The sequence below is a fragment of the Phyllostomus hastatus genome, unplaced genomic scaffold (genome assembly GCF_019186645.2).
Source record: "Phyllostomus hastatus isolate PE091 unplaced genomic scaffold, TTU_PhHast_1.1 phas_scaffold_216, whole genome shotgun sequence".
NCBI classification, from domain to species: Eukaryota; Metazoa; Chordata; class Mammalia; order Chiroptera; family Phyllostomidae; genus Phyllostomus; species Phyllostomus hastatus.
Window position 1 is genome coordinate 11113097 of NW_025334018.1, and position 70766 is coordinate 11183862.

Consider the following 70766-nt stretch of genomic DNA (forward strand, 5'->3'; position numbering starts at 1 on the left):
AAAAAAGGGTCTATTTTTATGGCTGCCACTCGGACCAATTCTAGGGAAGGCATAAAACTCGGGGCAGCTGCCTCGAAGTCCTGGACGGCGCCATCCAGCGCCCTCTGTTCCCCGGTGGGGACGGGGAAGGTGCTGTACAACTGTGAGCCCAACAGGCTCCAAGAGCTTTGAATTGGCCCTCAGTCCTGGTGTCTGGAAATCCATCATTCTACAGTGACGCAGAGACTCGAGCTGAATGAATAATCAGTTTGGTTTAGAAAATTCAATTCAACTAGTATTTATTGAGTGCACTGTGAACACACAGTGTTCTGGGCCAGGTGCTGGAAAAGGCAGGAAACAAGGATGGGAGAAAAGGCAACAATATATGAAATGGTTCTAGTCCCCAGGAGCTTTCAGTATTGACAGGGAGGCAAAAGAGAGCAAATAATGAGAAAGGCGAGATAGCGACCATGTCTAATGTTTAAAACCATGTACTGATTATAGCCTCAGCATGGGGCATGGGTTGGGTCGGGCCTGGGGGGCAAGGAGGCAGCCAAGACGCAATTCTCTGGACAGGGAGAGATGCTGAGTCCACATCAAGGATGAGGAACGGGACAGAATGATGACATTGCAGAAATGGCGGGGGGACTATTGACTGCCATTAATATCAAATTCTTACTTTAATGGAGATTTCTGCCGATCCTCCAAAAAACATACTTTTTTGTGACATTTTAAAGTCCTTTTCAGTTCTAAATCTATTTGTTCTTGGCCAACTTCAATTCTGACTATCAGAACTCTCTAAGAAAAATCAAACATAGAACTTCTAGTTCGGATGGTTATATAAATGATGGAATTATCAAAGAGAATACATTTATATGTTCCTAAATTTTGTACTTAAGCTGAATACAGTTAGGTGTGCAGAATAGGAACATGAGGGAGAACAAGAATAATAAGGGAGCTGATTTTAGTGATTAAAATGATCTTCTCAACATTAGTCCTATCTTTAAAACGTGTTTGTGGTAAACATTACCTGTGTCCTCCATGGCGTCCTCTCCCCTGGCAGACACAGGGAATATTCTGCTTTCGTTTCTTTGAAGTTAAGCAGAGCAATGTGGCTCACTTTAATCAATGCTGTCAGCCAGTGTGAGGTGGATCACTTACGGGAGGCGGCTTTCAAGAACAGGTGCATGACTCCCCATGATCCTCTTCTCCTGCCACACTCGCCAAGGAGGTCACAAGCTCAGATGGAGTAGCAAAGTGTGGTGGAGCCTGGATCAGCCTGGATCTCTGAGGCATCTCACGATGGACGATCGCCTTGAAGAGTTGCCTGGGACCTCAGTGGATGTTGTGTGAATGAGAAATAAACCTTTGCTGCGTTCCACCATGAGGTTTGGGGATGCTCGTTATCCCAGCATCGTGTATCCTGCCCCGATTGGTAGGTAGAGTGTTGGGTTTTTCCATTAATTTTCAGTTAAAAAAGATTTGAATCTGGCTTATTAGCTCACTGGTTATAGAAAAGTTCTAATAAGGCCAAAGGCACAGATTTCATCTTCATGCAAGTCACTTAACCTCTTGGAGGGAAAGACTGCTTTAGGACTCCAACTTGTTGTGCCTCCTCCCATTCTCTTGATTGCCTCCTTATTCCCAAAGGTGCTGCTTGCCTCCCCAGCTGTCCAGCACCAACCTGCTGGCACCCACCAAGACCTCTGAGCTGTCTGGAGATTACGTCTGACCCACATAGTTCTTACGTCTCATAGACCAAGATTTGTTGGCATCGTCAGCTTTCTGTGTCTGGCACTTGAATGAAATGACACATCATGAAGCCTGGGCTCTGGCTTCCTCAGCAGCCAGGATGTCACCCAAGGTGCAGGGGAGTGACTTCTGCCTGGAGTAAGCTTTGACCAGTGGGAAGCAGGAGATGACAAAGCCAAGCAGAGGAAATTTTCTCTTCCCTACAACACACGGAAGCATGGATTTTTTCCTGCAGCGTTTCCTGAGGGAACTCCACCTGAGCAATCTCATTTCTTTGCAGCTCCTTGTGAAGACTGGGCCACCTGGGTAATGCATCGCATCCCAGGCCTTCAAGTTTTCCTTGCCTCATTTCCCTTTTCCTTACCCTTAACATCGTCAGGGCACTCACTGCACCTTCGGAAAAGGTGGCAGCGCTTTGATCCTTGTTGGGGCTCTAGGGCAAACCAGGGCTGACGCGGAGTTCCAGACCTCACTCCAAAGCCCAGACAGGAAGCTCACAAAGTGAAGCCGTGGGACCTCCCCAAGGCAAACGGTGGAAGGTCAAAGGGGCTCTTTATGCTCCGATTCATGTTGCATCTCTGTCTTCCCATCTCGTATATTTTTTGTTGCTTCCAAAAATGAACACATTTGAGAAGTCTCTCCAGTAAGGAGCTTGCTGGGTTTTTTGTTTTTGTTTTTTTTTTTTCGTTTTGGGGGGATGGGGAATTCTGAAAATATCTTTATTTTACCCTTGCCCTTGAAAAGTAATTTTGCTGGGTACATTTCTAATTTGACAGTTATTTTCTCTTAGCAATTTGAAATTCTTGTTTTACTGCCTCTGGTTTACTTCTTGCTGATGATAAATTTTTCAACGGCTTAGTTAGTCACCTATTTTTATCCTCTAATTGTTTGTAAATTCCATTTGTCTTTGGTGTTCTGCAGTTTCACCGTAGTGCCTCTGGGATCTAAGGGTTCACCAATATTGGAAGATTTGGAGCTCTTCGGATGGAGCCTGCCCTGTGACAGGAGGGGGATGCTTGAAAGCTGCATTCCTGCTTTCTCTCTGTCTCCTCCCTTTCTCTTCCCCTTGCTGGGAAGATGACTTGTGCACTGACTGAGGTCGGGCTGAGTATTTGAGCTTGCTCAGCTAAGCTTCTGGTACTTTTTCCTCTTTGGGAGCTGACTACAGGGAGTAAATCCTCCTTCTGTCCCCTCTGCTGCAGTTTTCAGGGCAGAAAATGTGGGAAGTCAGGGAAAGGGGACAGGGCTCTAATTATCCAGCACTGCCTAGGATGGGGTGGGTTTGCTTAATTCCGTGTTAAGAAGATTATTATCAATGCATACTTTTTCATCGGTTCTATCAGTAATAAATCTGGTATTTTTATCTCCACCAGCCTGAATCTAACATATATTCCTCAGCTGGTCCCAAACACAGTGGAGAATGGAGTGTCATATATTGGCCTTCCCCCGAAACCCCAACGTCCCTGAGTCCTTCTGTTCTATTATTCCAGAATTCTAACTAATTATATGTAAGACCTCATTCGATTTCCCATGTCTTTCAACCTCCCTTTTCTATTTCCCATCTTTCTACCTTACTCTCTTTTCATGGTGGGTCATTTCTGTCAGTTCACTAATTCTCTCTTCAGCTGCGTATGATCTGTTGCGTGACCCATTCTTTTTCGAGGACACCTTTTTCCTTACGTTTCCAATTCCTTTTTCTCTCTTTCTTTTAGCATTTTCTAAAGGCCAATTATTTTTCATATATGAAATACACACTAATTTTGAGGGGTTTTTTAAATTTATTTTTAGAGAGGGAAGGGAGGGAGAGAGAGAGAGAGAGAGAAAAACATCAATGTGCGGCTGGTGGGGACCGTAGCCTGCAACCCAGGCATGTGCCCTGGCTGGGAAACGAACCTGTGATGCTTTGGTTCGCAGCCCGCGCTCAATCCACTGAGCTATGCCAGCCAGGGCTCTTTTAGCATTTTTAACTGTACTGCGGTTCGAGTGTCTGAAACCCTAGGTGACCTAACATGACTGTTATGTTTAGTGCCCCTTGCTGTGGGTGGCTCGTTTCCCCCTGTTGTCTGTACTGCACCCTGCCGTCTTGTGTGCGACTGGGCTGCCTTCGGGGGCAGAGACCTGGACTGAGGCTGTGTGAGGCAGAGGCGATCAGAGTTCACTCCCAGCTGCCACCCGTATACGCTGTACAGACCTGGAGGCATGTCACTGGACTCCTCAGCTCTGTCTTCCTCGGCTTCACAAGTAATGTGGGATGGAGCCCAGAACTCAGAGTTTTAGGAGAAACATTGTTCTCTAGCCAGCTTCTGCACAGGCCGAAACATTCCCTGGGTGATTTCGAGCAGCTTTTCTGTAGACGCCTTTTCACTGAGGCTCTTTGACTAGGTCAACACTGTACGGGGGTCTCTGTTCCCACTCGCACCTTGGGTTGGGCCCCAGGCTTCACCTTCCGTTCTTACACAGCCGTTAAACTCAGAACTCAGGGTTACAGAAATCAGCCACTCTCCGAAGGGTGGCTGAAGCTTCCGAGTCAGCTCATCACCAGGTCTTCCAGTTTCACCTTCATGGTGGTAAATATTTCACTGCTTTCTGTTTTTTGGTCAAGGTCAGCAATGCCTTTCAGGAGAGATACGATATATTTTTACCTAGAATTTCTAGGTGTCTTGCTGGGATGTTTTCTCGGACTCCTCTGTTCACAAGGTTGATGAAAACAGAAGTCACCGGAAGGCCAAGCAAGTTGAATAAGTGAAATTGACTGAAACGGTACATGACATACCTGTGTGTAGTGGACTTCTGCCATGCTTTCTGACCACCCTGTTTTATCCGAACAGCTTCCAGTGTTTGGAGAACTCCCCGTATTTTGGACTTGCACTTCCTAAGGTGGAAGCCAGAATGTATTAATTCCCCCCATCACCCCACGCGGGTGTAGAAAGCAGGCATACTGTCTAGACTCTGCCATCCGATGCCCCAGGATAAGAAGTCGATTTAGAAAAGAGCCATGTAAAGAGCAGGCGCACACGGGGGTATCTTTTGGCCAGAAGGACAACAGAATGTCTGCTTTGGGGGAGCAGCCGCAGAGCTTCTGCGTGTCATGCCTGGCACCAGCAGTGGGCACTGCAGGGCTGCCCTGAGTGGTCTTTCCCATGCAGCCCCGGGAGGAGTCGTGTGCTTGGCCGTGTCGCTTCCAAGCCCAACCCTCTGGCTCTCTCAGACAGTGCATGATACCCGATAGCCTGTAATAAATTCCCTTTCTGCTTTAACCAGCTAAGCGGGTGACGGTGTTTTCAATTAAGGACCCCCACTGATAGCCTGTGTACAGAGCTTTAATTATGAAGACTAATTCTGCAAGCTGCGTGCAGAAATCAATATCATTATGCATGGTCCCACCTCATTGAATTCAGTGTGCTAATAAAGAGGTTTATAATCTCAGATTTTCAGAATAAATTTGATATTATATTTAGAAGGGAAAAATAATTTAGAATTTTAAAATGTACCTTTCTTATCAACAATTCTGTTTCAATGGGCTTTTTAAAAGTGTGCAGAATTCTGTGTGGCTTAAACTTAAGGGTGTATATGGGGTGTGTGCGTGCGTGTGTGTGTGTGTGTGTGTATGTGTGTGTGTGTGTTTCAAGTTTGGTTTGACCTGTGGTTTAGTTAAAAATAAGAAATGAATATTTGGTTCCAGTTGGGATTTTATGTAAGTTCCTGCCAAGGTTATTATGACAAAAATGCAAAGAGGTCAGCTTCATAGAGATAAATAATCACAATGATTTTCCACATGGTATCCCACGACACCCCTGGTAAATAAAGACTACACATCTCATTTCCATTCTCATTTCACCTCTCCTCTCCCTGCTTGGAATGTCCTCCCCTCCTGCCTCGGCAGACTGAGATTACAGTTGTCCTTTAAAGCTTCCTCTTGGCGCTGCTGTCTCCATCAGACCTTCCTTTGATCACGGCAGGAGGGATTAATTAGCATCTCCCATCTCTAAACTCACAAAGCATGTGTGAGCTCTGCCTCAAGCCTGTGTATGTGCCTGTGACCCGACCACCGCTGTCTTCTTGTGGAAGGAGGTGGAGCCCAACAACAGTGGCCTTTCAGTTGTCGTCCAGGTGGTTCCAGCAGTGGTCATCTTTATGTCCCCATCTTCTGTCACCCAAGAACGTGCTGGGGAAGGAAGGTGGGAATGGAAGGATGGCCTCACCCAGTCAGACACCCAAATGGAACCACCTAGCGTGTAAAACCAGCTCCTTATGTCTGTCGCAGACTTCGTAACCCAATGCATCCATCGTTTCAATGGTTAGTCTACTTTGTCTCTTCATTTTGTCCTACATTTGTTCCTTCATTTGTTCATTTGTTCATGGGCACAGGACTCCGTGTCTAACTTCAGAGTCCAGGACAGAGTGGCAGCTGTGGGCGTCGGGGTCCATTCCCCGAGTCCTCACACCGCTGACCCCCTTCCCGGGCAGGTATTTCCATCCTTTCCGTCCACAGCACCCCCCACGAGCCCTGCCTCTTGGGTCGAAATTCTGGATGCCTCGTATATCTATTCTACCCCCTCCTGCTTTTGAATGGCGGACAGGGGGACCTTTGGATGCCGAAATAAAAGAAGGAAGGGGAAGAAGCCCTCATGGGAGGCTGACCCTCAGGTAGAATATTTAAAAGGAATATAAGCTCTCTCAGAAGGCAAATGTTACCTGCCCTCCTATGCGAACGTCTCCTGTGTCTTTGCGTATGAAATGACTGTCTCTTTCCAAGACCTGGGTTTCACAGCAACAAAAGCAATTTTATGATTGCAACCTTGGGAGGTTCACTGTCTGGGAAAGGGAGGAGATGGCAGGAAAAGGGGTGGGGGGATTCCATCCTGCCATATATCACCTCTCTGCTAGAAAACAAGCATTTTGAGAGAATGGGCTGTCTCATACACATTTCTCAGCCCTTGACAGGAGAGCAACAAATATTTGCTTGATGGATGGACTATGGAGCTATCTAGCAGAGAGAATTTCATGTTATGATGTTTGATGGTACACCTTATGTCTTAGACTGGCCTCTTATTTTTTTTTAGGACAGGTACATTCTGGCACGACTTAAATTATTGAGAATGTTATGCCCACTGAGACACTTTCTTCTACCTCACAACACATGGAATGCCTACAGCCTTGGTCTGCTGCAGCCCAGCAGGGCCAGCCCTGGTCAGTGTGTGATATCAGGGGGAGTGGCACTGGCTTTCCAGCTCCCTCCCCTGGTTCCCGGCCCCCAGAGCTCTCCCCTCCCCTTCCACCCCAGGCATCCGTTTCCTGCTCTGGACTTGCTTGCAAAGTAGGGAAGGGTCTGATATTACATATATTCCAACTAAGATTGCTTCAGGTAAGGTAAGTAGATGATTCAATAGATTGTAGGTGTTGTCCTTGAGGTGTCAGGTGAGAGAGTGACGGCCCAGGTGAAAGGAGGGTTGAGGGCCACAGGGCTTTATCTAGAGGTGAGCCTGGCATCTCAGTGGACACGGGAGATGGAACCTGCTCACAGGGCCTACCCGCAGCTCCCTGGCAGGGGTGGGGGCAGGGGCAGGGCAGGGGGCTCTGCCTGGGACACTGCGGGGAGTGATGCAGGGGACAACTGTGGCTCCAGGGCGAGTTTGCCTCTGGGACCCAGAGTGGGGCTTCGAGTTTAACAATTCTTGGGGCTATCAGAGCCAAATACCATTGCCCTTGTCACTGCCACCCTTGTGTATCCCTGAGGCTGACGAGACACAGCACATACATGTGCGTACCCTCCCCCAGATGGTGACTTTTTCAGGCCAACTATAACATTTTTCGCCCTTCTTATCTCAGCGCTCTACACAGGGCCTGGTATAATAGACGCACGCCGTAAAAAATTAATGGAAGGCATCGATGGATGAACGGACAATTAAATGAATAGCACAGCTTACATTTTCCTGGTCCTCTGAACTGAAAAACAAACAACAAAAGAAGTTGAAGAGGAAGGAGCCACAGCAGCTTTTGAAGGAGCCTGAGCAATTTCCTGGGCTTTCCAAGAGATTTTACGCACTCATTAACGCCAACAGGAATTCAGAGTTGCCTCACTTCCCCGCAGTGAGAGGCCTGGTCTTGTTTGCATGGTCACAGGGCCGTCTCTCCACCACGTGGGTCTGCCCACAGGGGAGCCGTATCCAGGGCAGGGGGCTGGGAGCGAGTCCCAGGGAGGGATGGACGCACACCCTCTCCAATCTCCTTCCTTCATTGTTCGCCTACAACTTGGGGGCAGGAAGAAAGCGAGCCAGTCTCTTTCATGTGTGGCAGGTTCGAGGCAGTCTTCGTGACTCACGGGGGTAACTACGGTCCCCAGCAAGTGTTGGTGAGGCGGGTGAGGTGGGGGCGTACAGAGTGAAACGCAGGGGGCTCCCCTCTGGAACATGCTTTAGAATCGTGCCGTAGTAAAGAGCACGCACGGCCGCCATAATAGTGAGCGTGCTGGTTACTCTGCACCTGGCCCGCACCCGGATCTCTTTCTCCACCCGCCCCCCGCCTTTCTGTGAGTCAGGAGGTGGTCCCTGTGGGCTGCATCACCTGGGCGCCCACAGGCCGCAACAAGAAGAAAGGAAGGGAGGGTTGGGGTTTCTTTCCTGCTCCTTCCCTGCTCGGCGCTGTGTCTCTGACTGCACTGCTGTCCCGCCCAGTGACCCCTTCTCTGCAGCCCCAGCTCTCACTGGGCCCCTCGTCCCCTCTGGCCCAGGGGTAACCGCTCCCGGCAGCTCCTAGCCTCCGGGAGCCCCAGCACCCTGTGGACTCTCGGGACCTCGCCACACCTCGTCCGTGGTCCCCGCACTGGAGTCTCCTCTACTGAGCCGTCTCCGGGGAGTTCTGCTTCCTTCCTGTGCAGAGGACAGCACATAGAAGGCTTATTTTCCACTAAAAACAAGCTCTTACAGTGTAGTTGTTTTTTATTATTCAGAAGAGATGTTTCCATGAGCTCAGTTCACGTGGCCTCCAAGGCCGACAGCATGCGGCACACACAGCGGCTGCTCTGGAGCTCCACGCTGGGCGTGCCCACACCCCGGGGCAGTGGGCAGACAGCTGATCCTCCGGCCACAGCCTCCCCGGAGCCCTAAATGGATGTTACCCTGTAGAACCAGCCACAAACACTATATGGCTGGAGGTACGAGGAAGGGTGCTCAGACAGTCCTCGCCAGGCTCCTGACACACTGCGGAAATTCCTAGAGGCCACCAGCTTTCTCCATAAAGTGCACGTGGCCCCGTGAGGGGGCATGCACTTGGCATGTCGGAACGTGTGTGACGGCCTTCTCAGTGAGGGTGTGGGTGGTGGTGTCTGACCCAGTCCTGCTAGGAAGCAGGAGCAGGTCTGGCTCTGACAGACTGCTGGCGCCCACGCTGAGGGGCAAGGGCAGAGGGACAGACGGCTCTCCCAGAGGAGAGGCCCCCCACCGAGGATGGACGCCCCCTCAGGATGGACCCCCTATCAAGGATGGACCCTCCCACTGAGGATGGACCCCCTATCGAAGATGTCCCCCCACTGAGGATGGACCCCCCACCAAGGATGGACACCCCCCGCTGAGGATGGACCCCTCCACTGAGGATGGACCCCCACCAAGGATGAACCGCCCCCACCGAGGATTGCCGCCCCCCAGGAAGGCTCCCCCAAACAAGGTTCCTTTGGCCCCTTCCCCACAGCCTTTCCCCTGAGCTCTGGCTTGAGGAAGGACTCTCTCCCCCAGAAGAGGGGACTTTCCAGCTCAGCAGAGGGCAGATTGCTCTTTCATCTTCCAGGCAGCTCTCGGCAGCTGCCAGAAGGGGCCTCCCGGCCTGACGTCAGCAGCGCGCCAGGCCCGCTGCCCTGCTTGCCCCAGACTCAGTCCTCCCGCCCTGGGCTCTGAGGCCCGTGCGCTCCCTCCCTCCAAGCAGGCAGGCCCCGGGCAGAGCTCCAAGGGGGGAATGTTGCCCCACCCCACACCCCACACCACTGCCCTCCCTGAAACTGCACCTCGGGGAGCACTGGGGGCTCCTGGACTCTCAGAAATCACACCTGTGGGGAAAAGAAAGGAAGAAATCACACCTGGGGGCTCCTTGGGCCTGGCCCTGAGGCATGATGTCCGTGAAGCACAGAAAAGGGCTCTCCTTTACTTTCCCAGGGCTTCACAGAGGAGCCCTGCCCCTGACAGGTGGGAGCTATTGATGACAGGACTGTCCCCTAAGTGCCAGGACGTCCTGCTGCGACCTGTCCCGCATGCATCCTTAGGGAAGCATGTTTCCGAGGTGCAGCCAGCAGTCACCGAGGGAATCCCCGTAGGAAACGGAATTGCAGCGGGAGAACTGGGGTCTAAGCCCCGCTTTTCACGGCCTCCCTGGTATCTTTGCCCCGAGTCCTGCGATCGCTCCCTGACCGAGTGTGCAGTGTCTATGCAGGGGGCCTCTGCTGGCCTCACTTGGGGTTTCTCCTTTGGACCTCCAGTTGTCTGCAAAAGTGTCTCACTGTTCTGGAATAGTCAGTGGACTTACCCACCCAATTTTTCTTCTCATTTGTTTTTTTTTTAATTATAGATCCATGGGAAGTTGGAAAAACAGTACCTAGAGTTCAGTAAACCTAGCTTTCTCCAATGGTCACATCTTAAATAACTGTATTACAATATCAGAACTAGGAAACAGATATTGGTACAATACTGCTAACTAGATCACAGATTGTGTGTGGTTTTCAGATCAACTGTGTGTGTGCAGCTCTGTGCACTTTGGTCCCACGTGTAGATTTACATAACCACCACGACGAAGACACTGAGCTGTTCTGTCCCCATCAGGAGCTCCCTCGTCTCCCCCACGGTAATCACTTTTCCCTGGCAAACACTGATCTGGCCGTACCACAGTCTCCCCACCCACGGTCTTGCTTTCTGAGGTCTCAGTTACCCAGGGTCAACTGCGGTCCGAAAATATTAAATGGGAAATTCCAGAAATAAACAATTCATAAGTTTCAAGCCAAGTGCCATTTTTTGATGGCATCTTGTGTCGTCCCACTCCATCCTGCTCAGGACACGAATCATCCCTTTGTCCAGTGTGTCCACGGCAGTGCTACCTGCCCGTCAGTCACTTACTGTCATTGGCTGTCTCGGCATTTCAGTGCTGGTGTTCACGTGACCCTCCTGAAAGTTCATAATGTCACATTCACGTAGCTTCTATTACAGTACATTTTTATAATTTTTCTATTTTACATTAGCCATTGTTGTTCATCTCTTATTGTGCCTCATTTATAAATGAAGCTTTACCAAAGGTACGTATGATAGGAAAAGCACAGTGTATATAGGGCTCAGTCTACTCTGTGTACTCAGGCATCCCCTGGGGGTCTTGGAACGTCCCTGTGAATAATGGGGGGCTGGGCTACTGGACTGTTTTTAAGATGTCTCCTGTCCCCGAGTATTCATTTAATTTGTTGTTTCTAATTGCTGCATAAAGTACTACATTAAGTGCTGTATTTTACTAATCCATTCTCCTGGCCACCACCTAGATTGCCTAAACGTCTTTGTAAGAACAGATGTAATGGTCCAGTGCAGATATGTCCCTGAGATGTATACACCTGGGGTGGGGGTTGTCACGTCAAATACTGCATGGCCCCGGCTGGTGGGGCTCAGTGGATTGAGTGCCGGCCTGCGAACCAAAGGGTCACCGGTTCAATTCCCAGTCAGGACACATGCCTGGGTTGCGGGCCAGGTCCCCAGTAGTGGGTGCATGAGAGGCAACCACACATTGGTGTTTCTCTCCCTCTTTCTCCCTCCCTTCCCCTCTGTCTAAAAATAAATAAATAAAATCTTTTAAAAAATACTGTATGAATTCTTGATTTGATTCAGCCCTGCCAGATGGCTCAGAACACATCCCTTTGACCAGAGCCTCCAGACTTGGCCACGTCTAGTAGCAGAGGTGGCTGGGACACGTAGTTTGGCCACCATGTGTCCAGGTAGACCTTTATCATTGGAAGGGGACCAATTAGCAGTCATGGCCGGAACTTCTAATCCTACCATGCTAAGACTTTGAGTCATGTACATTTTTTCATGCACTAATACTATCATAATTTTGCTCCTTCTGGCTATTGTAAATTTATAGATGTTTTCTTGTATTTCTTGGATAAGCCCTACTTGATCATGATGTATTTTTAAAAACATAATGTTGATTGTTAATATTTCATGTAGGATTTTTTCATTTACATTCGTAAGTGAAATTGACTCATACTTTTCTTAGTTTTATATTACTCCATTCAGTTTTTGAATCAGGATTAGCCTCATAAATTTAGCTGGACAGTTTTCAGTCTTTCTACTATTTTCTGAAATTACTTGTATAAGATAGAAATTAGCTACTTCATGGACCTTTCATAGAAATCACCTATAAAAATGGCCTGGAGTTGTTTTTTTTGAGGGAGCTTTCTGATAATCATATCAATTTCTTTAACACCTGGTAATTTACTTCAGCTTTGTATTTCTTCTCGTGCCAGTTGTGGCTTTTTTACTTTTCAAGAAATAGATCAAACTTCCTAGTCTTAGAAATGTATTAGTATATACTCAGTTGTTCATAATACTCTCATTCACTTTTAAATCTCTGATGTATCTGTAGTTGTCTCTTCTTTTGCATTCTGTATTATTTTCTTATGGGCACCTTCTAGCTCTCTTTTTTATCGGAGGTAGTCCTGTCACAGGCTTATGTGTTAATCTTTCTAAAACACAAGTTTATGGTTTTATTCACCTCTAGTTTTGTTATTTACTGGTTTATTGATTTCTGCTTTACCTTTATTATTCTTTTTTATTTCTGTTTCTTTTCTTATTTATTCCCCATCTTTCCGAGTATTATCCTTTGTTTGCTTTCGCTCTACCTTAGATCTTGGTAACCGTTTTAAAACTGCGCACTGGCCTCTCACCCTGCTGTAGATGCGGTCTTCGCATTTTGACACGTAGCACTTTCATTATTGTTTGGTTTTTATGTATTTAATAACTCCTTTGTGATCTGATTGTTAACCCAAGCGGTACTTAGTAAATAAGTTTTCTATTTTTTAGGAATAATGTACTTCTAGAAAAATAATGTCTTCTGGTACTGACATAAGTTCTTTCACTAATTTTAATTCATTATGATTGAAAAATGTGATTGGAAGAGCACTCATCCATTATACTTTCCTGTAACTTCCTTTGTGGCCCAGGATGTGGCTAATTTAAAAAATTGTTTTGTGTACTCAAAAAATGTATTCTCTGTTGGGTATAGATGAATTGAACTTATTGATTGAAATATTCAGATCTTCTATATTACTACTTATTTTTTCTGCTTAGCCTATTTATTTCTGAAGGCTCCATTTCTCCTCTATGATTTTTTAATGATAAAATTTCCAGCGGAAAATATTCATTTATTTTTTATTAAGTTGTATAAATGGTTTTATTTTTCTTATTAAGTTGTATAAATTGTTTCATTTCTTTGAGACAATATTGTTAGGTACACATGTATTTATTCTACTATTCTTTCTTACCAGTATATGATTTCTTTCTTGGTCCTTGAATTTTCTTTTTTGTCAGATATCAAATATTGCTGCCTCAGCTTTCTTTGGATCATATTTGCTTGATATCCTTTTATTTGATTCAAAAATTATTTTTTTCCTCACCCAGGATGTGTTTATTGATTTTAGAGAGTGTTGGGGGGAGAAAGTGAGAGAGAGAGAGAGAGAGAGAGAGAGAGAGAGAGAGAGAGAGAAACACCGATCAGTGGCCTCACACACGCCCTGACCAGGGATGAACCCTGCAGCCTGGGTATGTGCCCTGACCAGGAATTGAACCAGCAACATTTTGGTGTACGGATGATGCTCCAACCAACTGAGTCACCAAATCAGAGTGATATTTTTTATGTTCAACTTCTCTTTTTCTTTTTTATCAATGTATCCTCTGTAAATAATATACGGTTGGATCTTTTAAAATGTGCATTTTGAAATGTTCTGCCTTTTTTCTTCTTTTTAACCCAACCCCCACACCCTGAAATGTTCTGCCTTTTGATTGGTGATCTAACCCATTTACTTTTATTATAATCACTTTATATTGGACATATTTCTGAGGTATTTTCTCATATCTTCTTTCTTTTTAAATATTTTATTGCTTATGCTATTACAGTTGTCCCAATTATCCCCCTTTGCTTCCCTCCACCCAGCAACCCAACTTCCTCAGGCACTCCCCACACCATTGTCCATGTCCATGGCTCATGCATATATGTTTTTGGCTACACTTTTTTTCTTTTTTCTTTTTATTTTTAGAAAGAAGGGAAAGAAGGAAGAAAGAGAGGGAGAGAAACGTTGATCCGCGAGAGATGCACTGATTGGTTGCGCCCTGTATGCCCCCAAATGGGGATCTGGCCCACCACCCAGGAATGTGCTCTGGCTGGGAATTGAACCAGCGACCTTTGGGTTTGCAGGGCAGCACTCAATCCACTGAGCCACACTGGCCAGGACAACAATTTTTTCTATACTGTACTTTATATCCCCATGGCTATTCTGGAACTACCAATTTTTACTTCTTAATCCCTTCAACTTTTTACCTGTTCCCTCAAAAGCCCCTCTGCTCTGGCAACCATCAAAACATTCTGTGTATCTATGCTTCTGTCTCTGTTCTGCTTGTTTGCTTACTTTGTTTTTTAGATTCACTTTTTGATAGATATGTATTTATTGCCATTTCATTGCTCATAGTTTTGATCTTTTTCTTAATTAAGTCCCTCTAACATTTCATATGATAATGTTTTGGGGATGATGAACTCCTTTAGTTGTTTCGTGTCTGGAAGGCTTCTCATCTGCCCTGTGGTTCTAAATGATAACTTTGCTGGGTAGAGCAATCTTGTCTGTAGATCCCTGCTTTTCATGACTTTGAATATTTCTTGTCAATCCCTTCTACCTGTAAAGTTTCTTTTGAGAGACCAGCTGACAGTCTTATGGGAACTCCCTATAGGTAGCTAACTTCTTTTCTCATGCTTTTTTTAAGATTCCCTCTTTATCTTTAACCTTTGGCATTTTAATTCTGATGTGTCTTGGAGTGGGCCTCTTGGGGTTCATCTTGTTTGGGACTTTCTATGTTTCCTGGACTCGTATGTCTATTTTCTTTACCAAATGACGGAAGTTTTCTTTCATTATTTTTCAAATAGACTTCCAATTTCTTGCTCTTTCTCTGCTCCTTCTAGCATCCCTATGGTGCGAATGTTGGTATGCTTGAAGTCATCCTGGAAGCTCCTTGAACTATCCTTATGTTTTTTAGATTCTTTTTTCTTTTTTGCTATTCTGATTGGTTGTTTTCACTTTCTTCTGTTCCAAATCATTGATTGGATTCTTGGCTTCATCCATTTACTGTTGTTTTCCTGTAAATTGTTCTTTATCTCAGTTAATGTATCCTTCATTTCTGACTGGATCTTTTTATGTTGCTGAGGTCCTCACTGAGTTCATTGAGCGTCCTTATAAACAGTGGTTTGAACTCCGCATCTAGTAGAGTGCTTGTCTCCATTTTGCTTAGTTCTTTTTCTGGAGTTTCGTTCTATTCTTACATTTGGGCCATGTTTCTCTGTCTCCTCATTTTGGCAGCCTCCCTGTGTTTGTTTCTATGCATTCAGTAGAGCTGCTGCAGCTCCCTGTCTTGGGAGCATGGCCTAATGTGGTAGGTGTCTTGTGGGGTCCGGTGGCACAGACAGCCCTATCACCCAAGCTGGGTACTTGCCGTGCACCTTCCTTGTGGGCTGAGCATACCCTTGCCTTGTAGTTGAAACTTTATTGCAATTGGCAGTTCAATGGGAGGGATTTACCCAGGCCAGTCAACTGCAGGGACTGGCTGTGGCCACTGACCACCAACTTCTGCCCTCCATGGAGGTTCAACTATGCTGAGGCCCACTCCACAGAGCAAGAGTTACTTCAGCAGGACTCTGGTGCTTGCTGAGCCTGCCCCTTGACTATGTCACTTTTGGAGGTGGTTGGGTAGTGGTGCCCTGATGTGGTTTGTATCTGTCCACTGGGTGCACATCCTCTGGGGTTTCCCGGGTGGAGTGGCAAAGGTCAGCCACTGCCTGTGTTCAGTCTTCAGCCACTTGGCATAAGCTATAAAGCAATCTGCAGAATGGCTGCTACTTTGCTGTGCTTGGAGGTGCCCAAGCATGGCCAGGCTGTGAACCAAGGTCAGCTGCTGCTGTTCAGGCCTGGGGCCACTTAACAAGAGGTACTGGGGCTCGCTGAGGCCAGCTGAGGCTTGTTTGAGAGGATTTAGTAAGATCTGAAGCATGAGCCAAGACAAGCCATTCATATGGAAAAGGCACTGTTAACAGCTTGGGTGTACCTATAAATTAGGTGGGGTAGAGCTTCAGCGAATCACCAGGGCAGGGCTAACAGTGTGAGCCAAGTGGGTAGAGTCTCAGATATGGCACCCACAGCTCCATGGCTCTGAGCGGGGAGGGCTCGTCAAAGGAACAGTGGCCTCTTCCAGCTCCTCTGTCTGGGAGAAAGCTGTCCCCTAGCTCTCACCCTGATGCCAGACACTTCAGTTTCTCCCTGTATGCTACTGGGGCCTTTTAAGCTGCTGCTTTAGTGCTGGAGCTCAGAAGGAGGAATCTGATTAGGTCTATGCTTGGGCCCTTTAAGAGCAACTACTTGGGACTTCAAAAGTTTCTTCCACCAACTCAATCCCCACTGGTTTTTACAGCCAGAGGTTATGGGAACTTATCTTTCTGACACTGGAACCCTGGGCTGGGGGTCCTGGTGTGGGGCTGGGACCCCTTGCTCCTGAGCTCTCCCTCCCGATTTTTATCCATCACATGTGGATGTGGGACCGGCCTGTTCCACATCTCCTCCCCTCCTACAAGTCTCGATGTAGTTTCTTCTTTAATTTTGCAGTTGTAGGACTTCCACTCAGCTCAATTTCTGCTAGTCCTGAATAATGGTTATTCTATAGTTTCATTGTAAATTTTAGTGTAAGGAGGTGAGCCGTGTTTACCTAGGCTGCTGTCTTGGAGAATCTCTATATTTTCTATAATTGGTACCTCTTTTTCCTTCTGTCTTAACCTTCTTACTCCTGAGTAGATGTGATTTTCTTCTGCTTGTTTAAAAGAACATACTTTATTTTTGTTCTCATTGTGTTCACTCTTAAGACATATATTTGTTTATATATTCACCTGAGTTATTAAAGTTGTCAATAGCTATTTCTTCTCTCCACCAAGAAAAATAGTCTAGCATGTTCTCTTACCTCTTCAGATTCTGCTTCCTTCCTCCCACCCCAAAACAAACAACAACAATGGCAACAACAACAACAACACACACAACATTGATATAGTCTAGATCACATTTAATTCTCAATTCTTATGAATGTAGTTTTTCCTTCTTTTTTTTATTTTGCCTTTGCATTTTTTTACATGATAATTAATTTTGCTAGGTTACTTGATCACCTTAACTTCAAATTTCTCTATAGACTCTGTTATATTTATTTTCCTCTTTTTGAATATTTCTTCCAGGGTTTTTCAAAATGAGTCTGTATGGCACAGTTTCTGAAGTTTTTATGTCAAAAAAAATATATGTGCTATATTCAGAACATTTTGTATTATATCCTCACATTTTGATGTCAGTTTGGCTGGATCTAAAATTCTATGTACAACACTTTAAACATACTATTTTTTAAAATCTTCTTGCATTCAGCAACTGAGAAGTCTGATGTAAATCTGATGCTTGTTATTTCTTGTTATTTTTGTATGTGAGCTGCTTTCTCTCTCTGGAAACATTTTGGAATTTTTTCTTAGTTTTCAATGATTCTAATCAGAGTGATGTGTCTGATTTGGAGATTTTTATCTCTGCAGTTGGGCTCCATATCAGAGGTTCCATTTTCTTTTCTATTTTTTCTCTCTCGTGGGATCCCTATTAACTAAATGTTGGTATTTTTATCCCTCATATCTCTGAACATTTCTTTATTTTTAAAAATATCTATATTCTCCCTTGCCTTCTAGAATCTTTAGGAAGATCTTACAGCTCCTAGTTCATTCTTTCATTGTATGTATTCTGCTCCCAGCTATTATGTCTTTTGTTTCAATTATTGTATCTTTCATATTTGCTGTTTTGCTTGGTTGTTCTTGCATTAGATTACTAACATTCTTCCTGATCAAAATTCTGACGAGCCAGTGAACCAGCTGGTGCTGCTGGTCCCTTCCTCCAAAATTAACTCTTGGCAAACTCAAGAAGAGAAAAAAAGCAGAGTATGAAAAACTAACCTAAAATTGAGACCCCCTGAAACGATGAAAAGGCTCTTGTGAGCTGGAGCATGAGCAGGGGGACACGAGGGGATGGAGGTCCACAAACTGGGGCAAAGAGGGCTCGGTCAGGGGAGACCTTGTGGACCCCAGCCTTGCCCCACCCCGTCCCTGTCTGGGGCTGTCATCAGCCTCATCACCACAGCAGCTGTGGGGAACAGTTCATCGGCTTGGGGATGGCAGAGAAAAGGGGGGTCGGTAATCTGAAGGCAGCGCAAAAAGAAAAAAGAAACAGCCCAATTCTCCTTATTCGTAGTAGTTGTGTTCTACAGAGTCACCAAGAACACTGAATTAGCAAACACTGAACTGTTGCTCCCAGGGGAAATGCATGATTAGGTTCCTGTGAGGCTCTGATCACAATATTTTCATCAACTGATCAATACGTAACTTTGCTTTATGTGTGTTGCCATTGAAACCTATATTGCTAATGGGTTAGCATTGAATTCATGGCCAACAGCACTATAGCTCTTGCCTCAGTGAAGCGTATCTCACACATGTATTTTCTGCATATCACACAGCAAAGCCTGCCTCCCCTTAGAAACACTGGGTGGCATTTTTAACACTGTTATGGACTAAATTGTGTCCACCAAAAATTCATATGTTGAAGCTCTAATCACCAACGTGAATGTGTTGGAGACAGGGCCTTTGTAGAGTCAATTAAGGTTAAATGAAGTCCTAAGGGTGGGGCCTTGATGCAACAGGATTGGTGCCCTTATACGAAGAGGAAGATACGGAAAGTACAGGTGCCCAGAGCAAAGGCCATGTGAGGACGCATTGAGAAGGCAGGCACCCGCAGGGTAGGAAGACAGCTCTCATCAGAAATCAACCCGGCTGGTGTCTTGATCTTGGACTTCCAGAATCTGTGAGAAAATAACTTCTGTTGTTTAAGCTGCCCAGTCTGTGGTATCTTGTTGTGGCAGCTTGAACTCACTAATAACACCAACACTGAGCTTGGGGACCATTTTAAATGATAAAATCGCCAACGCAAAGCACAACAGAGGAATCAAACAGATGACATGGAGTCAGGTTTCACCACCCATGTTCGGCTTCTCTGAAAAACCAGAGCCCTGTGCCAACCATGGTTCTCCCAATTCACACTTCTGTGGCGCCTTGCTCTCGACACTGCTCCGACTCAGGATGTGGTGTGTCCTGGGGTTGACTTCTGGAGTCCCGTGTCACTTCCTGAGCCACAGCTAAAGCTCCACGCAGTCGTGTCTCTGTTTTAATAGAGCCCAGCTGCCTCAGCTTGAGGTCGTCTTGGGTTCCAGTTCACATATTCTGTCATCTCTCTATGCTTTTAAAAAGTCAGTCTTATCTTTTCTTTCTTTTCCTTGGCAGATTTAATTTTTATTTTTATCAAGGTTTAATACTGCACACAGTAGGCAGGGGTGTCCAAACCTTGGCCCGCAGGCCACACGCAGCCCAGGATGGCTATGAATGTGGCCCAACACAAAATCGTAAATTTACTTAAAACCTTTTTTTTTGGATGTAGGTCCTTGCCTTTCATGACTTCAAATACTTCTTTCCAGCCCCTTCTTGCCTGTAAGGTTTCTTTTGAGAAATCAGCTGATAGTCTTAAGGGAACTCCTTTGTGGGTAACTGTCTCCTTTTCTCTTGCTGCTTTTAAGATTCTCTCCTTATCTTTAATCTTGGGTTATGTAATTATGATGTGCCTTGGTGTATGCTTCCTTGGCAGATATAATGTTTCCCAGATAAGGTAAAGTTAAAGGAGTTCAGCATCACCAAGCCCTTAATATAAAATATTAAAGGGACTTATCTAACAAAAAGAAGATGATCAAAAATATGAATAGTAAAATGACAACAGACTCACAACTATCAACAATTGAACCTAAAACAAAAACAAAAACAAACTAAGCAAATAACTAGAACAGGAACAGAATACAGAAGTGGAGATCACATGGGGTTATCAGTGGGGAGGGGGAAGAATGGAGAAACAGGTACAGGGAATAAGAAGCATAAATGGTAGGTACAAAATAGACAGGGGGAGGTTAAGAATAGTTTGGGAAATGGAGAAGCCAAAGAATGTATACGTATGACCCATGGACATGAACTAAAGTGGGGAAAGACTGATGGAGGGGTGGGCACAGGGTGGAGGGGAATAAAGGGGTACAAAATAATGGCACAACTGTAATAGCATAATCAGTAAAATATATTTTTAAAAAAGAAAGTAGAATATAAAAAAACAACCTTTATTTTTGCTCATCAATTTTTGTTAGTGTTTGTGTATTTAATATGTGACTCAAGACAATTCTTCTTCCTGTGTGGCCCAGAGACACCAAAAGGTTGGACAACCCTGGACAGAATTAAGTAGTTCCACAAGGCTTATTACCAAAAATAATGATAATAACATTAATAGTTGCCTCCTGATTTCCCCTCCCAAACAGTTCCCATTCTCCAGAAAGAACCACCCTCATATTTTTAAACTGATTGTTTTGTTTTTTGCATCTCTGTCTCTAAATTATATGATTATATAATACAGTGACTTCTTAATTTTTTCCATTTTGAGCATTATGACTCCTCACTCATAATTCTCCCAATAACTAATCTTATGATTTTGGATAGATGAACACACTGTGTTATACTATTAATGATCATTTAGCTGCTAATGACATGGCTTACAATGATTTGCTTTCCCGGGCAAGTTATTATTTTTCCTACAATTAATTATTGTCTTTTGTTTGTTGAGTAATGGTCTCTGTACTTATCCCTAATTTATTTCCAAACTCTCAGATATATAAATCTTTTCTTAATATGCTTAAACACACCAGATGTATCAATGTCATCTTCTGGAATAATTCTCTCCTGGCCCCTTGTCCAGGGACCAGGGCCCATTTCAGTCAGGGCTGATTCACATCTAAGCTTGCTACGCAGTGTTCTGATGTTCTCTCTCGGTTTACACCTTCATTTTGGCCAAGCACAGTCTTCTAGTAACTTCCTGAAAAGGGCACTAAATTAGAGATAAATTTTTTAAAATGCCTTTTTCCTACCCTCACACCTAATTGATACTTTGCCTTAGAATCTGAGGCTGGAAATTCCTCAGAATTCGAAAGCATTGCTCAGTTGGGTTCTCGCCTCCTGTACAGTTAGTTGTGAGTCCAGTGTCATTCTAATCCTTTCTAGTTCTTGATCCTTAATGTACTCTCTCTCTCGTTCTCTCATCCTTTTCCCTCTAACTTCTTTTCTTTTTGGTTTGGTCCCAGTGCTCTGAAGTTTTACAATGATGCACCTTTTTGGGGATACAATTTCTTTCATGGTGCTAGGTCCTTGGTGAGCCTTTTTAATATGGAAACATGTGTTCTACTTGGGAAAAGTTCTGCAATTATTTTATGGACAGTAATCTCCCCGTGCTTCCACTGTTCTCTTTCTGGAATGCCCATCATTTAGATTTTGGATTCACTGGACCTGTTCTATAATTTTAAAATCTCTTTACTACCATTTTTCTTCTTCTCTTCCTCCTCTTTCTTCTGAACACCCTAAGAAATTTTCCCAATATCATCTTTCAGACCCTTTGCTGAGTTTCCATTTCTGCTCTTGTATTTGTATTTTCCAAAATCACTTTGTTCTTTAACATTTAAACATGACTTTGTTGTTGAGGAGGTTACAGTTGTCCTGACATTTTCCCCTTTGCCCCTCTCCACCGGATGACCACACCCCCTCGGGCAACCCCCACACTCTTGTCCATGCCCATGGGTCATGCATAAATATTCTTTAGCTACTATATTCCCTAAGCTGTACTTTACATCCCTATGACTTTTTTTTAATTTTTAGTATGTTTTTCACATTTTTCATTGTTGTTCAAGTACAGTTGTCTCCATTTCCCCTCCACCAGTCCCCCCACCCCAGCCATCCCCACTTCGCACCCTTGATCCCACCCCTCTTTGGTTTTGCCCATGTGTCCTTTATACCCTATGACTGTTCTGCAACAACAAATGTGTGCTTCTTAATGCCTTCACCTCTTTCACGCATCCCCTCAACTGACTTCCTCTCTGGCAACCATCAAAATGTTCTCTGGCCCTGGCTGGTGTAGCTCAGTGGATTGAGCACAGGCCTGTGAACCAAAGGGTCGCTGGTTTGGTTCCCAGTCAGGGCACATGCCTGGGCTGCAGGCCAGGTCCCCAGTAGGGGATGCATGAGAGGCAACCACACATTGATGTTTCTCTCCCTCTCTTTCTCCCTCCCTTCCCTTCTCTCTAAAAAAATAAATAAATTAAATCTTAAAAAAAATGTTCTCTGTATCTATGATTCTGTTTCTGTCCTGTTCATTTGTTTTGTATTTTAGATTCAATTGTTGATAGATATGTATTTATTGTCATTTTCTTGTTCATATTATTTTATTTTTTATGTATTGATTTTATTTTTATTCATTTTGTTGATTATGCTATTACAGTTGTCCCAATTTTTCTTCCTTCACCCAGCATCCCCCACTCCCTCAGGCAATCCCCCCACCATTGTTCATGTCCATGGGTCATGTGTATAAGTTCTTTGGCTTCTCCATTTCTTATACTGTACTTTACATCCCCATGGCTATTCTGTAACTACCTATTTGTACTTCTTAATCCCCTCACCTCTTCACCCATTCCCCTACACCCTCTCCCATCTGGCAACCATCAAAACACTCCCCATATCCATGATTCTGTCTCTGTTCTTCTTGTTTGTTTAGTTTGTTTTTGAGATTAAGTTGTTCATAGATATGTATTTTTTGCCCATTTATTGTTCATAGTTTTGATCTTCTTTTTCTAAAATAAGTCCCTTTAACATTTCATATATAATGGTTTTGTGATGATGAACTCCTTTAGTTTTTTTCTTGTCTGAGAAGCTCTTTATCTGCCCTTCAATTCTAAATGACAGCTTTGCTGGGTAGAGCAATCTTGGCTGTAGGTCCCTGTTTTCCATGACTGAATATTTCTTGCCAATCCCTTCTAGCCTGCAAAGTTTCTTTTGAGAAACCAGCTGATAGTCTTAATGGGAACTCCCATGTAGGTAACTAACTTCTTTTCTCTTGCTGCTTTTAAGATTCTCTCTTTATCTTTAAGCTTTGGCATTTTAATTCTGATGTGTCTTGGGGTGGGCCTCTTGGGGTTCATCTTGTTTGGGACTTTCTGCACTTCCTGGACTTGTATGTCTATTTCCTTCACCAAATGAGGAAAGTTTTTTTTTTCATTATTATTTTTTAAATAGGTTTCCAATATCTTGATCTCTTTCTTCTCCTTCTAGTACCACTATGATGAGAATGTTGGTACACCTGAAGTTGTCCCAGAGGCTCCTTACACTATCCTCATTTTTTAAATTCTTTTTTTCTACTCGTTGTTGTGATTGGGTATTTTTTGCTTCCTTACATTCCAAATCGTTGATTTGATTGTCAGCTTCATCCACTTTACTGTTGTTTCCCTGTAAATTGTTCTTTATTTCATTAATGTATCCTTCATTTCTGACTGGTTCTTTTTTTATGCTTTTCATGTCCTTTTTTATGCTGTTGGAGTTCTCTGTGAGTTCATCTGCTCCTTCCCTAAGCTCACTGAGCATCCTCATAACCAATGTTTTGAATCTGCATCTGATAGATTGTTTATCTCCATTTCACTTAGCTCTTTTTCTGGAGTTTTGATCTGTTCTTTCATTTGGGGCATGTTTCTTTGTGTCCTCATTTTGACATCGTCCCTGTTTGTTTCTATGTGTTACATAGAACTGCTACATCTCCCACACTTGGTAGTATGGCCCAATATTGTAGGTGTCCTATAGGGTCCAGTGACACAGTCTACCCTCTCATTCTAGCAAGGTGCTTGAGGCATGTCTACCAGATGGGCTGTATTTACTCTCCTCTTAGAGCTGTGCCTTTGATTGCTGCTGGCAGGTCCATGGAAGGGATTTACCATATTTTACCATATAATGCACACCTTTTTCCCGAACTTTGGAGGGAAAAATAAGGGTGTGCATTATACATGGGTATAATGATTACATGCCTTGGGTATAATAATCCCATGTACAATGCGCACAAAAACGTGGGTGTGCATTATGCAAGGCTAAATATGGTACCCAGGCCAGTCAGCTACAAGGACTAGCTGTTACCACTGACCACCAACCTCCAACCACTATAGAAGATAGGTGGTTGGACAGTGGTACTCCAATGTGGTCTGTAGCTGTCCACTGAGTGTGCAGGCTCTGGGGCTATTCTTCGCATGACAAGGTCAGCCACCACCAATGTTCTATTTAGGGACACCCAGCTTAAGCTACAAAATGATCTGCAAATGGCTGCTACTTGTGCTGGGTTTGGAGGTGTCCAAGACAGGCCAAGCTGGGAACCAATGCCAGATGCTGCTAGTGCTGGGCCTGGGGCCACTTGGCAAGAAGTGGGTACATGGCTCACTGAGGCCACATGCTGCTTATTTGAGAGAATTTAGGAATATCTGAGGCATGAGCCAAGATAAGCCATAAGTATGGAAGAGCCACTAGAAACAGCTTGGGTGGACCCAAAAGTTGGGTGAGGTGGAGCTTCAGAGAATCACCAGGGCAGGGTAAACTGTGTGATCCAGGCTGATGGAATCTCTGATATGGCACCTGCCTGATGGCTCCGTGGAGGGAGGGTTCATCAAAGGAACAATGGCCTCTTCCTGCTCCTCTGTCTGGGAGAAAGCTGCCCCCAGCTCTCACCCTGATGCCAGACACTTCAGTTCCTTCCCACATGCCTCTGGTTTCTTTCAAGCTGCTGCCCTGATGCTGGAGCTCAGAAGGAGTGAGTCCAAGTAAGCGCATGTGTGGGCCCTTGAGAAGGAATTGCCTGGGACTCTAGTCTCTGTCCCACAACTTCAACCCCCACTAGTTTTTACATCCAGAAGTTATAGAGACTTATCTTCCTGGCACTGGAACCCTGGGCTGAGGGGCTGGGACCTTTTACTCCCAAGATATCCGCCCCAATTTTTATCTACCACACTTGGGTGTGGGACCAGCCTGTTCCAAATCTGCCCCTCCCAGCAGTCTCGATGTGATTTCTTCTTTAATCCCGTAGTCGTAGGTCTTCCATTCAGCTAGGTTTCTGGCAGTTCTGAACGAGGGTGGTTCTGTAGTTTAGCTGTAATACTGATGTGGTTGTGTGAGGAGCTGAGCCGTGTTTACCTACGCCTCTATCTTGACCAGAACCAAAAACACTGTTTGTTGTTAAAGATGCTTTTTTCGTAGTGCTCTGCTCTTTTCCCGTGGGTGCCGTATTTTCTCACCCCTTGAGCACTTTAGGGCTAGTGCACCTTTAAGTTTTCCTCCCTTGCCTCTGATGTTCATGTTTATTTGTTTGAGCCCCTTTCTTTCACATTAGAGGCCTTCCTCATTTCCATGGAGATCCCTGACTGTTCATTTTTAAGAGGGAAACAGTCTTGACTGAAATCTGTGTGTGGGTAGGAGGGGATTATTGACTGTGGTCTTCACTGCAGGCCTACTACTAGCTTGGTGGTTTTGTTGGGAACCCCTGAACTTCAGTGTGATTAGGATTTTTTTCCTTGAGCTGATAAGATATTTTTCAAGCTGATAAGTCTTTCCTAATATCCTATCTAAAAAATATCATGCATATTCTGTTTTTTGTAAGCTGGGTGGAGTAGGAGCTCAGTCCCAACATTCAGTAGAAAAAAAAATGTATTTAATTTCTCTATTTTAAAGCATAGCCTTCTTCTGTCTACCGTGTGCAGCATCCCCCCACCCAGAAACCCTCTGTTTTGCCAGGTGCAAAGAGGGAACCTGCAGGCCTCCCTAAGCAGTGACGGATCTGAATGGGGTAGGGGACAGAACCTGGGATCTAATTGTTTCTTATGCAGATTTTTTTTTAATCCTCACCTGAGGACATTTTTTCATTGCTTTTGAGAGAGAGAAGAAGGGAGACTGAAAGGAAGAGAGAAAAACATTGATATGAAAGAGAACCACCACTCAGTTGCCTATTGTAAGTGCCCCAACTGGGGATCAAACCCACAACGCTTGGTTATGACAGTTGGACTACAAGACAATGCTCCAACCGACAGAGCCACGCCAGCCAGGAATCTTCTGTGGATCTTCAAGCAGCCTCTCTGTTTTAGCCCCATCATCATTCCCACTTCTGGAAGTACCTTTGCCTTTAGAGGATTTAATATGGTAAATCAATTTGCACCACGGCTTTCCTTAATGGCTCCTTCAGATGGATTCCACTTTTTAAGTTGTCTTAGTTACCACCTTCCACTCTGCTTTCTCAAGTTCTCACATTGTGCTGTTTGTTTGTTTTTTTTGTTTTCTTTGTCCCTGTGGTTTGTGTTTTTTAGTTTTGTTAAATTTAAAGTTCAGAGGGGGGAGGTTTCAGGAGGGAATAAATGCTGTTGCATGAGCTGAGCCGCCACCCTCCACTAGAAATCCCCTTCTGTGGCACCGGTTCATCTGGGGCCTCCTGGGCCGGCTGACTGTTTGATCGAATCCAAGAAAGCTGACTGCCCACCCCAAACGTTTGCTGCAAGCATCTCTCCTACGCCAGCCTTGGCCGGCGGGTAGGCCTCACGTGGATTGACAGGGTATTAGAAAGACCAGAAGTGTCCCTGTCCCGCCTTCCTCGGCTCTGTAATGCTGTGGATAAATCACCGGGCTGTCTCGTGGAGTGGTGGCCAGATGTGTTATCAGAGTGGTCCAGCTTGTGGGGCCACGGTGGGGGCAGCAGGCTGGTGGCTCAGTCTAGGCTTTGTGGGGTGGTTTCACAGGTCTGCTGTTTAGATTTGGTGAATCTGGTATAGGGCATCATCCATTTGTGCTTTGTGGCCAGCGTCAGAAAACTAAGGTAAATCAAACTCCTAGCACACTAGTCACCTTGCAGAGCGCTTATTTATGGGTTTATTGTTGGGTGTGTCTCTTCCCAGTTATTGGGCCTTCCTATCTCCTGTGCGGGGTATTCTTCTCGGGCACCAAGCCAGAGGGAAGGCTCGTAGCCACCACGTCTTCTGCACACCAGGGCATACTGTTCACGTTTTCTTACATCATTTCCAGTCAATCTGCACTCTAACCCCGGGAGGTGTCATCCCCATTTTACACAGGAGGAAACCAATTGTTCAAAGAGGCTGAGTAAGTGTCTCAAGCTTGCAGAGCCAGTGAGAGAGACTCAGAACTTCCTGGCTGGCATATTCACAGACCTCCTTCTGCCCTGAACTAGATGACCACAGCACATGACAGAGACGAGATGGACGGCCTCACAAGGGTCAGGTCGCAGGAGAATTCAGGAGTCAGGAAAGTCCGCTCAGAGAACTTCGACCTGAGTTCTGAAGGAAGCGCGTGGACAAGGGAAGAGTGTGGGCAGTGGCCCTGCGGGGAGCACGTGGGGACCGTGAGGAACCACACGGCTGCAGCCCTGGGAGCATGGGCGAACCCAACGAGCCCCACAGGCATGGCATAGAGAAGACTGAGAGGGAATGGCCAGACCACAGCCCAGGTTCTGGCTGCTGGGGTCAGCCTGCTCTCTGGGGAGGGCGGGACGGCTATGGAAAACCCCAGCATTTTCTGTCCTTATAATGCACTCTAGGATGTCCCCGTCCCTCCGATTACCTGGATACTTTTTTCCAGCATGGCTGACTTCCTCGTGTTGGTAATTTCCCACAGGAGATTTGTTACCTGGGCTATCACTGTTTTTCTTACGATGCTATGCTATCTATAAAGTCTTCGAGTTTGACCAGTCACTAATGATTCATAATTTGAGGACCAGTAGACCCATGGTTCCCCAACTTGAATGCCTGTCGGAATCACCTAGAGAGGTGATTAAAAATACAGCAGCTTACCCTGGCTGATGTGGCTCAGCAGGTTGAGTGCCAGCCTGTGAACCAAGGGGTCACTGGTTCGATTCCCAGTCAGGGCAAATGCCTGTGTCGTGGGCTAGGTCCCTGGTTGGGGGCATGCAGAAGGCACCTGATCAATGTTTCTCTCACACATCAATGTTTCCATCCACCTCTTTCTTCCATCCTTCCCCTCTTTCTAAAAAATAAATAAATAAAATCATTCAAAATGATACAGAGGCTTGAGGCCCACCCTAACCACTAAATCATACAAGCTCCATCAGCTATTACCCAGCTGGTCTCAGAAAGCCCATGCTCTGGGCAGGGTCGGTGGGAGAGGACACAAGGTTCGACAGGCGGGTAAAGGCAGCAAAAGCCCTGAGCGAGGCCCATGCTTTCCACCTCCTGGTGAAGATTTCAGCAGCGCAGGGAGTGTGTGAGCTCACCTCCCTTTCTGCCATAAAGGCTGTACTCACCCACTGAGTCAATTACCCAGTGCTGTTTCTATAAAGAGCTGTGGTCATTGTCCCCACGAAGCTTATTAATGATGCATTCCATCAATCCAAGATATGCATCTTTTCACACTTTAACACCTCGGAAATGGGGGTGTGCATAAAAGCTGATTGTATCCTAGCTTTGTTATCATGCAGCTGAGAGTTTTTCTTTTCATGGTACATAAAATAACGGTGCTACTTAAAAATCAATGGTATCTTCAAACTGATGGCGCAGAGTGGTTGAGAAAGGGGCGATATATTTGTGTAGTTGGGCAGCTGACACGGGCTTTGTTCATGCTGTTCCCTCTGCAAGGTAACTCACACCTCAGCTTCACCAGACCTACAAATTCTACTTAATTCAAGTGCCACTTCCTCTGGGAAGGCTTCTGTGTCAGCCCACCACCCAATCTGTGGTCCAAATCTTCCCTCTGGCCACCTGTACTGCCACTGACCCATACTTATCACAGGGCTGCATTTATCCTGTAATTGGTCCACCCCTCCCCCAACCAGATTGTGAGGTCCTGATAACAAAGATACAGTCCTACACCTCGGAGTTTCTAGTACCTAGCACAGAGCCTGGGAAGCAGCAGAAGTTCAATAAATGTTTGTCGAATGAATGAATGATAAAAGACTGCATAGTTACAGGCAATACATGAACTGTATCGTAAGTAATGCCATAGGATCTCAGCAAAAAGGCAGAGCACTGGCTGGAAAGGCCAAGGGTGGCTCACGAAGGGAATGGGGCAAAGGTCGTTCTGGCAGGACAGCGGATGGAGTGGCTCAGGGCTGACAGGAGGAATGGGAAGGGGGCAGTGCTCGGTCCCTCACCCCTCCTCCGAGGTGGGTCCTGGGGCTACTCACTTGGCTGGATTTCTGTGTGAATTTCAGGGGGCTGTGGGGTTTCATTCATCTTCATCCTTACTAATTAACTCTGGGTGCTAAGGAATAAGTAGCTCAACCCCCACTGAGCTCTCACAGGAAGTCCTGAACTACACACACTTTGTGGTTCAGACCTCAGAACTTCCTGCCGGAGCCCAATAAGATTCAGCAAGTGTGAGAGGCCAGGAGAAGGCGGCGGACGGGGCCCGCAGCCGCGGCACCGGCGTTTCAAAGCAGGTGCCTTCTCACCACCTATTTTTTAGAACCTTAACCGAAAATCGTTTTGTTCTTCCCACTTCCCCCAAAGCATAGCTAGCATGCTTCTAGCCGGGGCTGGGGTCTGACCTTTTAATAATGGTCATCGAAGGCACTTGGGATTTAATTCAACCAAGTTGTCTCTTAGCCTGAGCTTTTTTAAAAATTATTTTTTATTGTGTTTTTCCCATTATCATGCATCCCCTTATCCCTCCCCCCCACCCCATCACCACACGGTTGTCCATGTCCATGAGTCCTTTCTCCTTTTTGCTCCATCCCTCCACTCCCCACCCAGCCCCGCCCCCAGAGCTGTCGGCCTAGCCTGCCCTTTGGCACGTCCTCTGACAGGCTCTCGGCACCTCCAGTGTTCATGGACCCCTCTGTTTCCCAGGAGGGCACTGTAGATCATTGAGACGGTGTGTGAACAGTTAAGGAAGTGAGACAAAGGACTGCGTTTCCTGGTGCCTCTTGTGGAAGATTGTGCACAGAGGTTTCAATTCATTATCCAGACCTACGAGTAGGTGGTCAGGCCAGCTTTGCCTCGGAGGCCTGGGGACCGAGTTCCGGGTGTTCTGGTGGCATCGGGGCCCAGGCGGGTCCGGGCCAGCTGGGTCCTGCTGCCACACCAGCCAGCCTCTTTTTAACACCGCAGCTGGATGTTGGGCCCCTTTCTACAGCGAGTAGACACTGGGATCCAGTCAAAGCTTTTATTTCACACCTACTCCCAACATGGCGAGCAAGTGCCCACCAGGGACATAAGAACCCCGAGTCTCTCGAACAGGCAGGCGGCTCGCAGCGAGACGCGGCGCGGCGAAGGCCGCACGTGGCACAGGGAGGCGAGGAGCGCTCCAGGGTTCGTGCGCAGTCACCCATCACCCGACGGCCCCACTTTCATCGTCTCTGCCCTCCTGGTGCAGCGGGGCTGCGGGAGGAGGCCGGAGACTCCAGACGCTAGACCACGTGGCCGAGACAGGAGTGCAGGTGTGGTGGTGAATTCCCACGGGCTGGGGAGGCGATGGGCAGGACTCAGTGGTGAACATGCAGGCGCCCACGCCGGAGTGCGGGAATTCCACAGGGCCTCCCCGGGAAGGGACAGTTCTTATCTCTTTTCATCAGAGGAAGGGAACGGCGCTGCCAGGAGACAGTTATGAGTTTTCTGAGGCCCCACGGGGCGGTTTCGGTTGGACTCGAGGCCTGGGGAGAGGAGGGCCTTTCTGCTGGCGAGCCTGTGTGCCCGGGGGAGGAAGAGGCCTCTTCTGCTGCTGGTTCTGGGCAGGGTGCTGGACACGCTGGCCAGTGGGTGGGGGACGGTGACCATGCGCCTTGGTACGGTGACCAGGCGGTGGAGGAGGTTGGTGAGCAGCTGGATTTTGAGGCGCTGAAGTGGGAATTGGATGGGGCTTCTGGCTCCTTCCCTCAGAGGTCATTCTGTGTGTTGTGACTTCCAGTTCCCCATCTGCAACAACAAAACCTCTAGAGAGTTCATCTGGGCAAGATATGACCGATGCAACTATTTACCGAGTGTACTTCCTACGTACAAGGCAGAGGGCTAGCTGCTTTCAGGGATCCGATGAGGAAGCAGAAGCTGCTCCTACCAGCAGTGTGGCGTGCCCACCAGCAAGGTGGAATGAGGGCCTGGGGCTTTAAGAACTCCAGGAGCTGGAAGCAAGTAGGCAGGCGGGAGCCCTTGAGCCCGGGTCTCCCGGGAGCAGAGAGGGCACTGAGACCCCACAGCCCCGCCGCTGTGCCATCCTAGTGGCTCCGAGTCGGCAGAGAGGACACCCGCCGTGCTCTGCCTTCAGGTGGCTTTCTTTGCCAGGTCTGCCTTTCACCCAGCCAGACTCCTTCGCAACCCAATTCTGGCGAGGGCTGGAGAATACACGCGGGGTTTTGCAGTCCTTAGAAACTGAGTCGTTTCTCAGAAATTCACAAGTAAGTCCCATCCTCTTATCAGGAGGGAAAGAATCCCTCCTCTGGGCACCCTCTGCGGTTTCATGCTTTGTGCGCCTGTCATCCTCGAAGACAGGCCCACGACCCGTAGTAACAGCGTTTTTCCTATGCTGTTTTAAAACCGCACGGAAAATGTGTGAGGCGCCCAGCCGGTAGAGGTCTGGAAGACCCCGCTGGCCGCTCCAGCCCCCTTCAGGCCACCTGTTGGGTGCTCTAGCCCCGGTGCCCGCGGCCACCCTCGCAGCACACTCCCAAGAAAGGCAGGAGGGGGACGTTCTCCCTGGGGTCACGTCGTTACAGGGCTTGGCAAGCACAAGCCCTCTAGACTGAGCGTCACCCCGTGACTTCGGGTGATGACGCCCCCCCCCGCACCCCGCCACTCCCCCGCTGAAGGCTTCTTCCCGGTGTTGGAGATCCGGCCTCAGGCAGCTTCCAGCATGAGGACTTACGGCAGCAGCGTGGTTTGGATGTATGAGAGGCCAGCGCACTCTAAGCACACAATGAAAAGGGTGTGGAAAGGGAAAGATACACCCTCCGTGCCCACCCTCGGTGGCCCAGGTCATGCTCAGGAGGCCCCAGGCAGAGGGCTGTCCTCCGACCCCACTCACAGCTGTGGGACCACAGGGGTCCATTTTCATCCTTTACGTGGCAGGCGTGGCCTGGGCATTCGTTCACTAGTCTGTTCACTCTTCTGTTCGTTTGTCCTTTGAAAATTTATTCCCCCCCCCCCCCGCCCACCAGCATTAGGTACCATTGCTAAGTAGCAGTCATGGCCCAGACACAACACTCCTCAGGGAACCTAAAGCCAAGTAAGTAGGACCGCAGATCACAACGTCAGTCCCCAGTGAGAGTGCAGGGTCCCCAGACAGATGCAGACCAGGAGCCCCCTGAGTCCAAGAGGAGCAGGGGTGGGATGTGGCCAAGTGACCGAGACCTCTGGCTGTCTGGGACAGAGTGGGCGGGCGATGGCTCTGTGCGACCACCTGGTCAGAACGGGGCTGTGGACCCCAGCGCGCCCACACCCAAAGAGCAGTCCCCGCCCGACGTCTGCTCCCAGGAATTCCTCCAGCCTCGGTGTCCTCCTCCCGCATTTCATCTCCCAGTTACTCAACCCAGGGCCAGGGCCAGGGGAAATCAGGAAGGCACCTGGGCCCTCACACTCAAAGCTGTGCAAGAGCAGGGTCGAGGGAGAGGGTCTCTTTAAAGTTTGCACCGTGACCTCCTTGCTGGCCTCAGCCTAGCCCTGACTCGGCCTACTGGCCGTAGAACTTGGGGCAAGTCATTGAACCTCACTGAGCTTAAATCTCCTCATCGGTATGAATGGTACCAATTTCATAAGATCACTTGGAAGGTTGGGTAAGACACCACATACGAAGCAGTGTTGCAGAGATCAGTGCAACCGTGTCGTCACCGTGAGGCAGTCATCGTGTTGGCCATTTCAGCCCGGGGGAAGCACAGACTGCCTTGTCACGGGGTGGCGTGTGAGGTCCACTTTGGGAGAATAAGTGATCTCTGATCACTAGGTGACAGAGAAGGGGCCTTTGCAGGGGACAAGGGGGCAGAGAACAGCCGAGCAAGGCACTGAAGCGAGGACGTCACGGGTGCCGATGGGACTCAGCAAGCGACCTGCCGCTGGGGTGAAGAGTGTGGGAGGGGTGGGGTGGTGTGGCTTAGGGCTGAGGGAGACCCGAGGAGAGAGGCCTGCAGGAAGTCCAGTCTGAAGGTAGCCAGCCCAAGACCACCACTGCCTGGGGTTTCAGACCAGGTCTTTCCTTGGGGGGTGCCCGTTCTAGGAAAAGACCCAGAGTGAGGGGACCTGCCCTGCAGTGAAGGTGAGATCACACAGAACCTGAGGGGCCTGCCCGCCTAGCTGCATGTCCTGCCAATGGCTGATGCCCCCTGCTGGGCCCACCTGCAGCCAGGGGTCCTAACTGCCCCGTCCCAGCACCTGTGGAGACACCTGGTGTGCCATTGGGGTTGTCCCCCTTATCCACAGTCTCGCTTTCTGTGGTTTCAGTTGCCTGTTGTCAACTGCAGTGCAAAACTATTAAGTGGAAAATTCTAGAAATAAGCAATTTATACATTTTAAATTGTACTCAGTTCTGAATAGCATGATGAAACCTGCTCTGTCCTGTCCAGATGTGAATCATCCCTTTGTCCGATGTGTTCACGCTGCATACGCTCCCCACCTATTAGTCCCCGAGTAGCCACCTAGTTATCAGACCAGCTGTGGGGGAGGCATCACAGGGCCTGTGTTCAAGTCACGCTTACTTTACGTAATAATGGCCCTGAAGCCATTCACATAACTCTTGTGACAGTATATTGTTATAATTTTTCTATTTTGTTGTCAGTTATTACTCATCTCTTATGGTGCCTAAAGTTATAAATTAAACTTTATGGTCAGGATGTATTTGTAGGAAAAACATAGTATGTGTAGGGTTCAGTGCCAGCCGTGGCTTCAGGCCTCTGTCCACTGGGGCCGTTGGGACGTATTCCCCACAGATCAGGGGGCATGCTGTCTCTGAACTCACGGCCTCTTGGGCCCGGACGCTCCTTGCGCCAGCTTCCCACCTATGGGCATGATCTCTTTATTCTTGGCGGGTGTCCGACAGGGCTGATTCGAGGAAGAAACGCTCAGAGCCCTAACTTATCCCCTCTGAACAGCCAATTGCAAAAGGAGGTATGAACGCCTGGCTTCACAACGAGGGGCGTGGCCACCCCCACGGGAGAGGGCAAGGGGCTGGTTCACAGAAACGGAGTTTCGAACCTCCTCTCCCTACCGCACAGAGATGTGTGGCTCATTCAGAATGCGTCCACACAGCCTTGCACGTAGCCGACCTCAGATCGTGGGTTCCAGTGGGGCCAGCCTGGATTCGGCTTCTGACAGCTCCCCCCCTTGTCACCACTGAGAATTTGTTTTTCAGAACTCAAGCTAACCACAAAATGGAACAAACGGTAACCGCTGGTTACAACCCTGACATTCTGAAACTACCCGTCTCCATCACTTTCCTGCCCCACTCGAGTGCCATCCCCCCGAGTTGTTTCCACGGGGATTTTGCCCAGTCCCTGGGGGACAGAGGCAGGAGCTTACCATTTCTCCTTCTGTGCATTCTTCTCCTGCTGCTGGCGTAGAGGATGAGCAGTGCCACAAAGAGCAGGAAGAGAACGCCTCCGCCACAAATGCCAATGATGAGGTAGATGTCCAGGCCCTTCTCTGTAAGACAAATGGAGGTGGGAAGGAGGGGAGGGTCCTGGGCAGAGGGGTTGTCACTGCTCTGGCCCAGGGCTCCTGCCTCCCGAGTGAAGCAGATAACGGAGCTTAATGAATGGGACTTTTCAACCTCATGAAAACAGGCCAAGCTCACGGAGGGTGGCGGATTGTCCATCCCCGAAAGGGCACAGAGTCCAGGACCAGCCCCCTCCAGAGGCTCCTTGAGGGGCTGCCCCCCTGGACTAGAAGCCAGATCCTTCCTGTGCCAGGGCACGGCACTGTCCGTGGCCCCCAGTAAAGGAGGCTGTCACAGCAGTTCAGCTCTGAGAAGGAGTTGAGGGACCCCGCAGTATCACCTCCAGTTTTACAGATGAGGCACAGAGAGGGAGGACGGGCTGCCCGAGGCCACACAGCATCGCCTCGAGTGGTCCCCCTAGGCAGCCCCTCGCCGCAGCGTTTCTGCACTGTTTCCCAGCTTCCGGCCTGGCTGCCCTCCTACAGCACTGTTCCCCCGCCCCCCACTCTCTGGAAAAGGCCGAGTCCAAAGACCAAGGGTAAATGTGGCTAGTCCAGCCCAGCCCTGACTGCACAGCAACACCCTCTGCCCCCAGACTTCCCGGCCTGCCCGCGAGAGGAGCTCTGACACACACTGAGTCAGCAGCGGCAGTGGACGTGATCTTCAGCTCCCAGACCTCCTTCAGTCGCTGTAAGGTAGTGAGGGTAACAATGACTCAGTGTTTAACGAAAGGAGTTTGAGTTCTAGGCCCCTCTAGGCAAGAGCTACCGTATTTTGCCATGTATAACGTGCTCCCACGTTTTCGGCCCAAACTTTCAGGAGAAAAAAATCTTTCATTTTAACTCTTTAATTTGATTTTTAATTTATTTATATTTAGATACTTGTATTTTGCATTATAAAGGAATGTTAGCATTTATTTTGAAACATACAGATACGTTCTAGAGTCACACTTTCAACATGCAAGCATAAATAAAAAAATTAAAAACATGTATATAGATATGGGATCAGTATCCATGTGTAATGTGCATCTTTTTTTCTCCCCTCAAAAATCTGGGCAAAAAAGTGTGCATTATACACCGCAAAATCTGGTACGTGACCTTTAGCAAGATGCCCCGCCTCTCTGAGACCTTCCTTTCCCTGTAAAATGGAGACAATGAAACGTACACCCCGGGTGGCTGCTGGAAGTCAGTCAGATAGTGGATGTGAAAGTACTTTGTAAACTGTAAAACAGCGCACCAGGGCGAAGAGGCCCTGCCCTGGGGAGGGCTCTGTGCACTGGGCTTCTGGGAGCTGCGTCCCGGGGTGGGGTGGGGGGGGTGCTATGGGCCGTCTGCCCTTTGTGAGTCGATGACAGCTAGAAAGGCAGCAGATGGGGTCAGGGGCCAGGGGATGTGGACATCAGGGGGACAAGCTGGAGCTCAGCCCAGTGCCGCCAAGAAACCCTTCTCTAGCTAAACGTTCCTGGGAAGATACTCTCACACTCAGAGCCCAGGATGGGCCCCGGGAGCCAGCCAGGGCCCGGAAGCCCACCCAGCAGCCTGCAGTGATGTGCTGCATCCTTGCTTCCCTCCTTCGGTTTTCTATGACCTGTTCTTTGCCTGCCCGTTGGACAGCCCATCTAGTCTGTGGGTGAAGGGACTTCCTTTACAAAACCAGACATAATCCTAAACTGCGTGAAACGGGCCCGAGAAAGTATCTGGGGTTCTTCGGGGTCTGCTGGCTGAGAGGCAAGGCCGGGGCTGCTGGAGTCTCCGTCAGGCTGAGCAGAGAGCTCCCCGGGCTCTGACCGGGCAGGCCTGGACATGCCTGAGACAGTCTGGGGAGCACCGGGCTCAGCTGGGCAGCCACCAGCTCGTCTTCTCTGAGTCCTCACCCGGGGCAGCCACACCCTTGCCTTGGGCACACTTACAGAGCACAGAGGAAGCTGAAGGTTTGTCCAGCACAGCCCCCTGGGGTGCCTGGGGTGCTCTCTGTGGAGGACATTCCAGAGGCATTCAGAACTACGCGCCCAGTGTCTAAAGCCAACCACCCTCCTTCCTGCCCTCCTTGGAGAGCGTGCCCTTCGTCCTGGGTTCTGGCTTTCTGAGCCGGATGATTAGTCTCGTCATCACCCCTCTCTGCCTTGGCCTTTCAGGAGGAAACAGCCAGACCCCTTTCAGGGCCTTCAAGAGCAGCCCCCTCCTCCCCGGTGCCCCACCGCGTGCTCCTCAAGGATTCCTCCCGTCTCTCTGTGGCCCTTCCCAGGTCGGCTCCTGCTCTGCCTGCCACAGAGTAAGGGGCATGAGGGCTCCACTCTTTGAACCTCAGCGTCCCCCAAGGCCTTGCCTCCATCCCCGATGCACACATGTTTTTATACTGGCGGGATCTAGTTTGTTGTTGTTGTTTTTTTTAAAAATGGAGTAGGGCAGTCAGATAAAATGCAGGATGCCCGGTGGAAGTTTAATTAAATGATAAATAATGTTTAGTTTAAGCATGCCCCATACAACATTTGGAACATATTCGTGCTGTCCTTTTATTTGCTAAATCCGGCAACTAATCAGGGGCCTCCTGAGAGGGGGAAAAGGGCCGGGAAGTCAGGGGGGCGCTTCTCCGTTCACGGAGCCGCAGTGATGGGGGATGCCGGCCCGAGCGTGTGGCGGGCAGACTCTCGGATGGCCCAAAGATCCCCTCCCGCCGGTACTCCTGGCTTCGCGTCATCCCCTCGGATTGAAGACGGGCCGGACTTACTGGTGGCTTCTACTCGCTAGAATGCAGCGAAAGTGCCGGGATACCTCTCACTCCTGAGGTTGTTATAAAATGTTCACAGCTTTTGTTTTGAGCCCTTTCTCCTGTTCTTACTGAGACTGCTCAAAGGGACACTGGCTGCCATACTGTGAAGCAGCCCAGTGGCCCACGTGAGTGAGCTTGGACATGGACCCCCCCCCAGAGCCTGGGCGTGACTGACTGATGTATTGCCCGTGTCCACAGAGTAGCTTCACTCAGGACGCTGAGCCAGGACCACCGAGTCACTGTCAGATTCGTGACTCGCAGAATCTGTGAGGTAGTGATTACTTGTTGTTTCAAGCCGCAAAATGTGGGATCATTTTTATGCAGCAACAAATAACTAGTTCAAAAAATATATATATATAAAAGCCTTAGCCCTGGCTGGCGTAGCTCAGTGGATTGAGTGTGGGCTGTGAACCAAAGTGTCCCAGGTTCGATTCCCAGTCAGGGCACGTGCCTGGGTTGCAGGCCATGACTCCCAGCAACCACACACTGATGTTTCTCTCTCTCTCTTTCTCCCTTCCTTCCCTCTCTAAAAAATAAATAAATAAAATATTTTTTTTAAAAAAAGCTTTACTTCTGACCTCACACTAGCCCAGGCCTGCTTCCTAGGGTCACTGATTGGCCATAGCCACTGTCGAAGCTCAGGACGTCTGACCGAATATCTATGTTTCGTGCTCAGTTTCCTTAGGGGGCCTTAACCAGTCAGCACGGGGAAGATAATCACAGGGTCTCAAACGAGTGGACTCCTGGGAACCTGAGGGCTCATTTTTTTGTGGACCAGGAGCCCAGAAGGTAAGGAACTCCGTGGAGGTCCTCCCGCTGCCCTGGGACAGACCCACACTAGAAGTCCAGGCCTCTGGCCCTCAGAGCTGGGCACGGAGCAGACCGCCTTTCAGAACTTACTGCTGGGGTGACGTCAGGCTGCGGCGCCAGGAAAGAGCTCAGACTCTTAGAATTTTGGGGCCTCCTGGTGCTGGCGCCAGCGCCAGGCTGTCTGCTCCGAGGCGGGGGAGCATTTCCTCACGGTATCCGTGGTCCTGCCTGGCCTCACGCTCCTCTTCTCCCAGCCCCCTAACCCCATGTTTTCTCTGCAGTCCCTGATAGGAAGTGCTGGCCACCTCCCTTCCACAAAGGAATCTTTTTTGCTCTCTTCTCCATCATGACCCTGGGAGTCACCATTGTAGTTACTGACTAGTTGAAGGACCTTGGACAAGTAAGTCTGTCTCTCGGGAAGTGGAGGTTTGCATACAGATAGCCTCTGTAGCTCCTTCTATTCTTCAACTTGGCAATCCTTTCTCCCAAAGGAGCTTTATAATGGCCTGAGGCTACACCATGCTCGGTGGGGGATGCCCCAGGTGGGTAGCCATAGAATGCCACCTCTTCTCTCCTCTAAGTCTTCTTTTACAGGTTTCCAAGGGGAAGGGGCGTGCTTTCAGTTCTCACCTTGAGTCAAGGCTGCCTCCCGGCCCAGGCACCTGGGCCCTGGGGTAGGTCTCCACCATGGGCCTGGCAGGCTGTGTTTGTGACGTGAACTTGGCATGTCTGAGTAGTGCCTGCCACGTACCTGGACACGTGAGGTCCACCTCGCTGGTTTCCTCACTGACCGTGTTGTTTGCTGTGCACTTGAATGATGTTTTTTGTTTGGTGATCCACTTGTATTCGATGACCTTCTGGCCGCCTTTGATATATGTCTGACCTCGATACAGTTTTAATTTAGGGTCAGTTCCGTTTGTTACCTTACAGGTCAGGGTTGTGGTGGTACAGTTCCAGGAGATCTCAGGTTTTGAGACCATCTCTGAAAAGAAAATAAGGATCCAATTCATACGAGGCAACTTTCTGGTTGTGATATGATTAATAGACATACCTATTTATAGACAGGGAAACAGAGTCCGTTTGAGACCAGGGACAATTTCAAAGACCCCTAGCAATTTTTGGAAATCATTTTTATCTTATTTATACAGCAACAAATTTATTTATGATACATTTGATAGATACACTGTATCAGTAAAAATATCTACCAGATGTTTAAGTGCTGTTTTATACCTTCAAATGTTTCCATATACATGATATCATGTAATCCTAGCGAGCAGAAAGGCTGATGTTTTTCTTCCCACTGACATATGAAATGCCCAAGGCTCCGAGAAGTTAAATCGGCCGGGGTCTTACCCAAAGTTTCTCGGCCACTCACGTGCCTCGCTGTACTTCGCCTTTAGGGGACGGGTGGAAAGACAAGCCCTGCCTGTCGTAACGGGACGGCAGGTGACGAAGCCCTGGGCAGAGTGTCAGGCACCGACCTTGGTGGTGGTCGGTGCATTCAAACCTGAATTCCTCGCCTCTGCTTTTCTGACACGAGAACAGGCAAGTGGCCCAGCCTTGGTGCCACACGGGCCAGGCACAAACCCTGTGCCACACCACTTCTAGCCGTGTGACCTCCTCCTCCTCCTCCTCCTCTCCTGCTCTTTTTCTCGTACTTGACTCTCTTTCCCCGGACTCGCCACCCTTTCCGCCCAGTTTCTCTCCATTCATTACGCGGACGGACGGCTCATTTCCCCACGACTCCCTGCCTCCCAAGCAACAATACCTTGTGCACCAGATTCCCCACCAGATACCATTTCTGTCTCAAGATATAAGCGCGCAGAAATTGAGTGTCCCCCTGCATCGTTGGATTTGCTGGGGCCAGGGAAGAGGGGGGTGAAGAGACACCGCCGGGCAGTAAGACAGGGGCAGTGCGTAATTTGGGGGTTCAGTCAAGGCAGGCGTTTCCTTGTCTTTTCACAACGGACGTATTCTTTTTTTCTATTTATAAAAGTAACATCCGGTCTTTGTAAAAATTTATTTTAAAGGTTTCAAGACTAAAAATCACTTTCAGTTCCACTGCCCAGAGTCAATAATTACTAATGCTTTGAGGTACATCTTCTGCAGATGTTTCCTATGTGTTATATACGCGTATAAAAATAATGTTTTAAAAAGTGAGGCTGAATCATATGATTTTGTAATCTACCTTTTTTTCCTTTACTGATCTCTTATGAAATTCTTCGCCTTAAAAATATGAATTAACATCACCACTCTTTTGAAACGATGTATTCTTCAATGAACGAATAGCTTTCCAACTGCTGGGGACTTTTACACCCTTTCCAGTGTTTCCCTCGTATCAACCACACGACGGTGAGGAGCTTCTCGAAGTCACACCTTTGTGCGTGTCCTCTCTATCAGAGAGCTTCCTAGCAGAGGGCTGGCCAGGCCCAGCGGGGCCCATCTCACAGACAAGAACTCCCCTGTTCTCGGTTACAAGGAGGGACCACTCCCCCCAAACCCCTGCTTTGAAGGGGCTCTCACTGCCTCTTCAGCCAGCGGCAGCAGCCCCGCATTAAGGGGCTCGGGGGGCCAGGACGGTAGGCGGAAGCAGCACGGTGAAGGGACAGTGAGATGGGGGAGGGCCCTAAGCCAGCAGGCACTGGGCCCTGGGCACCGTAAGGCTCCTCTGCTCAGTTGCCCCCAGCGAAGCCGTATCTCATGGAATAGCTCCTGAGATTCACATGATGAAAATCGGACTCAGAGCAGACAGAGAATGTACTCAAGGCCATGCGGCAAGTAAGGCAACCAGACTACAAGCTGAGTGGAGATGCCACGAGAGATATACACACTCCCCCACAGGGGGGTGACTCTTGTGTCATGGAAAGATCTCTGTCTGTTGGCCCAGGAGCGCAGGGTTTATTTTTAGGTACTCAAGATGTTCTAAAATTGTGGTGATGGTAGCACAACTCAGTGTACTAAACCCCACTGAATTACACACTTTAAATGGGTGAATTTTTTGGCACGTGAACTGTGTCTCTGTAAAGCTCTTTGGAAAGAAGAGATGTCACCACCCTTGCTAGAAGAAGCCCGGGGTTCAGATCCTGACCCTGCAGCAGTCCAGCTGCGAGACTTTGGACAAGTCGCTTCTGTCTCCTTGGAGAGGAGAGGGGGATAATGACAGCTACCTCTCAGGACTGTTGGGGACCGTAACTAAGATCTTGTGAGCAAAGCGCTCGGCACCCAGCAGGTGGGCGCTGGACCCGCCCCGACACTAAAGTTCTGAAGGAGTCGGAGGGTGCCGCTCCTTGTCCAGGCGGACGCTCAGCCCCTGCGGGCAGGAGTCTGAAGATTGGGCTCCCACAGCCCACAAGGTCACAAGCAGAGGCCCCTTCTGCCTCCACTCTCCGGCCCACCCCCTTTCTGGGATGTGCTCCCCATTCAAGACTGAAGACCGGGGAGTGGAAAGTTGCCGTCTGCAGGGAGCTGACAGTGTCTGGGGTTGTTGGAGAGGGGCAGCAGCCAGGTCCGCACTCTGGGAATGAACAGGGCTGGAGGAACCCCCTAGGTAGAAGGCGGGAGGCTCTGCTCCTCACGGCGTTTCCTGTGTGAAGCACAAAAATGTTTCTTTGCTCACCGCGCTGCTGGCCCGTGCTCCTGCCGGGGCTCTGGCCAAGTGCAGCTTCCCCTTCTCACTTTTCATCACCCCCGTTCGAGCAGCTCCTGAACTTTCGGCTGCAATGTCATTTCAATTCCACTTTCTCTTCCCTCTGTACCGCACCCATGCCATCCTGCCCGTGCTTTCTCCACATATGACTTCAGACGCTCACTCTTCCTCATTTTCCTGGCACGCTTTAGTCCAGGCCAGTGGGTACCAGCCTTCGCTGCTGATCAGAATCACCCGGCGACCTTTAGACCCTGCTGATGCCCAGGTCCCACACTGAAATATTCCAGCTTAGGTGGTCTGGGATGGGACCTGGGCACTGGTAACTTTCAATAGCACCTCAGTTGATGCTGACACGTGACCAGGGGTAAGAACCACAAGCCAGCCCCTGTCCCCTTCACTGGGATGCAGCAGCAGCTCCCCGACCCGGCTCCTTGCCACCACCTGCAGCAGGCACCCCTGCCTCCCGGCCCCACGCTCAGACACACGTTGCCACACCCTGTCATTGTCTACAGAAGTCAGCAAAAATCGTCTTCCACCGGGGACCGCTCTGCTGCGGAGCAGGCCAGAAACAAGGGCTCTTCACCCCTAAATTCATTATTTCCAGACATTTCCTGCCATGCAACTACTTCTTCAGGGCCTCTCAGCTTGACATTGTCTCTGTCGTTGGAAGACCCACGGCTCTCCAGTGGGCCTCACCTTCCCTGCGCCACACCCAGCTTGCCTCTCCACCGTCCCCCTGGAACGCCTGCCTTTGTCTCTGGCAACACGTGTTCCCTCCTCCTGATCAGTGCCACCTTAAGCCAGGTTCTCCACCCAGCCCCACACTCCCATAACCACAGAAGGGACAGTGTTAGGCAGATAGACGGTATCGCCTCTGTGCTCCCACGCGTGGATCCCATCTCCCACAGGGCGGGAGCCTCCCCCGAGGCAGGGGGGATGCGCTGGTTTTCCCCTCGGGCTCCCCCAAGGCTGAGGTCAGGGCTGGGGACACTCCGTAAGTGCTATCCCCCAAATCACTAAATAGCACCCGTAGTAAGATGGAGGAATTTAGGGAGCAAAGACTTACCTAGAATCCTCAAATTGAATGTTCTGGTAAATATTTGGATTCCAGCCTTGTTATATACGACTATCTGGAAGTTAGTATTATCACTTCTCTGCAGATGTTTAATTGTCAGGCTTCCATTGACTGACACTTCGTATCCTTTTGGCTGCTCATGCACAGTGCCTTTGACAGTGCCTCCTTTGATTCGTACCAGCCTGGAATTGTTTTTGAACCACTTGATATCATCTACATCACTGAGCTGTTGATTGGGAACATCCAGGGTGATGCTTCGGTTCAGGGTGCCCAGGACCTGAACGACGTTTGTCTCTGTAAAAAGAAGACGGTTACTGAGGCCTTGAGACTCACCGCCGGTGAGAGCCGGGCTGTCACTCTCAGCCTCTGCAGTTACTTCAGGGTCTCCAAAGGAGACTCCAAAGAAGCTTGTCATGGTGGCTGTGGAGACCCACACACCAACTTACCTTGGGCAGAAAGGTTGAAAATCAGAAGGAGGCTGGCGAAGATTTTGCATGCGAGGCTCATTTTTGGGGTTAGTTTCCTTATTGTGACTCTGAGCTTTTGCAAAAGGAACTAAAGTAAGAGCGATGGAATCCACCCCCGGGGAGCTTAACCACGTGTCTTTCTTTTTTCTTCTTTTACAGTAGCACAGAGAGTGCGTACACACACACACACACACACGCACACACACACGCACACAGGGCAAACCAACCTTGCTGATGAGCTCTGCCAAAGTAGGAAAGGTAGGAGTGTGTGTTTTCTTATCCCATTGTAATTCTCACAGCAACCTGGGGTGGGTTCTGTCACCCCCATCGAAGAGACAGAGACTGGGGGTAAGGAAATCTCTCCGCATCACCCTTCAGTGAACAAGGGCCAAACTCTCCCATCCGGCCCGTCTGCTGTGCGTTCTCTGCCATCATCTCTCTGGCAAGGCCACGCAGAAATAGTGTAAATGTTCAAAAGTGAACAGCAGAATACAACTCCTTATCCGATGATTATACATATTGGAAAAAGAATACATATGACCTAATTATAAAAGTGGATTTTTTTCTGTTTCTGAAAAAGTGTTCATGAGTTCTAACACTGTTTTGTGATGAAAAAGAAACAAATACAAACTGAGTCTCGGCTATAAATGCTCAAAATGCGCAAATCTTATATTTAGCATACATTTTTATACTCTATTGGAAATTCGCAGTTAGGTAAATAAAAAGTTCTTCCGAAACAAACAAAAATGCATAGAAACTATAAAATACTATTAAACAACCAGGAGAAATCATTCAAAAAGCATTTAAATGGTGAACGCTATGATAGTTTTTAAAAAAAGGAATGAGTAAGGAAAGAGAAGGGATGAGGTGCTTGGAGGAGCAAGGGGAGGAAAATGGGGGGCCCGGGGCGAGGAACAGCAGTGCTCGCGTGGCTGCGGACGCGGAGCTCGGCTGCAGAAACGGCCAGGCCACGATGGAGCTCCTGGGTGTGTCCAGCGTCACGGTTCTTCAGGATGCAGGGCATAAAAGTCTTAAAAACTGCGCTTGCTTTCTGTTTCAACTGTAGGTCCAAATATAGACGTTCTCTCCAAGGGTGCCCGGGACATGACATGAAGCCCAGCAGCGGGTCTCCACCCCCGGGTCAAAGGGAGCCCGAACAGGACGTTTCCCCCACAGGTGTGTGACCCGCTCCGAACTCACCTCGTCTGCAGAAACAAAACAGAATGGGATTACGTTCTCGGATGTTTAAAAAAAGCTGTAATAGTGTGAAAAACCTTACAAAGACAATGTCACATCTTTGCGTATGGAAGTCCTGCCGACACACACCATCGGATCCAAGAGTTACGAAGAACAAATGGACACAACTGACGCCATAAATGTCACATTTGTGAGCAGGCAGAGAATAATGAGCAAAGTGAGAAGACGTGCCAGGAAATAGCTGAAATAAATTTGAACGATTATTAATATGCAAGATACATGCTATGCCTATCAATCCGTAAGAAAAAGAAAACTCAGTTTTTCAAGGGGGTAAAAACTGTAAGTGAGCAGTTTATAGGAGAAATACTTTATAGAAGAAATATCAGTAAACATGAGAAGACAGCTCATGTCACCAAATATACACACACACACATACATATAACACAGCCACAAAGTGTCATTTTCACCATCAGATTGGTAAAATTATAAAAAATAATAATTTACATTCTCAACAAAAATGTAGGGAGAAACAAGGACTTTGATACGATATTGGAGGGATTGTAAATCCACATGTCCTGGGGAAGGGGATGAAGTTGATAATTTCCACCAAACTTTAAAATATATATTTTTTGACCTCATAATTTTAATTTGAGAAATTTATCTTACCTAAATATTTGCACAAATATGTAAAAATTCCGTTTGAGGATTTTTGGTATTTTTTTTGTAATAAATTGCAAACAACTGATATAGTATACTCATATTATGAAATATTATATAACAGTTAAAATAGAATAAAGTAGACCTAAGAGTAAGAATATATGATATCATATGATATAATATAATATAATACAATACGATACGATATTTAGTGTATGTATGGAAAAAAATCTGGGAGGATTTATGTCAAAATTTCAACAGTGTTCTCCTTTCAGGGCTGAGATATTCAGGTATCTGAAAGGAAATTTTCACTTTTTACTTACCAACTTCTGTGAAGTTAGAAATTTGGGTAAGGAGCACATATTATTTTTATAATGGAAAGGCGTTTTTTTTTTTAAGTCACACCTTGTTTTTCAGATGTAAATGCAGATTCTGAGGCACCATCAGCACCTAGCACCCCTGCTGGGAGTGAGCTGCAGGGGGGGGGGGCAGCTGTGCAGCTGCAGCCCTCTGGCACCCAGGCCCTGCGGTGGGGCCCACGTGAAACCTGCCTCAGCTTTTAAGGAAGGTTGCCCCCTCTTCCTCTCCCTCCCACTTTCCTGAGAGCTTTTCGTAGTTCTCGTGGAGCAGCTTCCTGTTCTTCTCGCTGACACATTCATTCTGCTCCTCTCACATCTCGTCCAGTTCTGAGTGGCGCGTTCAGCTTCCCAGGAGAGCCCGTGGGAAAGGAGGGGAGCGCTGGCTCTTCGTGTGTGGCATTTAGCACTTTTGTGTGTAGCAGCCACCAAAGACACGGTGAGACAGAGCACTAAAAGGGGGAAGTTATTTGCAAGATATATGACCAAGGTGAATGCAAATATAGAAATGAAATTAAAATTTTTTTGTAAACATCAGAAGTTAGAGACCTTGATATTAAAATGGGCCGAGGTCAGAAAAGCGACAGTTGGCAAAAGGAGAAATACAGTTGCTTCTGAATAAAGAAAAGGTAAATTTTAATATACATGCATTTTCCACCTTTCAGTTCAAACATGAAAATGCAGTGTTGACGGCGGTGAAGACAGACATTCCTGCACACGGTCGGCAGAAACGCAAACAGGCGTCGAGTGTCTGGGGGATAGTTTGTCACTGGAATCAGAAGCAGCAGAGAAGTTTATATTTTGCCCTCACAAGCGGACACCAATGATTTCGTCTTAAGAAACTAACGCAAGACGGAGAAGACTTGGGGGTGCGTTTCCAGACTTGCCTGTTCTACAAGTCAGAATTGGAAACAGTTTAAACGTCCAAGAGGAGGAAAGTGCTTGAGCAAATGACGATACGACGAACTGAATATGGGAGAGGAAAGGTCACAGAAAATAGTTGAGTCCCAGTTTTGGTTTTCCAACCAGCGCGTTGGGCTGTGTCTTCTGGAAGGCGGGCACCAGGGTGTGGGCCGTGTGGAGGGATGATGGCTCTTGCTCTGTCGTCCTTGGTCCTCCTGGCTATGCTAATGTTTCTAAATGAGCATGTGTTGCTTTCCAGTGGGTTTACTTTTCTTTCTAAGGGGGCCTCCCACTTAGGCAGAAGCTCCCAGGACTGAGGTTGGGTGCGGTCCCTGCTTCGCTGTGTGAGGTTCCGGGGAAAACCTGATCGATGACTCATTCTAGTTTCTCCCTCATCATCCTCGCTGCGGGCTGGGGGTTGTGTGCTTGCTCTGTCTTCGTTGACTCTTTTTCTTACCCAAAAGAACGCTCCTGGGAAATAGACTAAAAGAAGCCAGTGGGAAACGGAGGAGGAGGAGGAGGAAGACAACCTTCTCAGAGGTCTGGCTTTTGGACCAGTTCCTGTCCCCCACCAGGACGGGGCCAGGACAGAAAACACCTTCGGTGCTGACACCCACCTCCTTCTCCGAGTCAAGGTCAAGCACTAGGGAGTGTCAGGTCCTGTTGATGCTGTAGCAGTTCACATGCAGCTCGGGGTCTTGAAATGTTACATTTTAGAGCAGAAAGAAAGTTGACAAGCGCTCTGGTCTCCTCTCCACATTTCAGCTGAGGGTCCTGAGCCAGGGCGGTTCTGGGTGTGCCTGTCCCGCCTCATCCGAGCCAGCGGCCTGCACCGCAGTCTCTGGGCCCTGAGCTCCAAGCTCTGCGGCACTGCCTGCCCCCCCCGCCCGCCGGAGACCTCACACTTGTCGGCCTGCCCCACCTCGTGTGCCCTCTCAGCCCCGGCATCACCAAGTCCAGCTCTCCTGCCTGCACCGCATCCGTCTCCTCCCTTCGGAGCCTTGTTAGACCTTCCCACAAGCTCGGGGAGAAACAGGGGAAGAGAGACAAGCACATAGCGTTTCATAAAACTGGAAACTGAGTATGCCACGGCTTCAGTGATGAGCAACGATCAGCAAGGCCACGCGGTGTGCCCGTCGGCAGCCTGGCCCCGGTGATGTTCTGCTTGGTTGTGTCTGGGTGGTCACATCGGCACCAGCTCAGAATCACAGCCATTGTCACGGGCGGGTAAGGAACAGGGTGCTTTCCCCAAGGTGGCCTCAGGCAGCCAGCCACTGGGGCATGTCCCGTGGTGGAGGACCTGTCTCTGAGGGCCCACTCCTCCTCGAGCTGCTACCTCCTCCGGGGCAGGAACTGAGTTTTCTTTTCCTTTTGTGTTTCTCGCCCACACAGCAGGGAAGACAGAACCGGCCCATGGAAACAGTTCCTGTGTGAAGTCTGGGCTCCCAACACGACAGTCACCCAGCCTGGAAGTCCCCCCACGTGAATGCCTCTGAGAGAAGCAAGCGACGTCTGTCCGTCACCAGCTGCGTGATCACGTGATTATAAAGAAGAGACCCAGGAGCCACACCGGCCAGCCTGCACCTCGCCCGAGACACATGGAGACAGGTGCACAGTCTTCGAGTCTCAGTTTGCACGTTTGTGAAAGAGGACACACACCTCATTCTGAACTTATTTTGAGAGTCACATGAGGTGACACGCGTCCGGTGTCTAGGGCAGTGCCTGGCCCTTAGCAGACCCTCAACAAACACCCGCTTTCTTCCCTGTTTACCACTACTGTCATAGGTCACTTGATGACGGGATGCATTCGAAGAAATGCGTTGTTAGGTGACTTCGTCGTTGCGCGGCCATCACAGAGCGCGCTTACACCCCCCCGGGACGGTGTGCACAGTGCACCCCGAGGCTCCGCGGTCCAGCCCGCTGCTGCTGGGCTGCACACCTGTGCCTCATGTTACTGTGCTGAGTGTTGGCACCTGTGACACAGTGATAAGTGTTTGTGTATCTAAACATAAAAAGTAAGAAGAAACGATAAAAAGTGGTGCACCCGCAGAGGGCACTGGCCCCCAGTGGAGCTTGCAGGCCTGGAGGTCGCTCGGGGCGAGTCCATGAACCAGCGGTCAGTGACTGGGACAGCCCAGGACATCACTCCGCATTAATGGAGACTTTGTGAGCACTCCACTAAATTCATAACACAAGTTTAGTTCAAGCACAAGAGACAATGATGCAACCCAGAGACTAGTAAACAAAGGAGTGTGGGGCTGTGTCTGGGGAAACCCAGCGCACTGTTTCACAGCGAACGTTCTCTCCAGGTGAGCAGAGAGTGCTCGGGAGAACGGGGAGGGGACAAAGCCCAAAAGCCAGGAGAGCGGGAGGCTCTCTCGGTCAGGGACTTGGGGCCAGTGAGAAAGAAGACACTCCATAAGATCTCTTAGGCGTGCATCGCTTTCTCTGCTTTTTCTCTTTGCGAGTGTCCTCCGGGGACTTACGCCCCAGGATTGCTCAGCTAGGATGCCCTCGGGACCTGTGAACCTGCGGTCTGAGACGTGACGCAGGGGACCCAGGGAAACGGAGGGCTTCTCAGCTGCCAGGCCTGGGAACAGAGCCAGGGACGTGAGGAGGTGGTGCTGGCCGCCCAGGGCAGAGGAGTCAGGTGGAGGCCTGGTGAGGGGGAGACTGAGAGCTGGCCTAGGCCGGGGGAGGGGGGAAGGGGCCCACTCGGCCTCCAGGTCCGGAGGTCCACTTGGCTCCACGACAAACGGCAGGAGCCCGTAAACACCGGTTGCATGGACTGACCAGGGAAGGTGAAGGGCGTGGGGCTGGGATGGAGTTCAAGCTAGAAGACACAGGTTTGAAGTGTGAATTCTGACTTGCCCTGCCTGCTACTGTGGGATCTTCCAGTCCCTCTTCAAGCCTCAGTTTCATCTTGCCTAAAATGGTGAGGCGGGCCAGGGGCGACCATCCGCTCGCTCACTGCGGCTCAGAGAGTTGTGGTGAGGGCCAGAGAAGGTCGCTGACGTGAAACTGACCACACGGGACACTTTGAGACTGTGACAGGACGGTGAGGGCGGCTGGGAAAAACACGCAAGGACGTGGAGGGGAGGTTTCCCGGCCAGGGCCAGACCCCGCGGGGAGGGAGGGCCGTCTCTGGAGCGGGGCTGAAAGGACAATCACAGGTATCACTGTTATCAAACCAGTAAATCTCCCCTTCCGCAGCTGCGGGTTCTGCACTGTTTCAAAGGACCTTGGGCAAAGCCCCTGCCTGCTGCTGCCACCCTCTGGCCACAACCTGAACTGCACCCATGCTAATTTCGCCCTAGGTGCTTAGAAACCCTAACCTGTGTATACATACAAACTGTATTCACATAGTGTTTTCAGTTTACACTCCCCCCCTCAAAAACGATATTGTATGCATCCACACAATATCCTTGCAGCATAAGCACTTTCACAGATGAAGAAACCAACGCTTGGAGAACTTAAACGACTTTCTGTGGAGACTTAGCCAGGAGGTGAGGCCAGGCTCTCGGGTCCAGCGTGAGTGTTTCTCACTGCGATCACTAGGGCAGCGTCGGTTAGTGCTGCGGAGACCGGAGCAGCTCTCGAAACCTGAGCACGGTCCCTCCTGACCCCCAGTCCTACGCTCCACCACCACCCAGACTCTCCGACCCCCATCTGCGTTTGGGGGGTCGGGGGGGTCCCTGCAAGATGAGCAATGCACACTGGGCCCCTGGCTGATGGGGAGGTGAGCCCGGCACCCCGGTGCCCAGGGACCCTGGCACCCTTGAAAACACGATGGCCGGGTTCAGGTGGACAGGGAGGCGGTGCCTGAGCCAGACCTTAAAAGACCCACGGATGCAGGTTTATAAAGATGCTGGACTGGGCGACCGAGGGCAGCGTGAAATTATACTCCTTTCTAAAGGTCGTGCATTCTTTGTGTTTTCCACTTATTCATTCAACAAACATGTGTCATCACAGGCACATATTCTGTTTGTTTCTCTGGGTAATAGTGGAACCAAAACTGTTGTTACAGAGCGTTCACGTATTTGTGCAGTGACTACTTCCCTCCAGCCAGCACTCTCGTCAGCCCTGGGATGAGCCCCTGCTCACAGGGAACTTGCATCTAGGGGAGACACAGATAATAACATGAACGAATAACATGTAAGTGTTCAGCTAGTGAAACTTCTCAAGAAAAGCAAGGTAGGAAAGGGGACAGCGTAGCACGGGGAGAGGGGAGATTTGCACTTTCAGAGAGTAGTAGGTACTTTCAGAGGATGTGGCTCTGAGCAAGGACCTGAAGAAGCTGGGGGTTGGGGGAATACATGGGGGAGGGGCCCTCCAGGCAGGGGGTGGCTGTGCAAAGGCCCTGAGGTGGGGCCGCCCTGCTGTGTCTGAGGACAGAGAGGAGTGCAGGGTGGGGGAGAAGGGAAGGAGGTCAGAGAGGCCGAGCAGGGCAGCCTGGCCGAAGAGGAAGTCACCAGAGGCTCTGTTCAGAGCAAGAGCAACTCCGTGCCGACTGCTGTGCAATCTGGCTCCTTCTGCAGAGCGTAAAGCAATGAAAAAGCAGCCTTTCCCACAGTCTGACTACAGGTTTGACCGAGGCCCAGGGGGTCCAGCTCTTGGAATGCTCAACAAACCACCGCAAATTTAGTGGCATGAATGACCACCAGGCTATTATGCCCACGGAATTCGTGGACAGGGCTCTCACCTGCCCCGCCATGCATCCTGGTCTCTCCACTCCCTGACTCCGCATGCTCAGCACCCCACACCCATGTGGAGGACTCCAGTGGCTGGAGTGATGCCGGCCTTGGGAGAGCTGGGCTGGGCTGGGCTGGGCTGGGCTGGGCTTGGCTGGGCATGGAGGATGCACAGCCAAGACTGGGACTGGGCTCCGCCCAGTGGAGGGTTCTTCCAGAGGGTGGGGGTCCAGGGAGGCGGCCGCCAGAGAACCAGTGCTCCAGGAGGAGTGGGCGCCACCGGCTGGCCTATCACGGCCTAGCCTCGGCGCCCCACTGCGTCATTCCCACTCACTCGCCTTGCTGAAGGAGTCACGGAGCCCAGAGCCAGGGGACTAGCCACCCGTCTCTTGATGGGAAGTAGGTCCAAGAATCGGCAGCTGTTTAAAAACACAGGATGTGCCTGAGAAAATGCATGGGGCAAGTCAGGTCGCTGTGGACACGAGTTTTCAACTGGAAGAAGACCCGAGCCACCTGGAGCACTGTGCCCCACGAGGGGGCTACTGCCCATGTGTTTCTGGGCCTCGTGAAAGACTGGGCTCCAGCAGACTCGGAAGAGCGTCATTCCCAGCAGCCCAGACGTGGTGCAACCCAGGGGTCCCCCGATAAAGGCTCCGTGGTGAGTGTGCACAGCGAGACAGTACTCGGCCTTTAAAAAGAAGGAGATTCTGCCATTGGGACAATATTGACAAACCTGGTGGACACAAAGTCACAGAAGGACAGATACCACCCAACTCCATGTCTATGAGGTCTCTAAATAGACTCGTGGAAGCAGAGAACGCAATATCATCGATGGGCCGGGGAAGAGAATCACTGTGTAATGGGTGTCAGGCTTTGGTTAGGACAGATGACTGGCGAGTCCCAGAGACCCGCTGTGCAGCGGGGTGCCTGCAGATACCGGTAGGTAGGGCTTTTGTGCCTTCACAAGTTGTTGAGAGGGCAGACCCCACGGAAGGGTTCTTCTCCCCAGCTTTGTTGAGATATAACTGACATGTGACATTGTGTCAGTTTAAGGTGCGCCACGTGGTGGTTTAATACACAATCTATCGTGAAATGACCACCACAACACGGTAAGGTCACACCTCCATCGTCCCGCATGCTTGCTTCTGTTCTTGCACGCGTGCGGTGAGGACATTTCAGACCTCCCCTCTTAGCACCCTTCGAGCACACACTACATTGTCGTTAACTACGATCACTGTGCTGTGCAGTGAGTTCTCACCAACATCGTCCATCAGTCCTGGGACTTTATGTGAAACTACGTATAACAAAACCGGTCTTACCACATGCAGGCTCATTGATGTAAATGGAAGTTAAGTTCCTCTGGCACCTCATCAAGGTGATAACAAAACGACGTTAAACAAAACTGTATTCGAAGACCTGGTGTACATTAGAGTCCCAGGACTTAACTCATAGTACGACTGGAAGTTTGTACCTTTGACCCACATCTTCCCATCCCCCCCCACCCCCCCCCCAGCCCCCGGCAACCTTCACTCTACTCTGTATCTATGGGTCCCTGCTTTTTAGGTTCCATGTATAAGTGAGATCATATGCTGTTCGTCTTTCCCTGGGTGGCTTATTTGCTTAGCATAAATTCCTTTAGGCTCATCCATATTGTTGCACAAGACAGGAATTCTTCCTTTTTATGACTGAATAATATTCCATTGCGTGCAGAGATACACATATTTTTATATATGCAGATTTCTTGATGGACACCGAGGTTGTTTCCATGTCTTGGTTGTTGTAAGTAATGCTGCATCGAACGTGAGGGTGCACATGTCTCTTCGAGATGGCTATTTCGTTTTCCTCAGCTATACCGTCAGAAGTGGGATTGTGCGACCGTATGATGGCTCTATCTTTAATTGTTTGAGGCCCCTCCGTGCTGTTTCCATAACGCCTGTACCATCACGTTACGTGTTCTTATGACAAAAAGCAAACAAACAGAGGGACACAGGACACTTCAGAAGCCGCTGGGCATGTCTACACCCGGGCCGTGACGGGGTGTCCTGGGCCTCTGCCTATGCACCAACTCGCTGAATTGTCTACGTTAAACATGGGCGGTTCTTTGTCTATCGATTATTTATCATAATGCTGATTCACGAAACCAAACCAAGGAGCTCCCTGGAAGGTCCCTGGAAAGGGGGCTGCCCCCAGGCCTCCTTCCCCGCTGTGGGCTTTTTCTGTAAACATGTAACTAATTCCTCCTCCCCCTGCCCAGGGAGGACAGGGCTGTGTTGGGTGCCAAACTTGTGCCAACTATGTATTAATGAACTTGGAAGCACATTGGGAACTTTGTGGTTGGGTTTCTGCAGCCTTTTGCAGCCTGGAAAACGTTTTCCGATTAGAAGCCCCTGCTGTTTTATCTATTACATGTGAAACCGAGTAAGTCTCCACATGCCCACTGGGGGTTGGTGAGTAACATCAGAGTGTGCATTGAGGGAAAAGGAATTAAAAAGGGAGCTAACGTCATCCGTGGGGAATAGCTGGGGAAGGAAACCCGCTCTGGAATAGGAGGGCTGCAGAAGGCTTTTGCGCCCTGTGTCACGGCCCCCCGAGGCCAGAAGGCTCGCCTGTTGTCTTCTGTCCCCTCCCCCCACGTGTAAAAAGCAGCTGCGGAGAATGTTATGCACTGACTTACAGGGGAAATTTTTTCTCACAAGGCAGATTTGATTTTCTGAGAGCCATATGCCTGCTTTTCTTTTTCCCAAAGAGCCCAGAATCTCATGTGGGAAAAATTCGGAGTGTTATTGACTTTCAGAGACGAGGGACTTGGAAATGTTAGATAAATAGAGACCACATGGACCAGAATTTCATAGCACTCCCCCAGGGCTGCGGATGGCGCTGGGAAGCGGCAGGGTGCATGCCGGCAGCAGTCACACTGAGCAGGGGAGGGTGGGGGGCTGGGCACCAGGCAAGGCCGCTCTGCGGCGGCTCTTAGCTCCCTCAAACCCCACTGCTCTGCGGCGTGGGGGGAGGGCACGATTGGCCCCCAAAACCAGCGTGAGTATCTGAAGGGACACTCTATGGGACATTGCTTTGGGACTCAAGTGGGGGAGTCACAGGGCAGTCCTGTTACTCTATGAGGCTGTAACTTACAATCTGACCAAAGCTACGGTATTCATCTGTCCACTTGTTAGGCACATAGTGATCGAATGCTGTATTAGAACGCTTTGTCTCCAGTGGCAGAAAGCCAAGAGAAAATACTCAACAGAGGGAGGTGATTAGCTCATTCATTCATTCGCTCAATCAGCGAGTCGACAACACTTTACTGAGCACCTGCCGTGTGCCAGTTGCCGTTCTAACAATTGGATCTGTAGCAGCAAACAGGCAGCCCAAGTTTTTCATAGGATGTGCATGCTAATGGCAGAGAGAGATAATAATAGCCACATAGATATGCAAGTGCTCTAAGGGGGACACGGGGGATGAGGAAGTGCCAGGGAGGAACAAACGGGGGTGGCCTCGCTGACAAGGCGGCAGAGGGGCAGAGCCCTGCAGGACAGAGGGGGCAGGCCGTGCAGCGGTCTGAGGGGAGGGCAGTCCGGAAAGAGGGAGCAGCCAGTGCAGCGGCCCTGCAGTGAGGACAGTGGGCCGAGTGGTAAGAGGGGCGGTCAGAGGAGAGCAGAGAGGTCATGCAGGGCCTGGGAGCCAAGGTGAAGTTCTTGGGCTGAACGGAGGAGAGCTTCTGCAGGGTTTTGAGTGGAACAGTGGCATCGCCTGGCTTAAGATTTTCAAAGGATCTCCAGGTTTTCTCTGCAGAGAATAGAGCTCAGGGGACATGGGTGGAGGCTGCCGTGTAGCCCGAGCCAGAGGGCCGGGAAGGTGCAGCAGGCCCGCGGGAAGGGGTTGCAGTATGGGTGCAGCTCCAAGGCGGTGCTGGTGGGACTCGTCTGGGGGCTGGATGGAGGGTGCAGGCCCCTGACAAAGGCCAGGAGGAGTTCAGGCACCGCTGCATCCGTGAGCTCAAGTTACAAAACCAGGGCTAGGTCTCCCGGTGTCTCTTGCTTCGCTTTGTTCCTTGCTGGCTTCGTTTTGGGGCGGGCTCTTCGCACTGGGGGTGGGGATGGGGGTGGCCACCAGCCACTCAGATCCCACATCAGGAAGCTCTTCTTCCGGCTTCAGTAATTGTCCTATCTCATCTGATTGGCCTGAACAGGGTCACGTGCTCCCCCCCCCCGGGCCCAAGGAGAATAACCGGGGGTGAATCACACTGGCAGGGTCCGGTGGAAGCCACGCGCTGCATTCCCCGGAGGGGTGGGAAGACTGCGCCCCCCTCAGCACGTGGGCAGATGTGGGTGATGGGGAGAAAACCCCGCGTGGTGACTGAGGGAGGGGGTAGGTGTACTGCGGTCAGCACAGGCTTAACGGGGGCATCCAGCGTGAACAGAAAGGGGTGCCATCGGAGATGCCCATCGGCAAGCTGTCACTCGTGGGGGCTGAGGAATGGGGCGCCCGGCGACGTTTCTAGGACAACTCGGGCAGCGACGTGAACAGGAACGGGGGCTGTGGGGGCCCAAGCGTGTTCAGGTCGCAAGCAGAGGAGATGGCAGCTCTGGTTTTGGACCAGTGAGAGAAACACGTAGATGAGTAACCACAAGCCGAGGCAGAGAGAGAGAGGTGTCAAGTAAGCACAATGCACAGGGGAAGCGGTCATCGCGGTGCCTGCGGGCCAGAAAGGAGTGATGGACAGCAGTCAGCTGGACGTTCAGATGGGCTCCCCGCGGACCAGGACCGGGCCTCTCTGCCATCGATAATGAGCACTTCCCTCCCCGCGCCGACCCCGGAGAGGTGCGCCGCGTCTTTGCAGCGGTTAGCTTCACCACCTGCGGCCCGTGTGCCTGAGCTGCTAATGGGTGGCCCCCGTTCCCCTCTCCCTTCTTGCCCCAGGCACAGCCTTCTGCTGGAGCCCCGAGACAGCCACAGGAGACGTCACCTGCCCGTGAGGGGCGACGAGCGCTCGTTTGGCTGCAGAGGGAAGACGGGAGAAACTGGGTGAAGCCCAGGGCAGAAGCAGGTGGAGGAGGAGGGCGTCCACCCATCAGTAAAGCCCAGCCCAGCGATTCTCGTAAAGGAGAAGCAAAATGCAATCCGCGCGGCTCTCCCCAAGACGGGCGGGAGAGCTGCGGAGAAGGGAAGCCACTCCCGTCTGCAGAGGAGAGGGGAGAGAATTGAACGAGAATATGCTGCAGCAGTTAAAGCTCCCTGGGAAAAGAGAAGAGTGTCAGGAACTCGCAAGGCGATCACACCAGCCACGGCAATTAAGGAGAGAATAAGATGTGCTCTCACAAATATCACGGGAAAGGAGATGATGGGGAGGAAATGAGACTTAGCAAATGCAGAGGACCGTAAAATTAACGATGACCACAAACAGCTGAAACACCCAACCCATCCTTGGTTAGCCTTTACCTAGGAAAACAAAGAAGAGAAATCGAGCGATTAAAAAGCAAGGACAACTCGAGAAAAGCAGGCGCCCACAGGGAGGAGGTGTCTGCCCCGGGGTCCTCACACTCTGCAGGCACCTTCGGCACCCCATGCGCCAAGGCCCAGGGAACGCCCCAGCCCCGCATGCGCACTGGGGCGGTGGGCGTGGTGCTCTCGGTGTCCTGAGTTTCACGAACTGACCGAACCGAAGAAAGAACAGGAGAGTGAGGAGAGGAAACTGGAAGGAGAGACCTGACCGGACACCCCTATTCAGTGTGGTGCACTGGGGACATCGCGATGGCCCCAAAGTAAACGGGGAGGAAGGTCCGCTGGTCTTCAGCCTCGCCTGCCCCTCCCGTTTTCCTGCCCTCCGTCCGGTGCTGTGCTCTCTCCCTCCCTGCCTCCGCCAGTGTTTACCCTCCAGGGTTCTCTGCCCATCTCTTGGCTCGTCCCTGCAAAGAGCCCAGTCACAAGACTGTTCTGTTATTGAGAAATGGAAGGAAGTCCGGTGAGCCTGGGGCGTGCTAAGTGAACAAGAGTGGCTTGTCTATTTTTTTTTTTCCTTCTGAAGTGAGGAGATCAAATTGATTTCTATAACGTGTAGCCAGAAGTCCGGACTAACACAGCCAGGCACTATGACGGGCACTGGGGTCACCAAGGTGTCAAGGCAAGGGCGCTGCTCTCAGAGAGCTCACAGCCCGGCAAGGGGACACCATCCATACAAGCAGATCTTTGCAGTGTGGTGCGATGAGCCCCGTACCGGTGGGCATATGGGCCAGGTGCCCTGGTGGTTCGCAGCAGAAGCAACTCTGCTCGGGCAGACCAGTGAAGGCTCTGAAGGTGAAGGTCTCGTGTACTTGCTTCTGACAGATGACTAGGATTTTGACAGGGGGCAAAAGAGCACTTTCCAGACAGCAGGGCCCCCATATGGGAAGGCCAAGAGGCACCAGTGCATGGCATTTGGTGTATAAGTCATTCCTTTCCTTCCCAAATCTTTCCAGGGTCTCCACCCCCAGGCTGCTCAATGTTCTCATATAACTCAAACATTGCTTGCTAGAGAGTTCTAGGAATAGATTAAACTGCTGGCTAAACTCAAGCGTTAGGGACACCTCACCTCTGATTGCATCACAAAGAGGACTCAAATGTGAGGACCGTGCTTCACCAAGTCATAGACTGCTGACTCGGTGGTTGCTGAGACTAGGGGTGGGGTGGGGAGGGGGCTCAGGGCTGGAGAACGCCGTAGCAATGCCCACCTCCCACGTCCAGGTGGCTCCTTGGCCTTTGGAAGCCCCTGGAAGCACAGGGCAGCACCTCAAGCAGCTTATTCTCTGCATTCACTGGTTTGGGGGGCCACCCCCGGCATGCTTCCTGTCCCACCCCCCAGAGGCTAAATTATCTCAGAAGCAAAGCTACAGCTGCAAGTGGGAGAAGTGCTGGGAGGGAGAGGCGTGGGAGCTGGGACCGGGGACCCCAGGGTGATGCAGTCTGGCAGGAAGGTCAAGGGAGGCGTCCGAGAGGAGGACCCCCGACTGGGGATGGGAAGGACGAGGAAGCCTTTACTAGGCGGGGGGGTGGGGGTGGGGGGTGGGTGGGAAGAGGATTCCTCCACGGCATCTGGAAGATCAGAGGCGAAGGGCCCCCAGGAGAGGAGACGTGGGTGGGAAGGAGGTGGGAGTGGCCGAGATGGGGGCGAGAGGTGGGACAGAACTGCGGATGTGCGCAGGTGCAGGGCAGGCAGGGCGAGGGCGAGGCTGCTGGTCCCAACAGCACTGGGGAGCCGTGGGGACCTGTGGGTAGTTGGGGAACAGGATGGGTTTCAATCCGTGTAAAAGACACTGGAGTGAACCCACATGACACGGGTGTGGGTTCAGATGATGGAGCAGGGGGGTGTCCTGCATCTGCATGGAGAGAGGGGCCACCGGCCAAGATGGGGACTCCAGAGGAGGACGCATGGTCCCCTCAGTGCCGGCTCCTGTTTGTGTGCAGGGGCCTGCCCGGGGGTCCTTTGAAGGTGCCAGCACGACCGCCATCGCCCCGATTGTCCTCTAGACCCATGCTTTGATCATCAATAGACAATCCAGTGGAGGGAACAGGGCCCAGTGTGACAGCAAGACCTGGATGTTGTCACAGCTATTGTCACTCTGGACTGTTTTTGCCAACTTTCTTTTTAATTCTTTTGTGGAAAGAGAAAAGGCTGCTGATCAAGACAAAGGAGCTCAAAAGGAGCTTTCGACTTGAAAACATACTGAAGAGTTAGATGATCAATCAATCATACGGTGTTGGAATTGAAAGGAAACTTACTTTTCTAAAGATCTCTCCCAGAGTAACTTTGACAGCTGCTAAAACACCCCCTGCTTCAGCGTTTCCCATCCCTGGGAGCAAGCTGTCTCAGAAAGCAGCCGGCCCCACTGTCAGCGACCTCTGATGGCAGGAGACGGGCTTCTCGTGGGGAGTCAGGAGGTACCTCTGAGCGACTCCCACCCATTCGTTTTGGTTCCATTCTCTGGAGGCAGAGCAGGTCGATGTCCCTTTGAAGTGCGGTGCCCAGAAAGCAGCACAGACTCCAAATGTGGGCTGATTTAGGTAAAGCCCTGTGGGGAATTTGGAGGGGGAAATAAAGCCATTGAGTTAACCAGCTTTAAAAAATGACAGTCAAAGCCCTGGCTGGCGTAGCTCAGTGGATTGAGTGTGGCTGTGAACCAAAGTGTCACAGGTTCGATTCCCACTCAGGGTACATGTCTGGGTTGCAGGCCATGACCCCCAGCAACCGCACATTGATGTTTCTCTCTCTCTCTCTTTCTCCCTCCCTTCCCTCTCTAAAAATAAATTTAAAAAAAATGACAGTCGTAGAAAGTGCCCATAAGTGGAACCTGAGCATCATCAACTACAGGGAACTTTTGAAAATACCCAGCTAGTCCCTTCCCCTGCAAAGAGGAAAATCATTCCTAAATGTTGTCAATGCAGAGACGCTGACCTATTTATTAAGATCTCTGAAAGCAAGGGTTCCGTGGATGTTTATTGCAGAGAAATTCCTTACAAATCAATCATTATAAAATATTCTCAAATCAGTGTTTTCTAGTAGACTAATTTGTTTTTGAATTTCCCTTTCTCTTGCTATTATCTCTCTCACCACATGCATTGTCTTCCTAATGAAGCCGCTTATTGTATCATGTTCTGGGCATGTGTGTTCGGCTGCTCCTGGAGTGTTTCAGTTTCCTGCTGCATTAATTAACCACACTTCCTCTATTATTTCCCTTTCTTTTGTATGGGATCCATATTTATCCTCACATTGCTACATAATGCTGTATGTGATGGATGGTTCTCAGCACTGCGTGCACATCTGATCTTTGTGAATTGAGCCTCTTCAATCAGCAGAGTCTTGGGAGGCAGCCCGGGAGAACGGGAAGCACTGGGGCTTTGGAGCCCGACAATGCCAGCACCCAGGTCTGGGTCTGCCACTTGCAAACGGAGCGACCTTGACTGCTCACTTAGTCTGCGTGAGCCCTGGTTTTCAGTCCAGGAAATGGGGATCATAATACCACCTCAAGATGTAGCAAATCAGTAAGCAAAGCAAAATTGCTGCCACCTAAGAAATAGGTGTCCCTGCCTCTGTTTAAGTGGAGAACCATTTATTAAAGTGAGCAATCTCAGAAATCTGCTTGGCAGGTTCCGGGCGCGTCTCGTCCCGCGTTCTCACGGCGCGGTGGGGACTGCACGCCCTCCGCTCACACGGAATGATTCGTCTCCGTCTCAGTAAGTGCTCAGCCCAGCTTGTTGCTCCAGCCTCATCTTTCTCTCAAAACTAAAGCTGGCATGTCAAAAGGAATTTTCAGTATACTTTATGAGTTCAGCAGTTTCGGTTCCTGCGTGAACCTAAGCAGCAGCCTGACCCCAAGGCCCTGGCTCGCACCCACAGCCCAGACGCAGGAATTCAGCTGACAAAACACCAGATGGCCGGCTCGAGAACGCTGACCACGAAAACGGCATCGGGACCAGCAAGGACACGGCCCGCGTGTCCACAGCCCCTCCCCCTTTCTTCTGCTTTCCCTCTCCCTCCGTAGGAAGCCCTCTGCCTGTCGTGAGGTGTTAAGATTGGCTCTGGGACGGGAGTCCCCCGAATTCTCGGTGAGGTGGCCACACTTGAATAAATCTCTCTGCTTTTCAGCAGCACTGGTCTCACGCGTGTGGCTCTGGGGGTGGCGGCAGCCAAGCCCGCGTCCGCTGCCACGGCAGGACGCAGCACGTGTGGATTTCGGTCTGTGGCTTTGGGAACTTCCCACCAAACCTCTTCTTGGGTCCCGCCCTCCGGAGTCCCACCTGCTCGGGGCTGACCTTCCACCTTCTCATCGGTTCCTTCACAGAGGTTAGCGCCTGCCGCTGTGCCAGGCCCATACAGGAAGTCCCATTCCTTCTGTTCTCACGTTGATGTGTCCCCTTCCGAATGTCTCCACCTGCCCTTCTTTGTTTCAGCTGGGTCTTTTTGTCTCCCTGGAGCTCTTCTCCGGAAAGGTGGGATGTCGCGTCCATGCAAACCACCCACCTCTCCCCGCTGACTCTGAGTCCCTCCAGAGGCTATGTTCACGGGCCAGGCACAGCGTAGCCCTCGCTGGGAAGGCGCTCCCACAGCCTGGCGTGTGAGCAAGTCACTTCAACAGCCTGGGATTCCACCCGTTATCTGTCCAATGAGCAAATACAATGATACCCGTGGTTTTCAGGCTGGAGTTCCTAGTCCTTAGGGATCCACAGTGGGAGAAAATGGAGAAAACTATTCTGAGTGTTTTAAAAGCTCAAAGGAAGGCGTGCATTCACCCCGTTACAGCTGCTGGCTCGCGCACAGTCTGTCTCTCGGTCTGGCTGTCATGATGTCAGTCGTGTGTGGATCACAAATGAAATCATGTCGCTCGCCACAGGCGTCAGGCCGGGTTCTTGGCTGTAAAGAATAGAAAGCAAGTCAGATTAACGTCAGGAAAAGATAAGTGCATTGGAAAGATGTCAGCTAGTCCCAGAACACACGGAACAGCGGGAGAACCAGGCTCTGGGCGTGGGCAGTGAACAGGGGAAACCGAGTGACGAGGGAAACTCGACCGAGGTCACCCCACAGGCGCAGCCTGGTGGGGGCGCCGCTGAGCACCAGTCACCAGCCCACTGGAGCCACCACTTGAGGACTCAGGGGGCCGCTGCCTGGTGGCATGGACTCCACACCGTGGCTCCGCCGGTGTCACTCCCTCCCCCCAGACACAAAGGCCCGGGTGAGAGCACCCGGGCGGCTACTCCGAAGCTCTCTGTGCTCCCGTCCAGCTGCCGGAGAACAGAGGCGCCATCAGTGTCGGTCTCAGAGACTCTGTTCTATTGGGAGAATTCCCCAAATACAGGGAGAGGATCAGATGCCGGACTGCCCCCAAGTGACAGATGTCCATTCTGGTTGTTAAACGTTTGCATGATGAATAAACCAACCAGAACTTAATCGATGGGGGGAAACATTTTGAAATCAATGGAAGAAGAAAAATAATGAATAGACTTGATGAGTTAAAAAGAAAAAAAATATATTTTTTTATGACCAAAAGACCAAAATAGGTGATTTCTAATGTCACTCCTAGGCTTAGGTGCCCTCTGCAGGCAGGATGGGGGAACAGAGTCTGAACTGATTTTCTCAAGGTCTTTCTTTTCATCAAATACATGCCATAAAAACCCGAGTGTGAATAGTGCATCGCTGCTCAGGAATGATCCGCGGGTGATATTACGTCTTGATACCTGTAAGAGAAAACAAAGGGAACAATGGCATTACCATGATACGGAGTTTTCTCTTACAAAGAAAACAATCTGGAGGCAGGCAGTCCCAGGCTGGTATGGTGGTTCCATAGTGTTCATGAGCCCAGGTCTGTCTTAGTTTTGCTCTTCTGTCTGTAGTAGTTCAAGGCTTTCATCCACAATACCTCCTTAAGGCTGCCGGAGCTCCAGCCATTATGTCTGCATTCCAGGTAGGAAGTAGGAAGGATGGTGAAAGGATAAAAGGCAAAAGGGTGCATACACTGCCTGATCCCTCTTAAGATTCTTGAAAAGTTGCAGTTAACAATGTGTGCTTACATCATATTGACCACCTCTAACTTCAGGACAGCCTGGGAAATACAGTCTCTTTAACTGGGCACATCACCATCTAAATATTGAATGGGCCAGTAGCAGTCCTTGCATCCCCAAGGAAGTCTCCAAGGTGATCGGAGGTAGTCAGAGGTCTCATTTGGTAGCTATCGGCTCTGTTTCTTCGGGTAACTTTATGTGGTATCACTTAAGACGGAGGAAGCCTCAGTGGGAGACACCAGTGCCTGAGGAGCCACCTTTCAGAACCCTCTAGAAGGTGGCTGAGGTCGTTTGAGAATAACAAAAGCCATGAACGTTTGCTGACCTCCTGCCTGGCACTGTGTGGAGTGCCTCATCTCCACTCTCACCTCATTCTCGCAACCACTCCTGTGGCAGGCACAGCTCCACCCAGCCTGCGAATGATGTCACCGAGCATTATCAGGGCAGTAAGCGTCTTGCCTGACCACAGCACGTGGGAAGCCAGGACGGAAACCTGGGTCTGTCTGCCTCCTGAGCCTGGGTCCTTAGTCAACACTCGGCAGCCGCGCCATCCTGGATGGGGGTCGCTGGCCACGGCAGCCATGTGCATTTTGATTAACATTCATTAAATTGGAGTTGAATTTTAAAATCCAGTTCCTAGTCCCACTCGCCCCATGTCAAGTACTCAGCAGCCGCAGGGGCTCGCGGCTGCCGCACTGGACAGGGACTGGACAGAACACATTCAGCGTCGCAGAAAGTTCTGTCGGACGGCACTCTGCGAGGGGAACAGATCACTCACTGCCAGCTCCCACTGCTCCTCGCAAACCAGGCGGTGGGACACCCTGTCTTTCTCCGGCGTCTTTTCCTGTTTGCCGGTTGTCTTGTCTTGTTACACTGCACAGCCCAGCCGTGCCATGAGAGGGAGGAAATTCTCACACACAAAAAAAAAACTCGTGAAGGTAAAGAAAGCGGCAGCTTGTGACAGTTCTGGTGCTGGGGCAGGGGGGCCCTCGTGGGGGCGGAGCTGGGGTCCCCGCCCGTGTCAAGGGTGCTGCTGAGGTGGGCTGTCACTTCGGCGCATGGGGGACCGCTGGGCAGGCACGAGTTCCTGAACACTGAGCGGCAGGCAGCCCCTCATCGTTTCATTTCTTCGGCTTTTATACCCTCCTTCCCCCATCTTGGCACATGCCAAGTGTGATTCAGTTTAGACCTGCTCTTTAAAAGGTTGCGAAGCTCCCAGCTGCTGCAAAGTCAGATTTTTAAGAACACATTTGCATCTTTTCTCGGTTGCTGCCTTAATTACACATAATAAAGGTATCTCGTTATAGAAGAATAGCTGATGAGCCTGAACTATAATAAAAAGGTCTTGCCGAAAGCCATTTCCTTTGTCAAGAGACAACTTGCTCCAAGACGGCGGGAAGCCGTGATTCATTCTTATGCCCCAAGTGTTACTACTGGAAAAGCAGCCTCTTGGGAGTGGCCGTCTCGCAAACTGCGCGATGACAGCGTCCTCGGCTGTGCTCTGCAACCGCCACGGCCGCCTCTGCTGGAAACGAGTGACCGGAGAAGGTCGGACCGCCAGTGACCGGGGTTCCAGGGTCCGTGGGGTCCGAGGGATCCGCAGGCGGACTGCCCGTGTTTGTAAACAGGGCATCTTTGGAACACAGCCTGCCCCTTCGTTCACGCGTTGTTACGGCTGCGCTCACGCTCCAGCAGCGGAGGTGAGGCGTCACAGCGGACGCGACAGCGCCTGTGAGGTGGACGCACTGTTGACGCTGCCCCAGATCCTGGCTTCACGGCAGGAGCTGGAGCCCGGAGTCTCCCTCCGGGATCTGCCCTCCCGCCGGTCCAGGACACAGGACTGCTCTAGCCCACGCCGGGCCTGCCCGTGTGCCCCTGGTCCGCCTGTGGGCTATTCTCCACCCCGCAGCCAGGATGCCCCTGGAAACAAAGCCATTTCACATCACTGCCTTGCCCAAAACCTTCCAGGGCTTCTTCCATTTCAGGGAGTAAACTCCAAAGTCCTTCAAGGGACCTGCAGGGCCTGACCCGGTCTGCTCCCACTCACCCACTATGTGGTCTCTCTGAGCTGTTTGCTCCCCCGCAGCTCCCTCTGCCCCGGCCACACCAGCCATCTGACTTAGCCTTGAACTGCCAGGCTGTCTCCACTCACAGACAGAGGCGGCTAGCTGGCCCCCAAAGTGCCTGCCCACAGCGTGGCCTGGAGCTGGTTCCCAGCAACAGAACTCCGCAGGGTGTGGCCCTGTCACTTCCAGCAGGGAGGGCGGCGCAGGCCCGTGCCTTCCCCGCTCCCATCTGCCCACTGGATGGGAAGGCCGCTGGGGCCCTTGGAAATGGAAAGCCGCAAGCGGGAAGGCGAGAGAGTCTCCAGACCCAAGTGCAGAGTGCTGCCCATCAGCCAGCCACGTGACGTTGGACTGGACCACGGGCAAGAAGCAAAGGAAGGGCTGTTGCACCGTCCTTTCACTGAGGACTCTGGGGATCTGTTCGCCCACAGCACCACCCTAGCAGACTCGGGGCCTTGGCGCTTGCTGCTCGTTCTGCCCAGAAGGCTCTTCCCCAGACAGTGGCACGACCTTGCGCTTCCTTCGTGTCTCTGTTCCGACGCTGCCTTATCCAGGCCGCTTTCCTACAGCTCCCCTAAATGAAAGCACCGATCACTTGCTACCTCATTACTCTATGCCCTGGGCTGTTTTCTTCTTCTCCATTTCTTCTCCATAACACACATCATCACCTGACACCGTCTTTGTTTACTAGTTGTCGCTCAGTGGCTGAATTGTTGGCCGCTGTCTCACTCCACTGCAATGTAAGGTCCCATGTGTCCCCACCGCTTGGCATAGGGCCTGCCATTGTGTAGAGGTTCCGTAAGTGTTTGATGAATGACTGAATGAACAGACCAGCAATCCCAAGGGCCATGTTCCTGATTATATACACAAGGACTAATGGGAAAAACAGAAGGGGTTGGAGTAGACCGTGGGGTGGGCAGAAAGAAGGATGATACAAGTGGGGTGATTCTTCTTGCAGTTTTTAATGTTAATTAAAGTGTTACCCAATGCCAGAGGCAGTGCGTACGCCAGGCATGTGGAGTCCTGCTCCAGGGGGTGTGGGCTGCGGGTGGCAGCTCGGTCACAGGGAGCACTGGGTGCTCAGAAGCTCAGGGGATGGGCGTCAGAACTGGCCCGAGGGGTCGGAAGCTGGCTAAAGGAGGCAACCTGGAGGAGGGATTGGCTGGGAGAAGAAGCCAGAAGCCGAGTTCTTGGCATGAGGCAGAGCAGGAGACAAGCCAGAACTTGGTGGGTTTGAGGAACGCCGGGCAGTGTGATGCAGCGGGAACACAGAGCAGGTGGGGGCGGGGTGGGGAGGGCAGGGAGGCCCATGGGGCCAGATCATGAGCAGACTTGCTTCTTATGTAAGAGGCTTGAACTGTATCCTGAAAGCAGTGGGAACCAGGCAAGAGAGGGCGAAGCGAGGATGACGTAATCAGGGGGTGCATTTAGGAGGCGCTTTCCGGCAGCAGCCTGTACACGGGATTGGCCTGGGCCTCAGGGGAGAGGCCAGGAGAGGTGAGCGTCTGGGGCTGTCCTGGGGCCGGCCCAGGGTCCCAGCGCCTTACGGCTAGAGGGCAGCACGGACCCCGCAGGCTCGCTCTAGCCGATGGGGCCTGGGAACCTGCTTCCACTTTCCTCCGCCCTGTGCCAGGGGAGGGGCAGGTGCCCTCTGGGTCTGAGTCCATAAAACTGTGGGCTCTGGGAGAAGGCAGGGCATCTCCTTATCCTGGCTGAACCACCTCCCCGGGATGGTGGACTCTGACGCATCTCTGCTGCAGACCGGTGCCCATGGACGTGCAAAGGGCCTTGTGGCCCGGCTGGAGGGAGGCTACTGAGAGGCGCAGGCACTCAGGGCTGTCACATTTTAACCTGTGTGTTTAGGTCTTGGCACCTAAAGGGTGCCCTCTGAGGGGACGTGCAGGGTATGTAGACTAGGCAACCGCATTTCAGATGAGTGGGGCTGGCCTTGTCCAGCTGGCAGAGGCCAAGGAAGATGCAGAGACGTCAGCGAGGGGTAGCTGTGGCCACCTGAATGTCGGGAGCAGGTCTTGGAGACTCTGGACCTTTGCTCACACGCGGTGGCTTCTACGTGACAACACCCACACAGCAGAACCCTTAGCACCCCCACTCCCACCCACCATCTCCCACGCTGACCCACCCAGGGAGCCCTTGCTGAGGACTCCAGTGTAGGAGGAGGGCGCAGCGGCGTCCCTCAGGGCATGCAGGCAGCATGTGGAGCTGAGCGGTGGGTGACCTCGGGGGGTCTGGCTTCCAGCACTGAGCCGTGAGAGCGGGGAGAGGGTCAGGACAGCCCTCGCCTCTCGCAGGATTTGTGCTGTGGGTGAACCTCCTGCGTTCAAGGAGCTCAGAGCAGTGCTGAGGCTGGCGTGAGGAGTGCGGGGGAGGGACGTGTGAGGGGGAGGGGCACGTGAGAAAGGCTGGAAGCAGAGGAAGCCACGTGGAGGATTTGACAGATGCCGGAATCGGAGGGCATTAGAGCCCGGGACTGGCTCCCACAGGCTCTCCGTGGCTCCCGTTAGACGCGGGTGGCGGGTGGCGTGGGGCTCTGAGCGAGAAGCCTGGAAGGGCGAGCAGGGCACGCATGAGCACAGCGGTGGGTGCAGGCTGGGCTCCCTGTATCTCTAGCCGTTTGCTGGGGCCCGAGGGGACAGTGCCATCGGACCTTCTGACCCTTGAAGACAAGTGGAAAACGCAGATTCCCGGGGATTTATTGTCTGTCAGTCGGGTTTTCTGGGTCAGGCCGTGGTAACAAACAGCCCCACACTCTCAGGGGCGTAGAGCAGCAGAGGCTCCTTCTGTCCCCGTCACAGTAGACGGTGACGGCTGTGCTCTGCGTGTCTTCTCATCTCCTTCCGGATCCGGGCCGAGAGCAGACGCCGTGCCAGGTGGCGGGGGGCACGCTGCTCGCGCCCGGTCAGCCAGAGCACGTGCCCTGGATGACCGCGCCCCTGGATGAACTGCCCCCCACCTCCCAGGGGACACGAGGCTGCTCACATGGCCCCTGGTGGGAGGGCAGAGCATCCTCAGGGCTAGACCATGCACGAGCTGCCACCTCCCTCTTTTTACATGTTGGCAACAGACTCCAAAGCATCATAGATGCTGGGCAGAGCCACGCAAAACACAGGGAACCATGGGACTCTGATTTGCAACCTCCAGTTTCCAGGCTCACCGAGGGAGTGAACCGTCTTGCTCCCGCCCTGCAGCATGGGCGCTGGCTCGCCATCCGCTGAGCGTTAACCATCCTCTCAAAAGGGGAAAAACAGCCCCCGTGCCCCGACAGGCGGCGTGAATCCACACGGGCCCTGTGTGAGCACCAGTTCCCTTGCGGGTGCTCAGAAGTTCCCTTTGAACAATTCACTCGTAAATGTTCCCCAGAATCTAGGTCGCTCACCATAATGGGACTTTTGAAATCCCCCTTCTCCCCTTCCCCGCATTCCTGACATGTGCCTGCGAGGTGTCGTGGCTGTCTGGTTCTCCACCATCCCTACAAGCTTCCTGATGGAAATCAGCAAGGACATTGGTGTGATCTTGTCACAGGCAAGCATTAAATAGTTCCAGGCCAAGAAACTTCACACCTCCTCCCAGAGGAGGAAGCTCTTCCCAGTTCCCTTGTTCCCTCGGTTACTGCTCTGTGATGAGTGCGCCCCGGATGAAGCTGGCACCTACCCTGTCTTTGAGGACCATACGGGTAGAATGCCAGAAACTCACCAGGCAAACCTGCATCCACCTTTGTCCCAGAAAGAAGTCGGGTTGCATCCACCCGGACAGTCCACCCTTGGGCCACACTTTGTGGGCCACCGTGGGTCACATCCACGGGTACCCGTGAAGCAAGGGCCGCGTGTGCGCTCTTGGAGACACGTGTGAAGTCACTGTTCATCTGGATGGTGGTTTGAGGTCTGGATGCTGAATGTTTCGTTTTGGCGGTGCCTGTTTTTGTGTGTTATCGAGTCCGAGCGAAGCCTCGATGAGCGGCTTGCGTTTAGGGAAAGGGAGAAATATTTCTTGACTCTGTGCGCACGCAGTGAATCACGGCGTTCGCTCACTCTCGCAGAGTTGAGAGTGTGTCCTGCCTGGGCCGTTGCCGGCGGGACCTGAGAGCCCAGAGGACTGTGAGGGGCATGCACCTCTCCCCCAAAGAAAGACCGTGAGAGAGAACTAGGGACGCTGGAAATAGAGTAACTTGGGGGGACTCTTTTTGCCCCTAATGGGGAGTTTTTGAAGACCAATGGCCCCAAAGCCCTTTGGACTACTGTGTTCTGATGGGGCTGTGCTGCTGGTCACTGCAGGACAAGATCGCAGGCCTGGGTTTCCCAAGGAGTGGACGCCCACTGGCAACCCACTGGCAATCACCGGGGAAGAGCAGGGGCCAGGGCAGGGGCGGGGATCCCCGGCAGAGCAGACCTGAGTCCAGGGTGCCAGCAAATGGGCAGTTGAACTGGGTCACGCCCGCGCTGGCAGGACAGGAGCCGGTGGGCAGACAGTGCAGCGGGTCCTGAAGCCAGGCGCTGGTCAGGGGCTGACGCCAAGGCACGTGTCGCAGAACATGGCCGTGTGGCTGCTGGGGGCGGTGCCTGCTGCAGAAGGGCGGGCCTTTGTCCTCCCACAGAGGCACCACCTACCGACCAAGCCCCCCGCCCACTCGGCCGTGCCCCCCAGCCGGAGTTCCCTTCTAACGCCTCTCCCAGGGGGTGGGGAGAGGGGATGCGTTTTTTTCTATTTCACCAGCCCGATGCACCCTTTATGAAGGCATCTTCTGCCTTCATAAAGGTCTCGCTCGATAAGGTACTTTTTTGTAATTTGTACAAAGGCTTTCCCAAATCTGGACCTGAAAACCGCACATTAGCAATTATTGTTAATTATTCTGCCCTGTTTTTCTTTTATTTTGGAGCGTTTAGGAAAGACTGGTTGAGAGCTGTAGATTCACAGAGCTCCTGCCAGCAACTGTCCCAGACCCCGGGTTACATAAACGGGGACTGGGGGGAGACCAGACCAAGCGGACCCTGCCCTTGTGTTCCAGGCGGAGAGCTGACTGGTCTCAGTTGTGCTCTGGGGGGTCTCTGGGGGGCGTAGAGAATGCTGTGACCTGAGTTCAGGGTGGGAGGGCAGGGGAGGGGGCTGGCATTGCTCACTCGAGGCTGCCGGGTGGTCACAGTGATGGGACCCGCTGGCTGTGGCCTCCTGAGGGCCGGTCCGTTGAGTGTCACTGGCAGCGGGGACGGACTTGGGGTGGGAGACAGGCGCTCAGAGCCCAGCTCCCTGGGCATCGCAGAAATATCCAAGGAGCACCTTGGGGTGGGGTGAGGGGGCGAGATCCCACCGGGGCCGTTAGGTATCTAATGGGCACGTGACATCTGCCCACAGCAGCTGTGTGTGGCTTCATTCCCTCTAACCAGCGTTAACTCCGCCTTTCCCGTCCGGAACGTCAGCCTTCGTGAGGGAGAGTTTGGAAGGGAAGTACCATCGGAAGAGCTCCGCTTTCTTGCTAACATCTGTTAACAAAACACAATTAGCCCCAATTAGCCTCTTTCTTTCTTTCTTTGATTTTTTTTTTTTTTTGAGAGACAGAGAGAGGAAGAAAGAGAGAGAAGCATTGATTTGTTGTTCCACTTATTCAGATGTACTCACTGGTTGATTTTTGTGTGTCCCCTGACCGGAGCTCGAACCCTCGACCTTGGCGTGTCAGGACGACACTCCGAGGGGCTGAGCCGCCTGTGCAGGGCCCCCCTGTCTCCTCTCGAGCTGCCTGCTCGCCGAGAGTCTCGCTTGCAGACAGCCCCCTAACCGGTCTCGGGGTGCTGCGGAAACCTGCCTCCCACCGGGTGTGGGGCCCTCACCTGGTCGGGCCCTGGATGTCCCCAGCTTTGTGAAGGCTGGCCCCTCTCGGGGCCCCTGTGACTTCCACCCTGCTGAGCGGGGTGCCCAGAGTGAGGGTCGGGGAGCAGCCCTTCTCATTTCTTGGTTTAAATGATGAAAGATGAAACTGGCGGAGACACAAGGAGAATTCACCAGA

The 70766-nt window shown here is 50.7% G+C and overlaps 1 protein-coding gene across 2 annotated transcripts; it reads right to left on the reverse strand.

The window, feature by feature from the left end:
- Positions 1–29715: 29715 nt before the first annotated feature.
- Positions 29716–43473, reverse strand: CD2 (CD2 molecule). Of its 2 annotated transcripts, none has more exons than XM_045817149.1 (5): positions 43334–43473; positions 42879–43181; positions 38918–39148; positions 34452–34574; positions 29716–30866 (listed from the first exon to the last, which is right to left on the reverse strand). In XM_045817149.1, the coding sequence occupies exons 1-5, from the start codon at positions 43392–43394 to the stop codon at positions 30556–30558; spliced, it is 1029 nt and encodes a 342-aa protein (XP_045673105.1). In that variant the 5' UTR covers positions 43395–43473; the 3' UTR covers positions 29716–30555. The 2 variants fall into 2 exon arrangements, with proteins under 2 accessions (XP_045673105.1, XP_045673106.1); XM_045817150.1 differs by having other exon boundaries at positions 30729–30866; positions 38797–39148.
- Between the last annotated feature and the right edge of the window lie 27293 nt (positions 43474–70766).

Bases quoted from the DNA above. Each gene is read 5' to 3' on its own strand.
- CD2 (XM_045817149.1), bottom strand. From the start codon at position 43,394: ATGAGCCTCGCATGCAAAATCTTCGCCAGCCTCCTTCTGATTTTCAAC. The intron at 43,182-43,333 runs GTAAGTTGGTGT...TTCTTTTTACAG, and splicing joins TTTCAACCTTTCTGCCCAAG to AGACAAACGTCGTTCAGGTC. The intron at 39,149-42,878 runs GTAAGTCTTTGC...TTTTCTTTTCAG, and splicing joins ATTCAATTTGAGGATTCTAG to AGATGGTCTCAAAACCTGAG.